The sequence below is a fragment of the Fringilla coelebs genome (assembly GCF_963513975.1).
Source record: "Fringilla coelebs genome assembly, chromosome: 2".
NCBI classification, from domain to species: Eukaryota; Metazoa; Chordata; class Aves; order Passeriformes; family Fringillidae; genus Fringilla; species Fringilla coelebs.
In genome coordinates this window covers 101,882,425-101,954,513 of record NC_140029.1, presented here as the reverse complement: position 1 = coordinate 101,954,513, position 72,089 = coordinate 101,882,425, and the positions used below count along the sequence as shown (strand labels likewise).

Sequence of the window (72,089 nt, the reverse complement as noted above, 5' to 3'; positions counted from 1 at the left end):
ATGTGGCATCTCAGTGCCTCACACTGCATTCCTTCAACACATCCTGCCTGTGAAACTTCTGTTCATCATCTCCTCTTAATCCCAAATTGGTAATGCCCAACTAGAGGCATTTTTGGCTGCTCCTTGACATGTGGCAAATGGGTCACTGGCTTGCTGTACTGCCACCTGGGGCTGGACATCTCAGACCATCTCACCTTCTCTCTACCATGGAATGTAGCTCATAGGGCTTAGGAGGACTTTGATCACTTGGTTGTCCTGAATGTGAATGCCTTTAGGTGACCACCTTGTCACTATAGGACACGAAATAAAACGACGTGGACACTGGAGCCTCCAAGGCAAAAAGAAAGGCAGTTTAATTTCTGACTCCAGCACTTATAGATTTTCAAAAGTGACAGTGGATTGGAGGATGACAGTGCCACCTCTCCAATCACACTGGACAAACCAACAGTTCATCAAATTTCTCTTCTTCCAGAAAAGAATGTAAACCAATAATTATTTACGTAAAACTGCGTGAGAAAGTTTGTTATGAGAATGTAAACATCAGAAGGTTTAAAAGAACTTAGAAGAACAGGGTGGCACCATCTAGGTCCCAGTCCTCCTCCACCCCAAAATACTCTTCCAGATTATGACCTCCTTGTCCTTGGCTCTCAAGGACACAGTAGTGCCTGCCTTGTCTGTTGGCCAGATGCGTGCTCAGATGATTGTGCTGACTTTGCTGTTCATCAGTGTTAATTTACATTTCTAGGACTAAATCCTGGCAGTTAACAGTGAAAGTTCTTAAACTGAATTGATTGAAGAAATAAACAGTAGAAAAATATGAAGAAATAGGGGCTGCTAAAAACCACATCCAGTTTGACAGAGTAGTTCTCAAGCACTGATGAGGCCACACCTTGAATCTTGTGTTCACTTTTGGGTCCCTCACAAATTGAAAGGCACTGGGTGCTGGAGGATGTCCAGGGAAGGGAATGGAGCTGCAGAAGGGTCTGGAGCACAGGTCTGATGAGGAGTAGCTGGGAGCTCTCAGTCTGGAGAGGAGGAGGCTCAGGGGGAACCTTCTCACTCTCTACAACTCCCTGAGAGGAGGGTGCAGCCAGGTGGGTATTGGTCTGTTCTCCCAGGTAACAAGTGTTTTGAAAAGAGGAATTGGCTTCAAGTTGTGCCAGAAGAGGTTTGAATTGAATATTAGGCAATATTTCTTCACTGAAAGGGTTATCCAGCCCTGGCACAGTCTGCCCAGAGTGGTGGATTTTCCATCCCTGGCAAGATTTAACAGCAGTGGCACTTGGGGATATGGGTTCATGGTCGTCTTGGCAGTGCTGGGGGAATGGTTGGACCCAATGCTCTTAGAGGGCTTTTCCAAACCAAAATATTCTATGATTCTATCATAAAAGTTCATTTGACTTTTTAAACTAAACAAAATCAGTCCAAAATTATTCACAGTCCAAGATGTGCTGGTCGATGGGGACTTCTGGAGGTCTCTCACCCATACAAATATAAAAGCAGCATAGTCTATTGCCTGTTTTATTTGCCACTACAGAAAATTGTTAGGCTTTACCCATCCATCTAGCTATTCCTTCAGAAGCTGGAGGCTGCTTTTAAATCTTCCTCTTAAAGAAGTATAACTCCCTTAGGCTCGTCTTGTAGGTCTTGCCTGACCACCTCGGTAGCTTCACAGAGGTTGGTGGTTTTTAATCTCATCTGGAAGGATGGTGGGCCAAGAAAGGGGCAATTCAAGGAAACCAGGAAGAGCCTTTCCTCACAGGAGTGCTAGTCCAGCTTTGGAGCCTCAAGGAATTTGCACATCTCTGAAAATATGGTGGTAAGTGCAAGAGCAGATTTACTGGGTAGACTGAGAAAATCCATCATCTTTTCCCTCTTAGCACTGCTCCATCTATCACACACACAATGCTACATGATGAGGAGCCAGACTGCTGCCCTTTTTTATATTACAGCTCCCCAAAGCCCTGAAGCACCTGAGTCCAAATTCGGAGGTCTCTCAGGCTGTTCTTTCGCAATGGAGCATAACACACACCATGCAGTTTGTTCTGCCCTTCCATTACAAACCTCTTTTAAGTTGCAAGTGACTTAGCCACACTTCAGCAGCTCAACTTGACATTTCCTGTGCCTTGGGATGATTTTGCGGTGTGAAATTTTCACAAAACCTTGGCTCATGAACCTTAAGTGGCTTTGCCAATGTATTTTTTTTTTTTTTATTTTTAATTCACACGGTCAGAATTTCGGTGATGTCTGCAGCTCACAACTGTTAACATTGCTGCTGCTATGTAGGCAAATTGTGAACTCTGCAGAAGGCATTATGTTTTCATGATACTGCTAATTCTTATTCCTGCATAAGCCCTTTTTTTCCCCTCTGAGTTAAGTTTTGCCTGGGCCGTGGCTGCAGGGAGCTCAGGTTCATGTAGTGTGATGCAAAGCCTTAGAGCCAAGAAGCATGAGCACACCAGTGTCTGACCCAGGTCTACACAAATAGTGCCAAGATATTGCTGACACTTGGAGGTTTCTGCCTGATGCTCCACAGATGTTTCAGTGGTGGTGAGGTGTTCCACTGGAATGACTTCTGCACAAGTGCACCTTTATTTTTAGTGCTTTGATTTGCAATTTCCATTTATACTGTCTTCCTTTTTCTCCATAAATTTGGTAACATCTTTACCTGGACCTAGTTTCTCAGTCTAGTTGCCATGAATTCCCTAGCTCATTGCAAGGAAAGCTCTGACAACAGATCCCAACAGCACCATGATGCCTGGTGTTGGGAGCTGGCACTTTGGAAGGAGGGGATGCCTTCCAGAGGGGCTTTGGCAGGCTGGAGAGGTGAGCCTGTGTGAACATCAGGGTGCTCAAAAAGGCCAAGGGAAAGGTCCTGCACACAGGCTGGGGCAATCCCAAGCACAAGTGTAGGCTGGACAGAGAATGGATCAGCAATAGCCCTGTGGAGAAAGACTTGGGCGTGTTTGTGTATGAAAAGCTCAATCTGACTCAGCAGCTCAGAAAGCCAACCACATCCTCAGCTACCACATCAAAAGAGCTGGGACCAGTGGGTCAAGGGAGGTGTGTCTGCCCCTCAACTCTGCTCTTTGGGCACCACACCTGGAACACCATGTACAGCTTGGGGCCCCCAACACGAGAAAGATGTGAACCCGTTTGAACAAGCCCAGAGAGGAGTCACTAAGTGATCACAGAACTGGAGCACCTCTCCTATGAAGACAGGCTGGGAGAGTTGGAACTTTTCTTCTCTGGAGAAGAGAAGGCTGCAGGGAGAGCATAGAGCCCCTGCTAGGGCCTAAAAGAGGCTTACAAGAAGGCTGGGGAGGGAGTTTTCACAAAGTCATGTAATGATGAGACATGGGGGAATGGCATTAAGATCGAGGAGGATAAGTTTAAATTGGATATGGGAAAGCAATTCCTCTTGTGCTGGTGCTGAGGCCCTGGCACAGGTAGTCCAAAGAAGCTGTGGCTGCCCCATCCCTGGAAGTGTTCAACAGTGGGCTGGAGGGAGTTCTGAGCAACCCAGTCTAGTGGAAGGTGTGCCTGCCCATGGCATAAGGCTGGAAAAAGATATTTTTTAAGGTCCCTTCCAACCCAAATCATTCTATGGTTTTATGATTCTATGAGCTGGCTCATTAGCCAGACCCCAGACTTCCACACAGCTCCCCTGATCCCAGGATTAGGATGGGTGACAGGAATGTCTAAATTAAGGTGTCAGCTAACTTCCCAGTTTGCCTTTCCCAAGCAGCCTTTTCTTTGCTTTTGTTTCCCTCCATCACCCCAAATGAGATATTTCCTCTCTGGTTTGTGCAGCCAGAAAACCATTTATCTTCTTTTCAAATCTGTTCAAAAGAATCATGTCACGGCCTGTGGAGGGCTTGAAAAATGTGCTAATATTAAGCAGACTTTCATACTGAAATCTCTGTATCCTATGAAAGGTCAGTCAGTTCAGTTCATACGCTACAGGAAAGACAAATAACAGCATTAATGACCGGATCTGGTAAAGAATTAACTGCAGTCAAGTAAGTTTCTGAGGCAGCCTTGGGGTCAGGGCTGCAATGTGTTAGTTACTCACATGGGGTAGCCATCCAGCTAAACCCATCTCACTGAGTGGTTATATCAGTGTGATGTATGTCACAGGTCTGTGAACCTGAAAAGTAATCACGTTTCTGTTGCCTGTGGTGGCTTCTTCTCTTTCACAACTCACCCTAGGGCTGGGCAAGTTGGGCTGGGGGAATCTGTCTGTGTTTCTGGAGTATTTTTGGAATCAGTTATTTCTTCTTCCCTAGCAACATCTAGATATTTCAAAATCAGATGCTTACGGGGGATCACAGCACTCGTTTGTTTAATAAATATTTTTAGAAAGGTATTTAGTCTTGATTTAGGACTCAACACATCTATAGATAAACCATCCAAAGAGTTCTCTATGCTTCTTGTGAAAAGATAAACATGTCTTGTCACCCTTCTTGACTTATCTGGTCTCTGCTTCCAGTTGGCACCTGATAGCACGTCTGATGGTTTTGCAACCTCCACTGAAACCGGGTGAGGACACGAAGGCGCTTGCTGATTCTTATAATTCACTGAACACAGAAAAAACAAAGGCTGAATAAGGTTTCAGTGTAAAGAAGAACCCAAAAGCACTTTTTCTTCTGAGTGGAAGCCAGAATTGCACCTAAAATGTGCAGCCCAGCCCACGGTCAGACAAGAGAGCTGTGAAGTCCTGCAGGGGGCCAGGCTGGGTGAAAGTTTATTTGGAAACAGATCTTTTCCAGGATGGTCAGAAGGGGACCTGTATCCTGGCAGGTCGCAGCCCTGCATAATCCCTTTATTTTAAAAAAACAACTCAGAGCTTCAGGTGAGCATGAGCCCTGCAGTACTCTTGTTTTACAGAGATTGCATTACTTTACAGTGTTTTGGGCTCTTGAAAGCCAGGCTGATTGTTGGAGTTTGGCCAGACCTCTCAGATTGTCTGTTCTCTACTGCACAAAGCTGTGGTGGATGGGCTGTGCCAAGGGCAAGCCCTGGGAGATTTCCTCCACCTCTGCCTTCCATGCCTTTCAAATTGGGACACTCAAGTCCTGCCTGCCCTAAAGCACAATCCCAAGCATAGCTGATGGGTGCAGAGAGGAACTTTTCTAGCTCTCCAGTTCCTCTCCAAAGGAACTTTTCTAGCTCTCCAGTTCTGGGAGTTTGGTCATGGGGAGGAGAAATATCTTGCCATTGTCCTACCTGCATCAGGGTTTCAGCTCTGGCCACTGAGCTACAAAGCAGGTGCCAAATTGGTGTCTCCAGAAGTGGGCTCTTCTGAGCCCATGGCATCCTGATCTAGATCTCAGTTCATGTGTTCATGGATCACATCCCTGCAGTTAAGACTCCTGGAAGGTTTTTTTGCTGATAAGCACTTGGGACACATGCAACCTTTTATAAACACTCTGGAGACATGCAACCACCTATAAACACTGATAAGTAGGGGGAAAAACAAAACAAAATTGCAACTTGAAGAATAATGGGAAAAGCTGTACTCTGAGTTTGATGGGGTTTAGTTATTTTTAGAGAAGCAGGTAAATATGCCCATGTCTAGTCAGGGAGAAAAAGTAAAAAAAAGCACAAGTAAATATGTGCAGTAACAATCTGTCCCAGATTTCTGTTTTTCTTTCTGTCTCTTTTCCTGTCTTTGCTCCCTTTTCTCTCCCCCTTCAGTAGGAACATTTATCTCTTTATCAATAAACAGTCCTCAGATATAACATTGTCTCACCTGAGTTTTATTTTTGCCCAAGAAAGCTATCCAGAAGAATCTTCCATGACTCCCCTTTTACAGTGGGATGGGACCCCCCCATTCATGGGCAGGGATAACCAGGTTACTCCAAGCCCCATTCAGCCTGCTCTTGGACACCTCCAGGGATGGGATATCCACCACTTCTCTGGGCGACCTTTGCCAGGATCTCACTACCCTCACACTAAAAAACTTCTTCCTAATATCCAGCCTAACCTATTCTTTCAATTTGACCCCATTCTCCCTTGTTCTGACATAAAGGCTCTTGTGAATAGTTTTGCCCTGTCTTTCCTGTAAATTCCTGTTGGGGTTTGACATTAGCCCAACGCCAGGCACCCACGAAAGTTGTTCATTCCCTGTCCCCTGCCACAGATGGGCAGAAGAGAAAGAAAAATTGTTATCACAGAGGCATTTCCACCATCTCTGATTGTACCAGGCTTGGCCAGCACCATGTCCATCTTCAGAGCCATCAGGGCTTGGCTCTGCCAGATATGGTGGAAGCTTCTAGCAGCTTCTCACAGAAGCCACCTCCGTGGCCTCCCCCGCTACCAAAAACCAGGCAGTGCCAAGCCGATACCACTGCTCATCAGAAATGCAACATAAAGTGGAAGTGACCCCTGACACTAACTTAAAATTAGACTTGATGAGCCTTCAACCAAGAAACTGTTCCCCCAGCCCCCTTTAAAACCCAAGAAAGGAAAACATTTGGTAGCTATTATCAGTGATTATGATAAGCTATGTTAAAATATGAAGTGGGGGAATTTATCTTTATTTCCTGGGATAACACTGATGAAAAATGTGCTGTTCCATCTTGATTTTCAATCACTTGAATGAACTTTGTCATGCATTTATTTGGCTTGATGTACCTAACTGCTCTGGGGAGGGAGTGAGGGCAGGGAGCAGGGAGAGGGCAGGTTTGGCAATTTAATCTGATGCAGATAGGTTTATTAGCTGCCCTCAGATCTATTCCTGACCGAGCACGAAGAACAAGACTGTATGTCAGATATCTCATCATGCTCCTTTGGGGAGAAGGCACAGCCTCCATTATGGTGTAACCATCAGCAAACGGTTTACAACAGTTTTCATTACACTTAAGTCTTCTAATAATTTTCTGCCAGAGTCTGGGTGGGCCCTTCTGTCCCCAGGGACTTCTCCTCTGCAGAATGAAAGTCAAAACTTGGACAAGAAATAAGGTCAAAGCTAACATTCCTCCCTGCCTCCCCCTTTCCAGTAGGTGAGATTCAAATGTTATCTACCAGATTTCTTGTGCCTAAGGCAGTATTAGGAGACTTTGAGTTCTGACAAGATGAGGTGAAAGAGGTTTGTTTGGGGCTTTTTTTGGTACAAAGTTTTTACCAAGTTTTTTGTAGGATGAGCTGGTCACTGAGATGCAGTGCTGCTGCTAGATGCACTACAGGGAACCCAGGAATGACCTGGCAGAGATTTACTTATGAAAAATACAAAGCAGTTTTCTGGGAATAGAATTAAAGCAGGGCTAGCAAGTTCATATTGCTGTATTGCCCATGGAATCAGTAGCTTTGCTATTGATTGCTATGAGCCTGGACTGCAAAGAGCTAATTATATGTGTGCATGTACATCTGATTCAGAATTGCTCTTTTTAATCCTTTTGCATCTAGGGGTGGGCAGTTTTTCAGCTGGTGCAAAATTTGTGCTGTAATCCTGAAAGCATTCTTGAGTTTCACCAGCTGAGAACCTGAGATCTGAGGGGATTTTGTGGCTGAAAAACCCAGAACCATGAGAAGAATATCACATCTCTGAGCAATTTACACTCACTGACCTGTCCTGAAAAACATCTTTTCCCCAAAAACTCTTGTTGTCTTGTGTTGTCAAGAGCTGAGCTGAAATGAAGACGTTTCCCCTGGAGCACAGCAGAACTCATTAGGAGAACAGATCAGTTCAGCCTCTTTCCCCTCCCTTTCTCTTTCAGACACTTAACTGATTTGTGCTGCAAATTGTAGATCAGTCTGCTGGTTTGGCTGAGATAGAGATAATTTTCTTCATAGTGGCCAGTGTATGACTACATTTTGGACTTGGGCTGGAAACAGGGCTGGTAACACAAGGATGTTTTCATTGTTACTGAGCAGGACTTAAAGCCAAGTCTCTGCCTGCTCTTCACCTGCCCCAGCCCACCAGCAAGGTGCTGGGATGCACAAGGAGCTGGGATGGGACATGGCTGGGACAGCTGATCCCAACTCACCCAGACTGTGGGGCACCATCCTCAGCACCTAAAGCTGAGGGGGGAAGGAGGAATGGGGATGCCTTTAGAGTGATAGCATCACTGGCACACAGGATGGAGCCCTGCTGTCCTGGGGATGGCTGAACACCCGCCTGCCCATGGGAAGGGGGGAATGAACTCCCTGTTCCTGTCCCTGTTTTCATTTCCCTATTAGACTGTCTCTCTCCCAACACACAAGTTTTCTCTCTTTGACCCTCCCAATTCTCTCATGCCCTTGGAGGGGAGTGAATGTGTGGGACTGAGCTGTCTGTTGGGACTAAACCACAACAATCACCCAATTCCTTGCCTTCACCTGAGTATATCCTGCTGATCACACACCCCATTTTTTTGGTGTTTTTCACTTTAAAAGGAAAAACCCAAACTACAACCAGCCTCTCATGAAGTACAGTTCAATTTAACAGATGTTTGTTCATTTATGACAAAGTCCTGGTTATGGGATGGGGAAGGTTGTTTGGTTGTTGCACAAAAACAACTGTATTACCTCAATTCAAAATCCTGCCTCATCTTGGGAAGAGGAAACATTAGAAATAACAACAGGTGAGACCAGACAAGAAAGACATAATGTCTCATTTTGCAGAATGTGCCCAAATTGATTTACTATTTACAACCATCTCTCTCAGCAGAGATGAAAGTTCAGGAATGATTTCTCTCACTTGCTTTCTTGCTTCATACTTTGATATGAGGTGTTTGTGTTCCTACCATTGGAGGTTTGCCCTGCTCGTACTGTGCAGGAGCAGTTCTTGTCTGAGGCATGCTTCATCCTGTATCTTTGCAGATTCCTGTGCACATGCAGAACAGAAGGAGAGTTTCTGAATTATGAAAAACAGGTGAAGAAGCTGAGGGTGGTGACCCAGAGACACTGAAAGAAGTTACTCTGCCTGCTGCATCAAGGGCCAGGCTGTGACAATGAAGCACAGGGACTGGGCTTGTCCTCTGATGCTTAGCACAGAGGCAAAGCTCATACATGGAGCACATCACTGGAGAGTCCATTTTGTGGTGCATGGAAAGAAAGAGGAGTTTTCAGAAGGAATGGGCTGAAATGCTCTCTGATGTTGTCTTTGTTGGGTCAAGGGCGCTCCTGCCTTTAGTTAGCTACTTGAGCTTGTGTAAAATGAAATCTAAAATCCACTGGTCTAAACTGAGAGACTAAAGGAGAAGTCGAGGTAGAGCAGAGGGGGTGGAAATGGTCACTGACTGCCTGGAGGAGGAGGGGGTCCTAAGAGGAAGGATGGAACAGAAGTCAAAGCAGGAAGATAATGTGGCTGAGGAGTGAAGGACACTGCAGGCAAAGCTCCTTTAGTGAATTCCTGGATAAAGAGGAGAATAATTCTTCACAGATATCCCCAGTGGTCCAAATCTCTAAACTGTGAACCCTTGTGCTCCAATGAGAGCCCTACCAAGAGCTGTGGGAGTAGGAAAAGTGAATTCCCACCTATGTGAAAGTGCAGAGCAGATGGAAAATTTACCAGATACCAACGGGATGCCAAAAAAACTAATGGAAAATTTACCAGACAGAGAGATGGTGCTAGCTGGAAATACAGAGATTAGCGTGGGACAGAGGGCTTGGACAGAAATGCAGCTGATTTCTGTGCCCAGATTTTTGGGAATAGATGTACTCTCAAGAACACACCAGAAAGTTAAAGAGGTGCCTTATGCTGGCCAAATGCAATCAAGGATATTTGAAGTCTGGTGAGCAGATGTTGTTATATAGGCAAGGAAATGCTGGCCAAGCAACAAAGAGAGACAACCAAAATATACAGCATCCCCAGGAGGTTCTTGAAGGAACCAGGAAAGGAGCTTTTGACTGCAAGCCACACAAACTACCTCATCACTGCAGACAAGTGTTCAGACTGTGAGCTGGGAGTCAGATGAAACACAAGAAAGCAAAGGAGCATTTCAGGCAGGCACCCTGTTTGACTTGAAGAAACCTTGCATGACTTACCCAAGAAGAGAAATCCTCTCCTGGCATGTCACCCTCCAAGCATGACCAAACAGCAAAGCTGAACCACTGGTTTTGTTTGCTAATTTTGTGCTGAAGGAGGCAAAGACAATGCATGGTGAGTCATTCTCTAGGGCAGAAATACTCTTATTGAAGGGCAGCATGACTCTCCAATCCAACCATCAGAGTCCAAATACTTGCACAGCTTGAAGGAACCGAAGAGAGTGAAAGAAAGTACAAGATGGGAAGGAAGGGAGCCAAAACCCAACCCAGAGGTTACCTCTCTGAGAAGCTAGAGACCTTGTAGAATGTCTTTTTGGGGTACTTTCCAGGACCAGACTATTTTATTGGAACAAAACATGAATGTGTAAGAGACTTTCCTATGCTGACATGTAAAAGGCATATAAGAAAGCAGTTCTTTGAAGCCACAAGTATATTTGCATGTTGCACATACGAGCTTCAGATGCAGATATAAGAGATTAAAGACCTGCTGAGACTTGACCAGAGGGGCAGAGAAGGAAAGATGGGCCATGAGCTAGCAGTGGAAAAAGAAACATATGCAAAATACACCCACAAGAAAGACATTCTGAAGAGTTTCCTGCTCTAATAGCAAAGGTCAGTCCCAGCTCACTTTAAGAAATTCATTTAAAAAGTCAAGGTCTTTGCATCAAAGGGTGAAATCTCTGGTCCAGCTAGACCAGCTGGTCCACTGCTAGACCTTACCCCTCTGTGAGCCAGCTATGGGCCCCACATTACCTGTATATTCAATAGCTAAACCACAGACTAGGTAGAGACAGAGAAACCTCTCTAGACTTGACATTTAGTCATGTAACAATTCAAAAGTAGTAGGTATTCAGCTGATCTTCCTTCAAAAGCTGTTGCTTTAAATCATGCATAACATAAAAAGATAATAAAGGGAGCATGGTTAAATGCGATGTATGAGTTTCATTACTATCACCTATTTGTATTTTCAGTTTTCCTCTTGACAAAAAACAAAACCAAACAAAAAACCTCCAAAACCAAAATTACATGGAAAAGGGGACTTTACCAAAGGTAAGATGTGCCCAGGAGAATGTAACATGATAGCATGCTTGAGCCAGTTTGGGAATGGAGGGATCTCTAATTGTCAGAAACGGTCAAATAGGGAAGGACAGCAATGGAAAAAGAAAGGATTAGGTCTGACTGTTGGAACTCCCTGTTTATACTTGAACTCTGACATCCGTATAGCAGATTTGCTGGAGGGTAAGTGAAGAGGGTTATGGTACAAAAGAAGAGAAAAAATGTATGGTCTGGGAGTAATTTATTGCTTTTAAGATTAAGGAGATTTGACAGATTCCTTCCCTGAAGTTCCTTGTTCCAAGTGCAGGTTTTTGGAGGCTGGTGTAGAAAAACAATCCATCTCTCTGTCTGGTTTTTGTATACGCATCTATCTGCCTGACTGTCAGTCATGGTCTTTAGATCTAAACATAATTTCCTTATTCAGTTGGAGGATGGGGTGCACAGGAAAGTGATAATCTGCAACGCACTGAAAGCTGCATGGCATTGAAAAAAAATCCCTTTCCCTTCCAATCTGTTAGATTGATGGACCAGAAAGGATATTGAATCCATCACCCTGGCTGTGTGTGTTTAGTACTAATGGAACATGAAACACATTTGGGTCCCATCTGTTGGGAAACTCAGATGAAAGTTTCCTTTCTGGATGTCTCATTTTCACAAACACCAAAAGCCTGCATGGTGGTGGGACCTGAAAGAGCTGTGCTGTTACTTGGTGTGAGGATTGCACAGCTAGGATATGGCTCCATTAATAAGCATTGTGTTCAGAAAATCCTCCTCTCTAGGACTGTGTATTCTCTACCATGAAAGTGAAGAAGCAAAGGTCTGCAAACCCATGAAGGATGATTTTTCATGCTCATTTAAGATGCTTTGATTTTCGCAGGGTACAAAGTGGAAGTTTCAACCTCTGAAACTTGATGCACCTTCAATCAGCAGTGGTTTTGTCTCTCCAGTTTGGCTCTACTCATTTCATTCAATTAAGTCCACATAATGCAGACATCTTGAACCTAAAACCAGTCTTCTGAATTGACCTTCTTATTTCAGACAGGCAATATATGCCAAAGGGCAGCAGCACTGATGAAGCCCTGGTCATACAGCAGATAGTTTAAAAACCTGCTTTGACCTCAGAGAAGAAGGAAGGAAACTGTTTCCTACTTACTGTTAATTTACTGATTTCAGGCAAACCTGTGTTCCTCAGTCATCCTCCTCGCCTTGTTGTTTTTCTCCAGCTGGACTTTACAAAGCAGGGATGCTTTTTAGGCATTGCTCATGCTTGCCAGGTAGAAGGGACAGTCCCTGCCAGTCCTGCCCATCCAGAAGTCCCCAGATCATCTTGAACAACAGCAATGCAACATTTCGACACTTACTTCATGCAACTCCATTGAGTGAAATATTCTGAAACATTATCTGGCACCAAGGAGCCATTCAGCTCTGGTTTTTATAAAATTGGTGGGCTTTAGCCCATAAATTTCGTGTTTTCCAAAGAGGTCCTCCAAGAGGACATGAGAAATGCACATAATGCCCAACTGTGATTTACACACAATGCTGACATGGGCAAAAATTAAGTTACCCCTTTGTTGTTGATTTCTGTCCCTGTTTAAGACAATACTTCAAGGAGCTCCTAGCTGGGAGAAGTTGGTGGTGGTCACGTGCAGGGGTTTGTAGATGGTCCATATTCCCAGCTGCTGTGAAGCAGGGAGGTTGCTTCACACAACTGTTCTGTTTGAACAGTTTCTGCTATCACCTTTGGATGGTTTTCTTCCAGTCTCAGGCATAAAAAGCATATTTCATTACAGGCATTTTGTATAAGCCTATTTAAAACTTCTGTTTTTAAATACCATGGCTAGGATCTGCCTGAAAGGCAGTCACTGCAAAGCAAGCTCAGCACACACTGTGCTGTCCGCAGTCTGGACAGAACATCACCATAAAACAGGGTTGTTTCCATCTCCCCAGTGCTCTCCTTCTGCATCTAGGATGGTGTGAAGACCAGCTTGGTATTTCAAAGATTCAGGCTCAGTGTCTTGTCACTCACTTCAAGGGTGACCTTGGCCAAAGTGCTTCATCTTCTTTTCCTTTCTGGGACAGTAATAGTAAAATCAAGAGCTGATGTCACAAAGTATTCAACATCTTGAGTGAATATCTCAGGCATGGATCTGCTGAGTGAGTTGAAAGGAGGCCAAAAAAATGGTCTGAGAGCTGTAGCCTTTCTGCTCTGGAGACAGGCAGGGAGAGCTGGGGGTGTTCAGCCTGGAGAAAAGAAGGCTCTGGGAAGACCTTAGAGCCCCTGCCAGTGGCTAAAGGGGCTGCAAGAGAGCTGGAGAGGGACTTTGGAAAAGGGCCTGGAGGGACAGGACAATGGATAATGGCTGATGACATTCTGACTGTTTCTGGAGCTGGGACATTAAACTGATGCCTGTACTGAAGGTTGAGACCTAAATTCTACCCTGCCAATTGCTCTTGGCCTCTTTTTTGGTCATTTCCTTGATCTGCAAGGTTTCCCTGCCCTTACTTGAAGGAAAAGAAATAAGTGCAGTGTGGAAAAATACAAAGGGTCAGAGGAGCACCCTTCCCAGAACCAGTGTGATGCCAGCATTGCTGCATCTGCTGACATGACTCTCTTTGCTTGAATGTTCACCTTGGGCTCTGTGGCTACTCTCCCTTCATTTCCAAAAAATTCCTGGCTTGTCCACAGCTGTTGGTGAAAGTATTAACTGTAACCATATCAGGACAGCTGAGTGATGACACCCTGTCTTCTGTGACAAAGGCTCCTTTCCTCATTTCAGGTAACAATGGTGGGGGTTTTATTTATGAACAAGCAAGTTTCCAGAGGACAAGAAGCAGTGAAATCAGCTCAGGCTCAGCTCTTTGGGGACACAGAAATTCATGCTAAATGGGATCCATTCCACAACTATTAGCATAAATTTAACAGTTTCTGGTTTAAGTGCCTGGAGATGTACATGCTTGTCAAATATGAATAATTTTACGTAAGTGATGACCCTTGCGTGACTTGGGCAAGCCTTGTCCAAACCCTTACGTGTTTCAGAATCATTCAAGCCTTAATCTGACATCCACTAATTGCAATAGTCTTTCTGGCAGAATAAATATTAGCAGATTCCCTTTCCCTGATGGTGCAGGCAAGCACTGACATTCTCCTGGCACTGTGTCCTGGGTATCACCCCCAGGGAAGGTGATACTGGATTTGGGCATTATCTGGATTAGATTACCATCAGATCTTCTGGCATCTGTCCCATTCTTCCTTTCTGCTATTCCATTTTCCCATTATCCTTAAGGTTTTCCAAACAAAAGGAATATTTTCTAGCAGCATCGGCTTTTGAGAGAGACTGAGCATGTCTGGAGTAACTTAAATTTTTCAAGGCAATGCTGAGCTTGTTAACTTTTTCAGAGCTACTTCTTTTCTCAGAAGGAGGTTATTGTGACATAACTGTGGCAAAGACTCCAGGGTAGCATAGCTGCCAGCTACACCTTTGGGCTGAGGTGGACAACTCTGTGAGAAGGTGCTACTGGAATTACAGAGACTCAAAATAATTACTTAATTCCTCCTTTTGCTAGAGCTTGCCTTTACATCTTCTTCTGTCTCAGCTCCCTGGATGAAAACCAGAATGAATCCATCCTTTTCCCACCTTTTGATTTGCACTTCTTACTGCATATCTATGAGTTTTCCCTAAATAATAATGTAGGAAAGGCTGCGCTGGGTTGTCCTTTCTTTCCTATCTCTGAGATGTAGGAACTCATGACAAGAATGATCAAGCATGAATACAGCAAAAGCTATTTTGGTGTTGCCCTCTTTTTGTTCCAGGACCTTAAAATACACTAATTTTCCACCCTCCTTCCATTGCTGGCATTTTTTATTGAGGCAGTAGACTCAACATCCAAAGAAATGGCTGTGACACGTGGTGTGACTTTCTGGTTATCCTTGCAGAACCAGGAGTTGGACTTCACTCATCCTTGTGGGTCCCTTTTAGCTCGGGGAGATTCTGTGACTGAGTGCTGGGTGCTCCTGTAGGAAGTGCAGTGGAGACTCCCAAAGGTACCTCCATGTCAGCAGCCAGATGGGTCGCTGGCTTTCGTCTCTTTTCAAGCCAGACACACGGCACAGCTGCTTCCAGATCTCTTTTCCACCACTGCAGTATTTTCCAAAACTGAGTCTGAACTGTTTCATGGGTTGCTGGGGGCAAAACACAAATGCACAATATCACTGACAATCCCAGAAACAATGTGAGATGAGTCGATTTCCATTTCCTCTATCCGCTTAAGAAGCGCGTGGCTGCCCCTGGCATTTCTTTATTCAGAGATGTTAAGAGTGGCAGAAACTATGGAACTCCTAATTTGAACTTGAGCATACTCTACAGAGCAGATGCTTTCACCTCAAAACTGGACTGAGCCCAGTGACATGGATTTGCTTAAAGTATCTTTTCCTGAAGGCACCCTAATGATTGGCCAACACTTTAACTATTCCTTGATAGATCACCATAGGCTGTCAACATCCCCCTTCAATGTACAAGGCTCACTTGCTTGTAACCAATGTTTTTTTGGCTTCAGCTCCTAGCTGTTGGCTCTTGCTACCTTTTTTTTTTTTTTAATGAGTAAAGCCCTGTGTTATCCCCTTGTGTTGGGCTAATATGATTGTAGCTGTTGCTGGAAGTGTGGAAGTAGTTTTCTCCTCCAAACTTAGGACAGCTCTTACCCCATATCATGCTCAATTAAGAGTTCCATAATCAGCAAAACGGGGTAGGTTTGAACCAGATGTCCTTTTTTTCCCAAAGCTCTTACCCAGCAATAAACTCACAGTCAGTTTTCTTTCTCAGGAGTCAATAGTACAAACTCAGGATTTCTGCTCATATTTCAACATGTACTTCAGGAGGACTCTTAAGTGTTTTACCAGAACAATGGGTACTTAAGCAAGTGTTCAGCTACTCTCTTCTGAAAGCAGTAAGACTGAGGCAAGGTTAAATCCCTGCTGTATCAGACTAATGCTTCATAGAATCATTGAATGATTTGGGTTGGAAGAGACCTTAAAGATCACCTTCCAACACCCCTGCCATGGGCAGGGACACCTTCCACTAGACCAGGTTACTCCAAGCCCTGTCCAACGTGGCCTGCAAAAATTTCCAGGCGTGGGGCATCCACAGCTTCTATGGGCAACCTGTGCCAGGGCCTCACCACCCCCACAGGGAAGAATTTCTTCCCAATATCCCACCTAACCCTGCCCTCTGTCACTTTGGAGCCATGCCCCCTTGTTGTGTCATTACATGTCCTTGTATAAAGACCCTCTCCCCCTCTCTTGTAGCCCCTCTGTGGGTCTCAGTTCATCTCCTCCCTCTGTGCTTCAGTGACATTCCAGATAACCTGGCAGCTTTGTCAGTGTCAGGCAGGGGTGGGAGATGTTTACAGCTGTGTTTCTGAGCACAGGAGCTCCAAGGTTCCATCTCACATGTTGCCTGGCATCCTTGCAGTGGGTATACTTCTGCTGTTCTTTTAACCATCCTCCTCTCAGATGAACCTCCAGTGTTGTCCAAAGCCTACTGAAGTGAAACATGTTTTTTGATCAGCTTCAACAGGCTTCAGCTCAGGCTTCCAGTGTATGTGTCTCTCACTTCCAAAGGCAGCTACGAGAGACAGTGTGTCTGAAAGCTGCTGGCACCCCTGTCCTGCAGCAAAAGCTATGCATCCCTGAGCCACGTAGCCAAGGACTTCACATCCTGAGTACAGGTCATCATCTGGCTGGATGAGTGTCTCCATCTGGGCTGCCAGCATCATCACCTTGTCCCTGTGCAGCTTTAACCCTGGGCAGTGCAGCAGTGTGGCTGTGCTGGTCAGCAGTGGAGCTGCAATGTGCACAAGTTTTCTGGGGGCCCAATCTCCAGCTCTGCACCCCCTTTCTGCCCTGTCATATACACATATAAACACATGTGTGTATGCAGAGCTGTGTGCATTTCCTGGCTTTGTTTCAATGAGCAGAAAATAAAAAGTGGGAACCTCTGCTCTAATCTGCAGGGACAGGATTCCTGAATTAATAAGTCTTCAATACCTAATTCACCTCCCTGTCCTCAGCAGCAAGCATAATGATTCCCTCATTGCCTCTAACAAAAGCAATAAAAAGAAAAAAAAAATAGAAAATTCCTGAACAATTTTTTTTAACTGCAATTTTTTCACTTTTCTTCTCACATCGGTAAGTGGGGGTGCTTCTACACTCTTAAAATTAAAACAATCCAGACAAACAATATGTCGAGCTTTGTCCTGCTTCCTGCTGCAATTATTCCTAATGTTTGGCCTCAGATCAGAGGCAGCAGCAATCCCTAGAAATATGACAGCAGAGCAGAGAGCTCTTTCCAACAGAAACGCCTCCTGAATCATGTCAGGAATTTATGAGGCTGAGAACGGGCCAAGACTTAAATATGTTCTGGAACAAATGGCATTGCATAGGTGGCTCTGATCAGCTTTACAGTGGTGGGATGAAGATGGAATCCTCCAGATGGAGGAGTGGAAGGATATTTATTGATTTTAAAAAATAATAAATTTAAGCTGAGAGTGACAAGAACAGGCATTGGTATTTTAAAACTCAGGCTCTACCAGACAGAGCCAGCAGGGAAAGAGCTTTAACAAGTCTGGATTCCACTACATTTTGTTTGTGTGTGTGTGTGTTTGTGAGTGTGTGTACTATTCTTACTTATTCCTAAATCTTCCTAGACCACTTTGTGCCTGATGCACAGGAAGAAGTGATACCCGTAATACAACCTTTCCCCCTCCAAATTGCATTGTCCTGGGGATATGCTGGCTGATTTGGTGCCTGCTGTCATTACAGACCTTTTGGACAAGGTTTCATTCAGTGGGTTTTGTTCGGTGTCTGCCTCCCATCAACTGTAAAGTAAAATATTTTGGCCACATTGGGTTAGACAGAATTCTCAGAGTCACATCAGCTTTTTACACCTCAATAAACAAAACAAGGGAGGAAGAGCTGTGAGGAGGTAGGCTGGCATGTGGTCTCCACTCAACAGCTTGGAAGAAGGTGCAGCACTGAGAAATATTGGAAGTTGCAAAAGAAGCACCAATATTTATTTTCTTTTACTGCACTTGTTTGACTTTTCCCCAGATTTTCCTGAATCATGAGATATTCAGTGCTGCAAGTCACAGATCTCACTTGTGCACCAGTCCAGACAGCCCAAAGCTTTCCTTGGTCAATTCAATAAGAAAATTGAATACACAGTGACTGCACAGCCATAGATAAGGATTTTCCAGGGGTGAACTCTTGATTCAGATATTTTGGGCAGGGACACCTGGGCTATAATGCGATGAGTTTGGCTGGGGTTGAGTTAATTCTCATCATGGCAGCACAAGCTGTGCTTTGGATTAGTCCTGCAAACAGTCCTGCTCACACAGGGATGTTTCCATTCCTGCTAAGGAGGACTTAGACAGAATCCAGGCCTTTCCTTCTCCCCACTCCACTGGTGAGGAGACTGGGGTGCACAGGGAGCTGGGAGGGGACAGAGCCTGCACAGCTGACCCGAGGCATATCCCAGACCAAATGGCATCATCCTCAGCATATAAAGCTGGGGGAAGGAAAAGGAAATGGCAGGAGTATAAGGGACACAAAAATTACCAGAGGGGTGAAACACCTCTCCTGTGGAGACAGGCTGAGGGAGAATAGAGGGAAGAGGAGAGGGAAGGAGAGAGAAGGCGAGGTGAGCAAGGCAAAGCACCTCCAGGGAGACCTTAGAGCCCTCTCCAGAGCCTAAAGAGGCTCCAAGAGACCTGGCAAGGGACTTCAGACAAGGGCCTGGAGTGACAGGGCAAGGGGGAATGGCATCCCACTGACAGAGGGCAGGGTTAGAAGGAATATTATTATCTCAATCCATTAGTTTCCTCTTTTACCTTCCCAGCTTCCAACTTTTACCTTTCCAGTTCATTCTCCTATCCTGCTGGCTGTATGGTGCTTGCTTGCTGAGTGACATTAAACCACAACACAAGTTTTGGAGCCAGACTCCATGGCCTTTGAAGGGCCTCCTGTGACATTCCCAAAGGCCCTATTTAACATTTTGTAAAGACAGTGCTCCCAGATGTCAGAACCAAGAGAGATGTATTTTATGCTGACCAAGGTAGCAGCCTTGCATGCAGAGAGTACAAGGGGTCATGGAAAACTCATGTCCTCTGGGAATTCCTGGACCAATTTGCTGATTGTCATGACAAACTGGCACATGGGGCAGCACCAACTGCACTGCTTCTGCAGCCAGTGGGAGGAGAGGGCAACTGCAAGAGGACAGTTTATTCACCACAGATAAACAGTGAAGATAAGGTATTAGGTGAATGTGGAGAACATTTTTGTCTATATGCCAATGCTTAGAAGCAATGCCTGTCCTTGGCTTCTCACTTATATGCCAGCTAAGGGATGTGATATAAACTATTTTTCACACTGTCCCTGCTGTCTATAATAAATACAATGAGGGGAACTTGAAGGAAAAGATCTCTTTATAAATAAATGAGGATATCCTACAGAGCCATAAGGAAGTACATATTTAACAGAGGGAGATAAGCAGCAAAAAAGGGGGAATGTTTGTTAAAATAGCTCTTATCTGAAGGCTAAAAGCTCCTTCAGCTTCAGCAGAAGTTCCAGAGAATGAAATGCAGGTCTGGTACTTTTGCATTTGAATACAATAGAACTGTACCCTAGACTTGCCTGTGTCAGAAGCCAGGATGGTATTGCCAAGGAAAGAGTCATTACTTGCCTGTATGAATACTTTTTCAAACAATTGTTTCTGACAATAGCTGGGTAGGACACTAACTGTGTATACAGGGTCTAATTTAGTAATTTTGTGATCATTACTTTTGCAAGGACAAGGCTCTGTGTAGAGATGATTTTTAAAGTGATTCTCCCCAGCTTGTGAAGATGTAATTTCATTCTCCTGTGGTGGCAGATGAAGTCAGTGCCAGCCCAGGAAGTGCCAGCCCCAGCTCACACCCACACAGCCTGCAGGGCTGTGCTGTGGGCTCTTGTCGTCTCCAGCCCCTCTGCACATAAGCTGCCAATATTTAAACTTCCTGGCTCTTCTTCACTGATGTGTAGCTTAAACCCTCTTCTGTGTGAGCCCTGACTTTTGCCTCAAACCTTACAACTTGTATATCATTACTGAGATGCTGTCCCATCATTCCTGGGCCTCCTTTGGACTTTTCCATCTGCTTCACTGGAAGCGGAGCTCCCATTTTTTCCAATATTCTTCCACCCAGCTTTGTAATTCCTGTGTCTAGTCCATAATGCAAAATATCCTTCTTCATGCCAGGCAGGCCTTTATTTAGTTTTGGTCTGCATGTCAGATCATTGTCTGGATTGTTGTGTGACTAAGCCCCGGACAATAACAAGATTCTGTACACTCAAAAATTGGCTTCAAATGTTGCAGCTTAAACACAACAACTTTTGTCACCTTTGACAGCTTCTATTGCTGTTTCCTTCAATGCTGGTCAATATTAGCATAATAAAGTCTTTTTGATGCTAGAATGCAGTCATGTCTTTGGAAACAAGTCCTGGGTCTCTTGAGGATGCCTCTTAATATGAAAGAAATATCTGAATTTCCTTAATTTGGGCAGGGATTTCCCTTTCAGTAGCCTGGCTGGCCTTGGTGGAATGATAGCCAAAAGAAACGCTGTGCCCTGTTATCTGCTCCTTTCTCTTTGTGCTTCAGAGGTCAAGACTGTATAAGCTGCAGCTCTGCTAAAATGGAGGAAAATCTGATAATCACTGTAAAGGCACAATAGAAGACGCAGCTGGATTTTTGTAGGGGAAGCAGCTGTGGGATCTGTTGTGAATGGGTAGGATTTGGGGAGATTCCTAAAGGCTGGGAAAACGTGTGGCATTTCTGAAGCGCAACATACCTGGCAGATAGAGCATGAAGAGTGTTTATTATAGTAATAACACATGGCCTCCAAGAGCAGAGCACTGTGCAGAAAGCAGACATTCAGGGTTTGTAAGTCTGCTGGCATATGTTTTGGGTGCTAGCTCAAATCCAGCCTGGTTTGTCAGCAGTGAAAGCCTGCTGTCCCCTCACTACCTAGAGTCAGTGAGGAGATATATGTCCATTTTATAAAAGCCAGAGATGCCCTGTATGACCTACTTGTCAGCAGAGAGACGGGTGCTGAAGGAGCTGCTTTCTTCAGGCTCCTTCAGGCAAGAGAGGCTTTTCCTCCTTCACAAGATTTCTGAAGACATGTAGAGCCTCTCAGATTGTTTGACCAAGACACATCATTCTGACCATTGCAGATGAACTCAGCTGGGAAGCAGCCTTGTTTGCCCTACCTGACCAGGGATCTCCAGAGACACTTCCCACAAGTATGCCTGAAGATAAAATATGGGCACAGCTGTCTTCTTTGAGGTGGGCCATGCAAGTTTTAGGAGTCTCATACCAGCACTTGCAGAAGTGGGACAGCAGTGTCCTTGTAATCTCAAGGGTGAAAAGAAGAGGATCATGAAGCAGACTGACTGAGATATGAGTTGTCAGCTTTCACAGCTCCACAGGCTGGCTCTCCCAGGCAAGAACATTGTGTCAAAAGATGCAAACTGATCAAGTCACAGCCTGGATTGGTTTTCCAGCAGTGAGTTTTCAGTCGTTCACTCATTAAGCAAACAGACCCCAAAGTGTGTCCTTGTTTTTATACCAGAACGTTGCCTAAGGCTCCTACCTAACCACCTGCCTCTTCCTTCATAGTCAAGTCACTCATCCTCCTGTAGACCACATCCAGGCTGCTGAACTGATTTAGATAACAAGCACTATGGCAGAAGGTGCACTCACACATATAATAGCATATCCCTGCTCATTCTGCAGGGGACCTAGAGGCTTGCTGTAAGACCTGCAGCAACAGATACACCTAGAATGTTAGATACACCTAGATACACCTAGATACACCTAGAATGTCAAACCCATGACAAGCTGAAGTTTTCTTTCTTGAAGAGCAGTCTGTATCTCCTGCCCCTTTGTGGAACTGAAACTCACCAGCTGTGACTAGCTTGATGCTGGAGCTCAAAGTCACCACCCAGTTTTGGGAGCCTGCATGACATTGCTGCAGGTTGGCTGAGCTGTAGGAACTGTACCAAGGCATCCTCTCCATGCAAGGCAAGCAGAAGGAGCACATTTCTGCACAGTAAGCTGGGTTGCTGTGAATGACCTCACATTTGGCTGACATGGTCTACCCTGCATTTGATAACCCCATTATAGAATTTTGTTGTGCTGGGGACTTAATCAGGAGTATTTGTGGAAACTAGTTTGGTTTATAGTTTTGCTGTGTGTCTTACCAAAGGAAGATTTCTTGCAGTCACAGCTTTCATCTCATAAAAGGGAAGTGAGAAGTTGGATGAATATACATCTCACGAACTATTTCCAGTGTCTTTACTGGCAAAAGTCTTTCTTGCCTTCTAAGGACATGGTTCCCCTAAATCCACAATAATTTTTTCTGTAGTGCTAAAGCAAAAAGGGTTGTGTTTCCATTTGCCTTGCAGTCCAGTCACACAGCTTGGTTTTTATTGTCACACACAGCTCAGGGCTGCCAGCAGACTGCCTAGCCCACAGCACATGGCATTTGGCATTTGGCCTCCTCCAAGTCCTGTGTGATGCCTCATGGCTCTAGTTCATAGTAATTATTGAAGGAGGGGTGGAGGGGAGGTTCAGTTCAAAGTGTCTGAAATATTAAGTGGTCTGTGCTGGAGCCTGCCAGAGCTGTGTTTTTATAACAAGAAATTGAGGGTAGGTGTTATGAGCTCTGAGATGTGGCATAAAGACTTGTGGGGGTATTTGAAGGTGCAAAGCTTGCTGGGACAGTATTGAAGGATTGCACAGGCCAAGAGGGAGCCAAGATTGGTATGGTCTCATTAGCAACACCTACTCTGCTAAATAAAGCTGGTCGGGGCTGATTCGCTGGCCCTGAGGCACAGTGTCCCAGCTTAACTTGTGTCCAAACACCTCAGCTCTTCTCAACTGAGAGCAGGGTTTGGGAGTGAGCTAACAGCCAAGCCTTAGTGCTCCAAGACCTGAGCCCACACCCTGGAACCTCTCTTACTTAGCAGTAAAGATACTCTCTCAATGCCAGGAATGAGTTCAGGGATATTTAAACCACCTCCTCTATGGCTTAGAAGCCGCGAAGTCCTTCTTATGGGCACTGCTAAGGACTTCAGATTGTGTTATAAAATTTGATGTGAAACTTAATGATTGCCCATCTCTCATTCATCAAACACAAGAGCAGCAGCACTGTTCACATTCACGTACAAGGACACTCCAGAAGAGACCATCCCTTCCTCTGACAGCCCCTCAGACAGCCATTCACACAGACCATACCATGAAATAAGGCTATAATTAAAAAGTGCAATTTCACATGGGAGCTTCAGACTCAGAACTTCTCAGACAATGAAAAAGCATTCACTGATCTCCTGCCAGTAAAACAAAGGGCGCCCACATCTTGGAGGTGTCTGTTTCTCATTCCTGTTATAGCTGAATGATCCACAAGCAGATAGGAAAGCAAAAATGCTATCTTGAAGGTAGGGGATAAAAGGGAAATGCACATGAAATATCATAAGAAAATGTCACATCAATAATCTGTGCCTTTCAAGTAAATCCTGTCCACACCACGGACAAAGGTTACCTTGTGGGAGAAACTCAAATTTTGTACCATGTAACTCAACAGTTTTAAACAACATCACAACATACCTGTTATAGCATCTCCTTCCTTTGCTATGCAAAAGTTGGCTAATACATCCCAAATGTTCCAGATGTTTTATGATCAAATACACATTAGCCTGTCTAGCTATCACTCAGAAAAAGGCTTGTTAAGCAGCTCTAAGTCATTAATTTTTTTTGCTCAGATATTAAACAGCCTTATCCACCTAGATCATATAATGTCTTCCCAGTCCTGCAGACTGTTAAAATGTATGCCTGCAGACATTTACTGTCACATCTGGAAAAGTGTGTGCTATCATAATGACTTCAATACAAATTTCATCAGAAGACACATGGAAATTAAGCTGGATTCACCCAATCCCTTGCAAGCCATTCCACACTAAGCACATAAGAGCAGATTCCCTCTGTTTCAGGGTCTGCACAAGTAGTGGTGCTCCACTTCCTTTACATGTGAGTCTCCAGGAGTTGGATCAAGCTGCTAGGTTGGAGTTAGGCAATTTTTCCTATTCTAGCAATTCTGTCCCTGACTCTGGCTCTGCATATTTTGAATTCCTGAATGCCCCTGGGACCCCAATGCACAATTCCTTCTCTGGTATTTGCTAGCATGATAAAGTAATATTTTCTTCTCTAGAAAGGAAGAAACACCAAGCCTGACTGTGACTTATTTAACAAGTGGTTGTCCTAGATTGCAAGGTAATATGTGCATTTTATTTGCCATCTGTCAGAGGTGGGGCAGTTATCTTCTGTTAATTGGGCAGTTTTCTTTATCTCTTCCACAAACCAATCCGCCCTTCAGGGAGACATCTGCTGTTAGTGGGCATTGAGTGTCACTGCATGACTGATAAAATTACAGCATCCCATTGTGAGATGCTCCACCCAGGAGGAGGAGCCAAGCATTCCTTCCTGGATATAATCTGAGATTTTGGGATGCCTTTTCCACTGGATTCCCAGAGGAGCAGCTGCATTTCTCACTGGATTCCCAGAGGAAGACCAGACCCATCTACACCACCACTGGACCTTCAGAGGAAGACTACACCCTTCTACAGGCTCACTGCTCCAACAGAACCACATCTGACACTCCAGGAGGGCTACAGCCACCATTTAATCAGACTGCTGCCAACACCCTGACCCACAGGGTGTCAGGTTGGGTTCTGACTCTGTCAGTGTTGTTTTGTGTTACTGCATTGTTGTTTTTTTTAATTCCTATTTTCTTGCCTAATAAAGAACTGTTATTCCTGCTCCTATATCTTTGCCTGAGAACCCCCTTAATTTCAAAATTATAACAATTCAGAGGGAAGGGGTTTACACTTTCCATTTCAGGGGAGGCTCCTGCCTTCCTTAGCAGACACCTGTCTTTCCAAACCAAGTCAGTGATTTAGGTCAAGACACAGTTCCAGTGCTTGTTTTAATGCTAATAAGGATTTGCTCTCTAGTTACCACAAAATCACATTGTAGTCTGGGTAAGAAGGGACCTTAAAGATCACCTTCCAATACCCCTGCCGTGGGCAGGAACACCTTCTACGAGACCAAGTTGCTCCAAACCCTGTCCAACTTGTCCTTGAACACTGCCAGGCACAGAGCAGCCACATCTTCTCTGGGCAATTTGTGTCAGGGCCTCACCACTCTCACAGGGAGGAATTTCTTCTCAATGTCTAGTCTAAACTTGCCCACTAATTCCTCATCTTGCTTTCTAGTTGCCTTTGCTCTGTGGTGTGGTAAAAATGCTGCAATGAATTGCCCATGATCCAATACACTGGTATGGCTTAATGGTGGTTCCAGAACCTCACCAACACCTCTGTGGGCTGCTCTGGCACAGCTGTGGCTGGAAGAGGGGACACCCTGAACAGCCCCTGACATGTGCTTGCCCTGCTCCAGTTGATTGAGCACAGATCAGCTGGAAGGTGGTCATGCATTTTGCAGCGTTATCTTTCAAATGGTCAAGGTTGCAGGGTCATATTTTCCTTATAAATGTCTCAGTCTGTTCCTGAGGTTGAAAGCGTGTGACTTTGGGGACTTTGCCTGTGAAATGGCTGTTTCCACACATATGATATATAGATCAGTGAAGACAACATGAAATTTTGCAAAACATAGAATCATAGAATATCCTAGGTTGGAAGGGATCCATAAGGATCATTGAAGTCCAACTCCTGGCCCTGCACAAGACCACCCCAAAAAATATACCATGTGTCACACCACGAAAAACATAGAAATGTTTCTTCCTTAAAAAGAGTCTCCAATGTCACAAATCTAGTATTGGAAATCTTTCTGAGTAAAGGTCTTTTCTTTTGGTGAAGATAGACAGGTTTTCACTCCTAAGTTTGAATTTAAGCCAGGAAGGACAAAAGTCCTTTTCATGAAAATTTAAAAACTGGGAAAGAAGTACAAAGTTTACAAATTCTTTTCAATGCTCCTCCTTATTTTACCATCATTACTGGAAACCCACTGGACCTGAAACCTTTCTGGCCCGAAAACCATTCAGGCGACATTTTAAAATACAGCTTGAGAAGCAATCAGTGACTTTATTCCCTTCTTTTCCTTGGTTGTTCCACTTAGTTTTCTCCATGGTTTCCAATCCTCCGCCTTCCAGACCACCCTTAAACTTACTACTCACCTTTTTGTGCACACAAAGGACCCAGACTTCCCACTTGTTCCTAGGAGCAGCTCACAGTCGATGACACATGCTTAGCAAGGCTGTGTGAGGAACTCTGCCTTGAGCCAAACGACACTCCTGATTCCCTTTGCACATCCTTTCCTAGGGATAAAGCCAAGCAGTGACAAACTGGTGTCAGTGCCCCCCTCTCCCCCACTCCTTCCACTCTCTTCCACCCATTTTGCAGGCCAGGCAGTCTGCAGGCTGCAAACAAGAAGTCTGTAACTTTTAATGTTCCTTCTCCTGGCAGGGAGGGGGCTTGGCCAGGTCTTAGAGAAGAGGGCCCATGTCTCCCACCCGCTCTAGGAAAGGTTACAACATCTGCTTGCCAGTGAGGAAGAAAACCACGGTACAAAGATCCCATCTGTTTTCTGTTTTGATGTGAAGCCAGAAAAGCCGGTTGGTTTTTCATTTCCCCAGATGCTCGAGGAGCTCAGCTCCTCACTCTCCTATCCATGCAGCAGGAATGGAGGGGGCCAGAAACTGACAAGGTTTCATGGTGCCACGAAGGTCTTGGGGACTGATTCACCAAACTCCTGCTGAGTTCTCAAGACAGATTGGCCTCCACTTCCCCTGCAGACTTCTTGTGAAACCTGAACTTCTCCATGCACTCAGGGGTGGGGCTGAGACCTCCACCTGAGGCCCAGACCTCTGTGGCCAAGTAATTCTCATGCAATGAAACTCTCAGAATTTTCTTCTTGAAACCACAGCTCCCAAAGTTAGCTGAGCTCCTGAGGCAAGGAAACGAACCACTTCTGAAGCATTTTGGGATCAGTCCCTGGTCCTCATTGGGAGGACCAGGGACTGATCAGTCCAGGGAGAATCAGTCCCTGGTTCTCCTCTCTCTGAACATCATATAAAGGGATTTCATAAAGGAGGAGCAAGCACAATAGAGGTACAGATGTTCCCTGATGAGGGATAAAAAGAGAGACCTGCAGCCTGTGTGTTGCATGACTTCAGGCCACAGATATAACAGGATATCCCTTTTCTGCCTCTGTTATGCATCCTTGAGGATTATAAGGGTGATAGCTTCGTGAAAATGAGAGGATGTCTGGGAAGGACACCCAGGAGGGATGAAGAGGGATCTGTTTCAGTACAAGAACCTTCTCTTGTAGAAGGAGGACTGAGGGACGACATATAAAGCTGTTGGGAGACAGGTTCAGGACACACAAAGTAGTCAGGTCTTTAGCCAACATCTGCTGGGATACAGGAAGGTGACAGGAGCCCACGGGGAGAATGTACAATTTCAGGAAAGGGAAATCAAAGGGTTACAAAATGCTTTTAGCTTCCAAGGCTACATCTGTATTAAAGAGTCAGGAGAGCCAGCTAGAGTCAGCCAGAGCCAGAACAATGTCTCCAGCTCTGCTCCATCACTACACAAGAGTGCTTAAACCTTAGCTTACTCCCTATTGTGGCTGAGCACCACTGAGTCCCAGACAACATCCAGGCATGCTGGATTCTAGCAAAGGGCAAGGACCATTGACAAAACTCAGTGGGGGTGAAGTAATCTCTTTAGGTGATGAAACCCATCTGGTTGCAAGTCCTGCTGTGCCACTTGCCATGGGCAGCCAGTGAACAGGATCCAGCCTGGTTTATTTACCAGTCAAAGGCAGCCAAAGCTGCAGGTATCTCGGGGCTGTGCACAGGCACTGGAGTTTAAAAAAGAAGTGTGATTTCCAACACGTGTCACTCTCTTTGGCAGTGCCTGTTGGCTGGACTGAGGCATTCCCCTGTGAAACACTCCAGGCTGCTGCGATGCTGAGATGTCTCATTCAGGCATCAGTGGTCCTCATTTAACCATGCCCATCTGTCCTTGCTCCATCTGCTTGCAGGGCTGTGTCTCCAGCAGACCTTTCCCTCTTTCTCTGATCCAGGGAAGCTTAAAAACAAGTCCAATAGAAGCTGGGATGGCTACCCAAAGGAACATGGCACCTGTGACAGGAACACAGTGTCCCATTAGCACCTCACGCCTTCCATGACCGACAGACCTGTTTTGGTAAAAACAGTTTGTCTGGTGGGGTTTCTGCAAGTGAGAATAATGTGGTCCATCTGGTAGCTCCAGAGCTGGGATTTAAGCCCAGCAGCTTGGTCAAAGTCCAAAGAGAATGTTCAGATGTAGCTGGGACACCATATTTAAAGGATATTGTGGTTTTCCACTCTCAAGCACGCTCTTCTGAACTCCTGGTTGTAACCAAGCACAAAGGATAGCAGGAAAATTAATTGGTGTTTCAGAGAAATTATTTTCTTTGACTTTCTATGCCCATACATTTAGCCTGTTTCAAAGGTGACTTAGCCAGAATTTTCTGAGTTTTTCAGGTCCAAGAGTTTGGGATTATTATCACTAAATTAATTCAAATAATGAAGGTAATTCACCTAGCTCCACAAGGAATACAAGTACTTTGTTTTTTTCTTCTAAGTATCCCAAATATAATTGATAATTTAGAAGACTAATGCTGAACTTCTCTGGCAGTGTGCTACCTTAATCAGAGAAGATCTGGGCTATTTTACACAAGGATGAAACATGTACCTGATGCCCGCTCCTAAAGGGAATCCAGGATGAGGGAGCTCAATGACAGAACTAGCATTTCTAGGCAGATAGGATATTGTCCACCTTGGATGTTCTTGAAATCTCAGCTCACTGCCAAAGTTTGCTGAAACTGGACATGGAGAAAAGGCAGCATCTGAAGGGATGGAGGCTGGACAAACATTACACATTGATGAAGATGGAAGAAGAATGTTAAAAAATACTCATATCCTTAGGAAATTAGGGTCCAAAGTGCAGTTCTGCTGACCTACCAGAACTTGCCACTTCTCCTACAGCTCCTGGCTCTGAGAGGCAAACTCTGGCCAAGTTTGCTGGGAGATTTAGGATATTGCCACTCCAAGAGTTCATGCCTTTCCTAATCTTCTGCCAGGCCTAAGCTAACCGTATGAGAGGAGCAGAAAATTCTCATGGGTTCTCAGATGCTCCTAATCAGAGGAACATATACTGATTCTCACTCCTTGGATTCATTTGTCCCATGGACTGATCCATCAGTGTGGTGAGAAAATTAAATACCCCAAATGCTGCATCCTATTTTCCTTCATACTATACTGTCCTTCCCATCCTTTCCTTTTCTGGCTGGACACCTATTTCCACCTTCTCACCACCTGAGTAGCCAGCCTGTGGGCTGCACCATCCATCACAGTTCCAGATGCCTCTGGAGGCCCCTTAGATCCCTGTAAAGCACTGTGGGCTCCAGTGGGCCTTGTATGGGATATTCAGCACCTCAGTTTGGCCATGATGTAGGAGGGGACCCAGGCCATTTTCACCCAGCTCCTCTCTGCTTTGCAAAGACAGGACCATCTTTTCACTTCTTTAATCATGCAAACAATGTGGGAACACAAATAATAGGGGAAAAAAAAAAAAGAACAATCAGGGCATAAAATGCAACTGTATTTTAACAAAATGTTCTTCTGGCTAATATAATACACAGTCCAATGCACTTTACAAGACAGGCCCTCAAAAATCTGCTACCAGAATTCCTGTGTTCAGCTGGTACAAATCATTGCTTCTGATTTACACTAGAGGCAGGTCACAACTGCCTAATTAAATTGCTTCTCTTTTAGTAGAAAGCAAGACTTTATAGAAGAGTAACTGTGAATTACTTTATATAGCTGAAAGGCAGGTCACAACTGCCTAAATAAATGGCTTCTCTTTGAGCAGAAAGCAAGACTTTATAGAAGTGTAACTGTAAATTACTTTATATAGCCATTTGATGGAAAGAGAGAGAATAGAAGGAAAAAAAAAGCCAGGAAAAGCAAGCGTGAGCAGAAGAAAGAAAAGGAAAGAAATTAAGGAAAGACAAAAAGAAAAAGTGAGAGAAACTAATTTATACATTTTGAGAGTTCAGTTCCTTTCATAGTGAAAGAATGGGAAAGTTTGGGAAGCCCAGACTGAATAACTCACAATGATAACAGGGTGATACCAAGAGCATTAAAACTGATTTATTGGGCTGGGTTTATCTGATTACAGGGGAAGTGAGTACTGCTGAATGCAGCTCTGACTGCGCCTGTGTCTGACAAGACACACAGCTCAGATGCAAAATTACATTAAGCAGATGTAGCCCATTAAGAAGCTGAGTTTGAAAATGTACTTTATCCTGTCAAGGCAAATCCTAGTTGAAAACTTGGGCCTTAAAAAAAACCCCTGAAAACTGCAAGATGTTCTATTTTGGGCTTTTTTGCTTTAATCTTTTTTGTGTCAGTCATAGTTACAGGGTGATGATAAACATAAGCCCACCTCCACTGTATTTCTAACATAGCTCCATTACCTACCCTCAGCTAGAGCAGAGAAAAGCCCCCAACATAAAACCCAGCAGAACCAGTCCTGGGTTCAGTCATCCCCAGAACTGGGTGAGGTTGGCGAGATCTCAGAGGCAAACCAGCTAAAACACAAATCATGTGTTCCTACTCCAGCCTGGGCTAGAATGGCAGAGGAAGCAGAGCCAGTTCATCCCTTCACCCCATCCATCACGGAGACAGTGCTGGGTTAGCTCATGTGTGGGGTCTCCAAGATGAGAGACTCTCACTCTAGGTGCCTCTCTGCATGAGAGCTGCTGAAAATATGTGGGATATGGTGCAGAAGGAGAAAATGGATGGCATTCAAGATCTGTGGAGCAACATTTGGTTGTGCTAAAAGGGGGTGTGAGTATTATTTAATAAAAATGTTGGTGAATTCCCATATCAAATTTCTTTATATCTAGCCTATTTGTACATCTGTATTAGTTATAAAACTTGGGGAAAAAAAACTTGTTCTGGATTAAACCAAGCCAAACACTTGTTCTGGATTAAACCAAGCCAAAATATATCTCATAAGACTCAATTCTCACTACTGAATTTAGGTGTCTAGAAGGCACTCGGAGTATATCAACCCCTGACAGCTCCAAAGATTTTTTTACCTTTAGAGTATATAATGATTCTTCATGATTCCTTTATTCTCATGTATTTCATCCAGTATGTACACCACCAACAGAAACGCTCAGAAACATCAGCAAGATATCAAAAGGAAAGAAGGTCAATCTCATTACACTGGCTAAGATCATTTTGAGGAGAAAAAGCATGATGTGGAAAGAATGGTCAGTGTCTTTCTGTGCAGGAAGATCTCTCAGTTTATCTAAATCTCCTGGAGGTAAGCTTGGGCACTTAGGCTATTAACCAGATGATACAGAGTAATGGAAAATATTTTGCAAGGAGAAATCCTCTGCCAGCAATTCAGTGTTCATGTAAAACACAGTCACTGTAAGGCATTCATTTTGTTCTTTGAAGTTTCTTTGTTTATGCTTTATTATCTGAAATATCCTCCTTAATGGCTGGGGGGAAAAAAGTTCGTTTGTAGCAGTGCAATTATCAATATGAGTCAAGTTCAGGGGCCTTGAGTCTGACATTTGATTGCAACTGTGAAGTGGGCAGTGCGCTTGAATGGTTTGATTTTCTTTACAATCTCCATTAAAAGTAATTTTTTTTGTTTCCTTGGAATTCTGTGCCAATCCCAAGATGAAAATGTTCCCTCCAATGGAGAGAAAAGGAAAAAAGTAAGTCTAACCAGCTAAATTCACATTTTTACAATGTTTGATGTCATTCCTTGAGCTTCATGGTTTAATTTGGAAGTGTCGTTAAGCAATTTATGTAACATAACAGATACCAGCTGTAATAATTTTGGGCATGGGAGTTACATAGGCTCATTCTTTGATGCTAATAGTCCAGCTACACTTAATAACTAATTAGCTTGGTTTATAACAAAACCAAACATCAAAACAAAAGGACCACTATGACAAGCATCAGGCTAAGGATAAGCCCCACCTGACTTCCAACATCTGCTCAATGGATATCTGCATGAAAAGGGTCACACCAACCCCCAATAGACATAATTCATCTTATCCCAATCCTCTCTTTGGAGGCATTCCAGATTTCTACGCTCTGAAAATATCTTCATTGCAGAGAGCTGAGAACAGATTGTTCCAAAACCTGCCCAATGAATTCCTGCTGGGGCAGTTCATTTGACAACTTGAGACTTTATACTGAGGTCTTGTTTAACTCAGGAACCCCTCTTGGTGATTTGGGGTTGTAAGATCTGGAGGTCACACCCAGACTAGGGGTGCCAGTGGCTCTTATGAGGCAGAATGAGCCTGATGGCTTTGCACAGCTCATTTTTGAGTGTCATCCAGTTTGTTGGTTCATGGTAGACCTGGAAGAGCCTTTGGGACCAGCGCTGTGAAGGGAGGAAACAGTCCTCAAGTCCTGGCATCACCAGATGCAGGGGGGTAATTGAATTGCTTAAGTGTCAGTACTACTTGAGATGCCATGGGTGTCCCTTGGATGTTCCTCTTCCAGCCCTGGTGGGCAGAGAATTCTCATGAGGACAAGGTCACTCTGAAGTGCCTCAAATGGCACCAGATGCTTCACTGCAAACTGCTGAGAGGAGTCTTCCATCTTTCCAGTGGAGGAAAAGTTGTGTGTGGCAGTCAGGGCGAGCTGGGGAGCTATTGCTTTCTTAAATCAGGCCATTCTTTGCAGGTGTCATCTCAACAATTTTATGTCATGCCCAAGAGCTGCTTCTCAAGTGTGGAGTTGTTTGCTGTCATCTCCACATCCCCCAAAAGCAAAGGTACTTCCAGCTCACACCCCCCACAGCTCACACACTGCTGGCAGCAAGGAAGAAAGCAAGCACCTGCAGGGGTGAGCCCTCAGGTGGGGTTTTAATCTGTCTGAGCCATACGAGGAGAGCAGCCCTGGGCAGAGCAGAAGTTTAGAAGAGAAAACAGCTCTCCTGCCCAAGCCTGACCCTGGTCAACACGTGCAGCACCTTGTAAAATTAACTGCATCTGGAGTGGAAAGTAGCTGCAGTTGGTGTGTGTTTTCAGGGTCTGCAGGCAGCAGAGAAAGTTTGGGATCCCCCAGTGCACGATGGACCTCACTGACCTGGGGGTATTTGATGACACTGGCACAGGTTGCCCAGAGAAGCTGTGGCTGCCCCATCTCTGGAAGTGTTCAAGGCCAGGTTGGATGGGCTTGGAGCAAATTGTTCTAGTGCAAAGTGTTCCTGCCCATGGGCAGGAATGGCTTTGGAATGAGATGAGCTTGAAGGTCCCTTACAACCCAAATCTCTCTATGATTTGAAATATGTTTACCAGTTGGTTTCCTCTGATGATGACACTGTTGCTCTTTTTAATGGCTTTCATAATTGCACAGATTATAGCATTTTATCCAAAATTTCAAACTATTTTAGGATAATTTTAAACTTGAAATTTAGGATGAGAAACAATGGAGAAGGAAAGATGCCTCTTAGAATAACGGATCTTAAATCCCCCTTTCCACTGAAATGCAGCATGAATTTTGAAAAAGCAGCCAGTCCTCAAGGATGTTAAAATTATGCTGTCACACATCCTAGAGCCTCAGACAAACACAGGATTGTGAGCACCCAACTTTACCTGGATTAATTTTTATAGTTCCATCTTCACTCCAGTTCATCATTCATCACCACTGAGCAACACTCCAGACCTCATCCCCAACTGAGCAAATTAGAAAATCTGAAAGAAACATGGGTCTCCGTTTTTAAAAGCCCATTTGTCAGCAGTTACCACTTACAGAGATCTATTGATAACTGGCATTTATGAGATTGGATTATCCAAGTTGTTCAGTGCTTTGGCACTAACACAGGAAATCTCTTATCCACACCTTTAACCTCAAGCAGATGAGCAATGGCCTTTTTGAGTTGTTGCTGTGTCATGTGAGTGGGCAGACTTCACAGAGTAACTCAACCAAGGACAATTCTTAGCTCTGAATCTCATCCTCACATTGACAGCAGCACAAGGGTTCTGACGCTATGTATGGATCTGGTGGCTTTCTCCTAAGCTCTGTAGTCCTGGCAGCATGTCCCTTTATATCCCAGTTAGTTATCACATATAACTGTGCAGTTATGTGATACCCTCTTCTGCCTTAAGAGAAATTTCAAGACAATGTGGTTCGGGTAAATACCTTGAAAAACTCCACTTAAAAGAGAAAGCTTTCCACACTGCCCAGAAAGTATCTTTAAAATTGAAAACTAATTTAATTTGCAATACAGACAAAATACTATCCACTTATTCTTAACAAAAGAGGAAATAACAACAGTCCACAATGTATTCTATTGTTACTATTTTTATTATTATTGTTGCTCTCACAATTAGAAAACACAGTTAATGCTGCTTCCATGAAGAGAGGGTAATTTGTTCTTTAGATGAATAAACCAAAGCTCTGCTGAGATATTTAATCAAACTCTGACTGATGAAACTGGTCCTGAGAGTAAAACAAAACAAAATATGTTGTACATGTTAAAGTCATTAATCCCAGGTGGATTTTAAGTTTCCTGTTCTTTCTCCCCCTCTCCCAATCTGCTCCATCTCCTTTGCAGGGGAGAAAGTCATGCCTGTTATAGCTCCAATCTGCTCTTGGGAACAAAACAATGGTGTTTCACAACCCCCTGTCTGATGCAGGGAAAGGCAAATCCTTTGTCACAGGGTGCAGGTCTAACCACAATCCATCCCAGGCCTGAATTTTCCTCTTGTTCCCCATATTCCCAAGTACCTCCAGAGCCTCCTCCCAGCACTTTCCCCAAACAGGTAGCCCAGAGCTGGGCAGCACAAGTCTGTCTCACTTGGAGGATGATAATGGCTGTCTACAGGGATCTGTTTTCTAGCAGGAAGAGGGATGGTCCTTCAGGGACTCTTTTATCACTTTCCTGACAGAGACACTTCTAATTGCATTCAGATCATTTTCTTCTTCCCTCACTCCCCTTCCCCTCACTAAAGGCTTTTCCAGCTGCATGTGAAATATTGTGGGCTGCCTGCTTTAGTATAATTAAGATACTTTCTAATTTTGTAGAATAAAATACACCATCAGATGGGAGTCTTTTATAATGAATGGCATTTGCCTACCTTATGGAGAAACCTAAATGATATAAAACTGGAAGGGGTAAGGATGGGGGGGATTGATCAAAAAAATACAAAGTCAGACAGATGTATACAGGGTCTAAAACCTCAGATCTGAACATAGCATTAAGTCCACACTGTTTTATTAAATCATAGATTGTTCTTTTTTCAAATTAATAAATTCTACAAGGCCACCAGCATAATACTCTTCAGGATAGCTTGGCTGTTTCCATCAGGGGTAATACTGTAAAGCTGTGAAATAATAGTGTTTGTGGGAATAAATTAGATGTATTTTGCCAGCTAGTGTAAACCAACAGTACTGTGTAATATGACATAGATCTGGGCCAAATTATATCAGCTGCTGGGATGTGGTAAGACGTGTTATAAGAAGGGAACTACAGCATCACCTGACAAAGACATCCACAGTAATTAAAGCTGTTTTCTGCAGTAGCTGAAGGATCTCAGAGTTTCAGAGCAAAGCCTTGAAAACTGCTTGCTGAAGGCCTGAGAAAGGGAAGGAGGGATGTATTTTCCTTGCAAAGCTGGTTTGTGACAAATGTTCTCCCAAATATCTTTCACACAGCACATGCACAAAAAATTATAGAATCATGGAATGATTTGGGTTGGAATGGACCTTGAAGATCATCCAATTTGAACCCCCTGCCATGGGCAGGGACACCTTCCTCTAGACTGCAAAAATAACTGTTTTGGATCCCTGTTTTATTGATAATTGAAATTGAGAGATGGGACACTTTTCTGGCCTCTCTGCACTTTGCTGCTGGTGCAAGGAGGGAAGCATCAGAGACAGGTTGCAAGGAGAAAGATGTACGAGGAGTGGTTCCACCAGTATGGCCCTGTATTACAGGTACTCTCCTTATTCCTAGTTCTTATGAAAAGGTACTCTCCTTATTCCTAGTTCTTATGAAAAGGTACTCTCCTTTTTCCTAGTTCTTATGAAAAGGAGAGGAAAGCAGAAAGTACTGTCTACTGTTCATAGAAAGACATTTTCTGAAAAAAAATCTGGAAATGCCAGAGCATCCAGAGGGATATCATAGAATCACAGAAAGGTTTGGGGTGGGAGGGACCTTAGAGGCTCATAAGACCTTAGAGGTGGTGGACCTTAGAAGTTCCACCCCCTGCCACGGGCAGGGACACTTTCCTCTAGACCAGGTTGCTCCAAGCCCTGTCCAACCCTTGGACACTTCCAGGGATGGGACAGCCACAGCTTCTCTGGGCAACCTGTGCCAGGACCTCACCACCCTCACAGGGAGAAATTTCTTCCTAACATCTAATCTAAACCTACCTTATTTCAGCTTAAAGCCATCAAACTGCTGAGATGGCCCTAGTTTGCTGGACAAAGCTGGCCTGTGTAACAAGGGAGGCTGCAGTCTATCAGACCTTGGCCTGAGCATGATTTTTACCTTAGGAACGTACATCACCCTGGGCACACTTCCAATACAGTGCACAGCTCCTCCAGAGGAGAAAAGGGCCCTGCAATTTAGAAGTTATGGCAAAAGCAGTGTAACACTGTTAATTCATAGACTAACAGCCTAAGACATGGGCTGGGGCCACACAGACTCTTTTGTCAAAGAAGGGAAGCTGGGATGAAGCCCATGATGGATTATCTCGAGAAGCCAGCAGAGATTTTGAACGTGGTTGCCCCAAACTGCAAAACTCCAAACAATTCAGCCATTTGAGGACATCATCTTCAGTAATGGACATCTGTGGCATGAGGTGATGAAGTGTGAGTTACCACCATGGCTAAAGTTCTGCTGTGAGTTCATTTCCCACCTGATAGACCTGCAGATGCCTAACTGGTTTACTCGCTTCTTTTAATTACAGCTGATGATTTCTTCTGACATGAGAAAGACAGTCAAGGATCACAGATCTGACATGGGAGGAGTGAAATGCAGCTGAAAACAGTCTATGTATAGACCATTTCTTCCTTTTTACTAGTTTTTCACCCAGCAGAAAGACTCATGACATCAGCAAGGTTGTTACAGATTGGCATTGAAATCCTCAAATTTTTCTTCAGTCAGAACATCTGTGCCTTGTTGGCATCATCAGAAACTGGAAATAAACATAAAATTCCTCAAAAGAATGAGAGTAGATGGTTTCTTTACATATCAAATGAAGCCAAATTCTGGCACTGGAGAGCAGTGGGATTTGTGCCACCAGCCTGTCTGCATGTCAGCCTAAAGACACCCACCACTCATCACTGCACTGCAGAGATGTTTTAGCCCATCAGCTTTTATGAGGTGATAATAACACAAACCACAGTCAAGCTATGAAAGGTCTTTTTTTGCCTGCTCATAACTGGGGGATGGAAGGAGGCAACAAGACCAAACCCATTACAGCAAAGCAAAATAGCTGAAGAGAACAAAATACCTCTAATTTTGCTCTTATAGCACATGATGCTTTTCTCTTCCATTTCCCCAGGGCTGCTCAGAGACATGCCAGAGGCAGTTGCTCCCTAGGGATTGACTAAGTGGGGAAAAAAAGAGGATTTGGAGAAAGATTGTGGTGTTACTGACATATTTCCCCCTAGGAAAGTGACAGAGTCCCTCTACATTTGTGTAGGAGTGATTTTTTGGCTGCTTACAGCATTTTACATGGGGTTGGGGTGCTCAAGAATGATCTGAAAAACATCAGAAGCTCTGCTGCCTTCTGTTCCTGGAGCAGCATCCTTCTCCAACATCACTTTTCATAATCAGTACACAGGGCTGGATGACCACTAAAAAAGCAAAACAAAAAATCTCTCACAAACCCCCAAGCAAACAAACAAAACAAAAAATCTCTCACAAAACCCCAAACAAACAAAACTGCAAACAAGAACAAACAAAAAAGCAAATAAGGGAGCCTAGGCTATGTTAAAAACTGCCCTGCACAGCAACTCCTCTCCATGTGCAGGAGCCAGAAGCCAACCACCCATGACATGAGAGGTAAGAGTCATGTTTGCTATTAAGCTCCTCAGGGGCACTAGGAAATTTTACCAATGATAAAAAAAAACAAAACAGCAATGGTGACTCTTCCTTTCTCCAAGTGTTCTGCTTCACTGTCTTGACTGTATCTTGGCTAATTCTGGTCAACATTAAGAGGCTGGGGAGGCAGGGAATAAAGAAACTTATCTATCCCAGTGCCAGTGAGTGCCTCAAAGCATGTTCTTTTCCCATCCTTTCCAAGTAGAAATGTGAAACCATAATCTAACATTTTGCTGTTGCACCAGTAACTTCAGCATTTATTTCATACTATTGTTAATGCTAATGCTTGCTTATAATAGAAGGATATATTTATGTAGGAAGTAAAGTAGATGAAAGCACGAGATATAAATATTTCTGTATATCTGCATACAAAAGAAAATATGTACAGCCACAGATAGTGGTTCTCTGCTGTGTCAGGGCAGAGCCACGTGAAGGACTGACACATTCCCATTCCTTCCTGCTGTGAATTGCTGCTGACTTCCATGGATGTGCTCCCTATAACCAGGACCGCTCCACTCTCTGCAGTTTCCTGAGGTTGGACCAATGGTTTTGTGGGGGAAGAAGCCAGTTGCATATTTTCCCAAGGATTTGATGGATCAGTATGGAAGAATGTCAGTGACTAAGGGTATCACACCCAAAGGGCAAAGAGATAGAGAGCAGGAGCTTGCTTTTTTCTTTACTTTCCCACTGGACTTGGATTTCACTTTGTTATTTTATCCTAGAGGCTCCACTGCTGTTTGTGGACCCCATAAAGTCCTTCTCAGCCTACCCTACTCTCACTGCCTTCAGGGTTCCAGGGGATTTTTTTTCATGGCTGAATTTTGTCCAGCCTGGACAAATCAAGGATATATTTTTCCTTCAGCAATCAGCTCAAAGTCGCAGACCTGTGTAAAAGAAAGATTAAAATTAGTTGTTCATTTCAGGGGATTGACCTGAAATCTTTCCACTTTTTTGTCCCTCAGAATGGATGATTCCTTGCTGAAAATTAAGTCTTTGGCAACAAAGGCAGTTATTGCTGAAAAGTTGTAGCATTTTCCCTCGTGGGATGGTCCTAATGGAGACTCAGTACCTGTGTTAGAAGGCACAGGCAGGTGTGAGCCTTAGTTACTGTCAAACAAATGGTGCTTTTTTTTCCCCTAGGGAAAGTTTCTATATTTATTTCTCAGAATACTAAGGCACTTGATGGCTGGACATCACTGGCAACCATAGGAAATATTTTGGAGGAAGATACCATCCCAAATGAAGTTTTGTCTTCTCAGAGAGCATTTTATTGGTGAGGAGAAACATTTGTGGGCTTGTTGCTTTTTGGGAGGTTTTTTTATGTTCTTATTTTTACTGGTGTGATGGTGTTTACTCCTACATCTCTCTTCAAGTCTGAGTCTTTACAAGATAAACGATGTCTAGTCAAGGAGATGTTTTCTCTGAAGAGTGCTGGGGTGCTGCTGCTGTCTTAGCTCCCAGGTGTGCAGGGGAGAGTTTTCATTTGCACACGTATCTCTCGACAGTCCTCTCGCACTTTTTACAGGTCACGTAGCAGCACCAGTGATATTTGCAGTGGCACCGCTCCACCACTTTGTCCATGTAGGGGTTGTAGCCTCTGCCACAGCACATCAAGTCGCAGCTGTCACTCCCATTGGAAGTCTTGTTGCATTGTCTGGAAGAAGGAAAATGCTGTGAGCAAGTGCAAATTCCTGCTGGGTTTCCCAAACCCCTGCTGTTTGGTCTGACAGCTCTGCGAGGCACTGGGCGAAGCCAGCACAGCGAGCACCCAGCCAACAGCTCCCTGTGCCTGCCAGGGTGGCAGGGGAAGCCCTGGGCTGCTATGACACCCAAAATGGCATTAAACTCCTGTTCTCACTCTCACTTTGGGCCTGGCAGCATCCAGGCTGCTTGCCTGCTGGCCAACCTGCTCCCACACGAGCAGACAAGCAAAGCCTTTGGAATACCTCCACAAGAAGAACCACTCGGTGTTCCCAGGCAGGCTCCAAAACTGCCTGAAAGGAGATGGAGACATCTCCTTTCACAAAAGATGTCGCAGACATTTTTTGTGAAAAATCCTTTTGCTAGGATCTTTTCTCCTGAGAAGCTGAGGAGCTTCAGCTTCCCCATGTTTTGCTGCTTTGGAATGTGATCTGGAGAATTGTTTACCCAGCATGTGAAATTGTTTTTACTTGATGACCAAAGACAGCCACCTGTGTCGAGCCTGTGAGCAGTCACAAGATTTTATTATCATTCCTTGCTATTCCTTGCTAGCCTTCTGATGAAATCTTTTCTTCTATTCTTTTAGTACAGTTTTAATGTATCATTTTCTTTTAATATAATGCACATCATAAAATAATAAATCCGCCCTCTGAAACATAGAGTCAAGATTCTCATCTCTTCCCTTGTCCTGGGACCCCTGCAAACACCGCCACAGAGGAAGATGATACCCCAAAGAACAAACACTGATATTTGTCCACCACTGCCTAACCTAAAAGGGCAAAGGAGGAACCCTACAGCCAAATAGTATTTGAACAGTCTCCATGCCAAGGATCCCAGGCTGGGAAGAATCCTGAGCAGGCTGTTACAGGCACTATGCAGCACTGATCCTATCAGGGAAATCACCATCAGTACTAGCAAGGCTGGACTGTGCACGTTTTCCCTTTGATTTTCTCCCACCACAGCATGAGCAGCTGGGCAGTTGGCCCCAAAACACCTTGAGTCCTGACCCAGGAGCAGGAAGTATGACAGGAGCACAGGGCAGGATGACAAGTCACCAAGTACCACACAGACTGTGAAGGCTTGTTTTGCTTCTGCTTTTAACTAAAGACAGACTCAGTGGGATACATCAGCTATTGTGTTGGGTTCCCTCATTTTGTCTGCTTGCCAGTGAATGGTTTGAGGTTTTCAGAAGCCACTCCCTAATTGAGGAATCTCTTTCATTGATCCATTGATTACCATTTCACATCTGTCCTCAAAAAACATCTATCCCATTTCCTAAAATACTCCAGTATTCACTGGGCATGAAAGTGCAGCAGGCATTGAATTTTGAATGGGATGAACCGTGTCCTAGAGACACCATTTTTCCACAGACTGCAAAGCTAACCCAGGATGGAAGTGTTCCTGTTTGGTCAGATACTTGTGCTTTTTTGGTGTGTACCCAACACCCTGGGGCTGTGAACTTGATGGCCTTTTGAAACTGCTGTAAGAAAGGTGGTTTACTGAGCGGGGTAATTGCTGACATCTCTCCTAAATCTTATTCTATGTGGCTATTTTGTGTCTATTTTGGACAGAAACACTCTAAGGCTTCTTTGGGGCAGGAAGAGGAGAGAGGAGCATAAGTTGGACCCTTGAGCTAAGCAACTGTTAATAGATGAAAACAAATCCATGAGAATTACAGGAATTGCTCATGAGGTAATGCTTTAGGAGAAGCTAGGGGATTAGTGAAGCATTGAGATTTTGTTCTTCCTCTTCTTTACGTTTTTCTGCCTCCTGTTTGTTATTCTGATTCGCATTCCTCTACAAGTTCAGTGTTTAAAGGCCCCCAAACTCACTCTCATTCAGGAGTGTGTGTAAATATTTAAAAACCTTTTAAAGCCTCTACCAAAGCTGAAGTGTGCAGCCACACTGAATGTGTTTGCCCAACGCTGAGCCAAAGGCCTTGTTAGTGCCCCTGTGAGCTGGGGCCCCTCCACAAGAAATCTCCAAAGGACTCCTCATAAATGTATTAATAAATGCTCCAAGTATTCAGAGCAAAGGTTCAAATATAGGTGTGTTGACATTAGAAGAGGGGAGGGTATTTGTCAACCTCACTCAGCTTTGCTAGTGGATGGAAATGCTGTTTCCTGGAGATTTACCTAGGGAGGATGGGGAATCTCCAGAAGCCTGGCAACAGATGCACAGTGCATCCATGTCACTCCATGCTGGGAGCTCACTAAAGTGGCCAAGAAAAGGAATATGGGTCCACTCTGACTCCAGGTCACCACTGAGGACATTCACTCCCCAGATATACAAAGCACACAGCAGTGATATTTACCCCATTCAAATAGAAAGCAAAACTCTTCTACCTGCTGTACTGGGACCTGGGATTCTCTCTTTCCCTCCATCCACTCCTGTGGTTTGCCAAAAAAAAAAAAAAAAAAGGAATAAAAAAGAAAGGAAAAAAAAAAAAGAAAAAAATAAAAAAGTGACTCTAGTAGAAGATATGCCTTCCCATATAGCTTCCCCATTGCCCACAGTCTGAAACAAAGAAAGGAAAAAAAGAAAAATCTTATTAAATAAATCCTCAAGCTTCCCTCAGTTTGGTATTAGAAAATGGGGACATTCAGAATGGGTGGGTTGAATAGCCAAAACAAAGTTCTGACCCATCATAAACCTATATGGGCTTTTAGAAAAATTTCCTGACAACGCCACTAAGCAGAGATTTTATTTTCTGTTTTAAAGCATAGGCCTGGATATGAGTTAGATTCGTTTTTCATTAAACAAAATGAAGCAGGTAGTTTCTCAGCCAGTGAGGGCAGACAAAGAACTCCAAAGACCAGAGTTTACCCACAGAAGCAGCCTTGAACATCAGCTTTCAGAGCCTACAGTTGTGATCTCACCAGGCTCCCCACTGATGGGTTAAACTCAATCTCATTTGTTTTGGGCCTGGTCCAGCACAATTCCAGCAACTCAGAGAAATGCCCTCCTCCTGAGCCGTGGAGAGAAAACATGAAGGCAGGCGGCTGCATCGTAACACAGCACTCTAACCTCTAGAAGCACTTGGAAGACTGTTGAGAAATTATGCTTCAGCTATAATTCCAGCCAAAGGTCTGGCTCCAGAACAGGCTTTTACCATTGTCACAAGGTCAGCAGTGTTGTCTGGACAAATCCCACTCAATGTGCCTGTCCAAATTGTCCCCTTTCCAGCCCTCATTTGCAGAAGCACTGCAATACACCATACAGCCTCATCGGGGGGGTGGCTCCTCAGCAGAGCTGAAGGACACCCCAGAACTTCTAAGAATATTGCCCCAGATGGAGAGTAGGGATTTTAATTTTAAAAGGGGGAGATCATAGAATTATTTTGGTTGGAAAAGACCTCTAAGACTGATGAAATCCAATTTAGCAATGTCACACAACTTCATTGTGAATCCCTATTTACTCTGTCCCATCAGCAGAGAGAAGGATACATATTTTTTTTTGATTGCACAGCTGGCGCTTGGGATTCAAACTGAGGCCAGCTCTGTGCTGTCACCCACGACTATGACATATAATGACAGGGATGAGATACCTGCTGGAACCTCACTCCATCAGTCCTATCGATGAGGACATTAAAAAGTCATTCTGGGGCACAGCAACTGCCTTCCTGGCCAAGTGCATCTCCCAGTGGGTGAGGGAGATGCTGTTACAGGAGTACAACATAAATCTAAGCACTTTCTGTCTGCAGTCCTTTTTCTCATACACTGCTAGCACTTGGGCTGTTGCATTAGGGATGATAGAAGGGATGTTCCTTCCTTGACATCTCATCCCCATGGCTGTGTGATTCCCTCAGTCCTTTCTGACTACAGGGAAACCATCTGCCTTCATGAACTCCAGCAGTCCCAAATCCCAGAACATAACACTGCAGTGTAATGGTTTTTTTCTCTTTTAAACCAAATTCCTATTTATTTCTTTGGTGCCCCTTGCTCTAGTAATGTCAAGTAATGCAGCAGTATATAAAAGAAAGAAAGAGAAAAATAATTCAAATCCCTCAGGAGATATATAACACAATGGACATTCCTGAAAATACATCAAGGTTACAACTTCATGTAAGATTTTGAGAGCAGAATCTTATCTACTTTTGAATTGCATTCTCATCCACAAGGGATGACTGGAGACTGACACTAAACAAGTGTAGGAGAAAGAGTTATCAGCATATGTCAGTGAGGAGATGTCGAGAGAGATCCTGGAATTAGCCTGTATTTTCATTAATGAGAAGTTGAGAGTGAGCTTAAAAATTTGGGGATAATGCTAGGGAAGAAGGAGTTGAGGACATTTTGTGACATGACAGTGGATTAAAGTGCAAACTAAGCAACACACTTTGAGAAAGATCCAGCTAAATGTGGCATGTTTCCAGGGGAGCCAGAGGAGCAGTTCAGAAGTAGAAAACAATGAAGGAACTGATTTAGAGATGTTAAAAGAGGTGTCTTCCCCTTTATATAAGATTATTGCTACAAGGGGAGAGAAAAAAAGTTCTTTATATGCCAAGGAAAGAGGACAAGAAATTATTAGTTTTATTTTAGATTATGTTTAGTTAAATTTCTATTAAGAAAAGCCTAACACTGAGGATAGTAAAACCCTGGATCAGGTTGTTTAGGGAAACTGCTTTTAAGACAAGAGTAGAGAAATGTCTTCAGTAACAGCCTAGGTGGTGTCAGCTCAATCTTGCTCCTGAAAAGATCAAGGTCCATGGAAAATCATTCCCAGACCAAATTTTCTCTAACTCAAATGCCATTTTGTTGTAGAGGGACTAAATATGTTTAAGAGAGCTAGATTCATTATCCATTGTAATTTTACTGTGTGAAATTATTCTTTTTGCAGCTAAATTTATTATTCACAAACCTCTTCAGAAAACTTTATGATCAAATCCAGGTCTCTCAAAGCAGAATGAATTCAATCTTCCCCACATATTAACCAAGATAACAAAAAAAAAAAAAAAAAAAGAAAAAAAAAGCATAGCTGGCCAGCCTACTTACTGAAATTGGCAACAGCTACAAGCATGTTGCCCTGGGAAAAAAGGAATAACGCTTAAATAAGGTGGGAGGAACAGAAAGTGAATGTTTTTCTGTCTTCCATAAAATCATAGAATAGTTTTGGTTGGAAGGAACCTTAAAGGCCATCCAGTCCACCTGCCCCCCTGCTTTGTACAAGGGCATCTTTAGCTAGAGCAGGTTTCCTCCCATTCTTCTGGGACACTCACAAAAGCATTATTTGCTATTTCTTGTTCTGAATTTGTCAGATCTCATTAAAAAAATGGTAGCCCATCTGATAACTGTTCCAAAACCAACTATCATTGAACGCATTATAGCTCACTCAAAGCTCATCTTACCCTGTGCCCTCACTAACAGAAACTAAAAGAAGCTGTAACAAAAAACAAACTTCAAATGCTGTTGTCTACCCATAACTACTACTCTCCCCCACCTTCATATGAGTGCTTCTGCCAAAAAATTTCATTGCCTACATAAACAAAGAATCACAGAGTGGTTTGGGTTGGAAGGGAACCTTGGAGATCATAGCATCATAGAATCGAATCATTAAGGTCAAGAAAACCCTCAAGATCATGAAGTCCAACCCTGGGCTCAACACCACCAAGTCCACTAAACCATATGGCAAAACTGCCATGTTCACTCATTTTTTAAACACTTCCAGGGCTGGTGACTTCCCTGGGAAGCCTGTGTCAATGCTGAATGAATCTATCACTGAAGAAAATCTTTTTAATCTCCCTCAGCACAACCTGAAGCCATTTCCTTGTGCTATTGCTGGTTTCCTGGGAGAAGAGACCAACCATGGCCTGATTACAACCACCTTTCAGGGATTTGTAGATTGTGATCCAGTCTCCCTGATAATGTTTCCCCTGAACCTCCTCTTCTCCAGACTCAGCAACGCCAGTACTCAGTCACTCCTTGCATGACTTATATTCCAGACCCCTTCAACAGCCCTTCTCTGGACATATTCCAGCACCTCAAAGTCTGCCTTGGAGCAAGGGCAATAACACTAACACAGTACTCAAGGTGCAGCCTGACCTGTGCTTGGTACAGGGGGACAATGTAGTCCAAGATCAGCCTATTCCAATCCCCATGCCATGAGTAGGGACACTTTCCACTGGTTGTCCCAAGCCCCATCCAGTATGGCCTGGAACATGTCCAGGGATGGGGCAGCCACAACCTCTCTAAACAACCAGTTCCAGGGAACAGCCTCACAGGGTAGAATTTCTTCCCAATATCCCATCTAACTCTGTTCTCTAGCAGTGGGAAGACATTCCCCCTTGTCCTGTCACTCCAGGCTTTTGTACAAAGTCCCTCTCCAGTTCTCTTGGAGCCCCTAAAGGCACTGGAAGGGGCTTTAAGGTCTCCCCAGAGCCTTCTCTTCCACAGGCTGAACAATCCCCATACACAATACAGAGCATATTTTTGGGGTAGCAGGAAAGAAGTGGTATCAAGAGCTGCCACTGAACACTGAAAACTGAGCAGCAGATGCATGCTCAGCCAACTTCATGTATGTTCATATCCAAGAAAGCATGCCAGCCCATGGCATTTGTGACTAATATTTTATATTGGAGAAAAGAAAGGGTATGTGAGCAAGGAGCAGCCACCAGAGAGTGGCCACATTCCTTGCCACAGGGAGTCAGCTGAGGAGTGGTGACTGATCAACCCAGGCAGGCTGCAGCACATGGTTTGCTGCAGCCTGATTTCTGCAGCCTTAGAGAGCTCCTTCTCACATTTGGCTTGATTCCAAGACTGCTCTGGGAAAGATCAGTAATAAACAGCTCTGTTATCTCTGCAAGGTTTCAGGGGCTGGATGCTTTTGCATGCATGGCAGAATTTCCCTTTCCTTGGATTCATTAGGGAGACTTAAATAGCCTTTGAAACATGATACATTGCACCCTGCTTATAAAGAAGATTCATATTTTTGCTTCTTTTCTCACCAAAGAGATGTCAATTTTATGATCTGCCATTATTTTTCATTTACTCAAAGCTGGTAGTGATTTTTTCAGGCAGGAGCAACTGAACTACTTCATTAAAAGATGAAAAAGTGCTTTTGTCCAAGAAATCTCTGAGAAGGGGAATATTTACATCTCTTTCCCAGTGGTTGATTTGTTGTATTGAAAGTTTTACTTGCAGCTTAACAGATCAGCTTATTTAGACTTTTCTCCAGACCATTTTTAATTGGTTATGAAAGTGTGATGGTGGTATATAAGCAGAGTTTGGCTGGAGTCAGTGTGGCAGTAAGTCTTGCTTGCAGGAGACTTGGATACCAGTTGCAAAAATCAGCTCCTTAATCAGCTTTTCAGCACTTCAAAGAGGCCTCAAACCTCAGGTTTGCGTTTAGTCCCGTGACTTGGAAATCTGGACATGCCCTGAGCACTTGGAGGCATGCGGATTTCCAAACCATTTCTAAATTCCAACAAGCTAAGAATGTCCAAAGTGTCTTAGAAAATGTTTCAGGCTTGTTCTGAAGAAGGCTTTGAAATCCATTCAGGAAAGAGCTCTAAAAAGCTTTTGAGTAATCGGGGGCTCATTTTCTGAGTGGATTTTCATATGGTTCATCTACAAAGTAATTCCTTTTCCTGCCTGAAAAACACACAATAAGTCTGCATAATATGATCCCTCATATTAGAGGGATCACAAATTAGATTATCCTTTCCACCCACCTGGCAGTGCAGGATTGTTTCCTACAGCATACAGCAAACTCCAACACATCCAAGGTGTTGCAACTTAACCATCAACCCCTGTCCTGTTTCCAGCATGCTATGAGCAAGAACCAGACCTTGGGGAGAGGAAGGAGGAAAAGGACTTTCCCTGGATATGCTGCAAAACTGCTCTTTTTTTGTCACAAAAAAAAAAAAAAAGCATCAAGATGAATATTTTAATCAAGGAACAGGAAAAGGGGGTGTTAGTGGCATATTCCTCCTTCCAAATCCTTTGGAGGCAGAAAGCAGGGCTGGAAAATACTGAAGATGACCAGATCAAAGACTCCTGAGCAGTGGACATAGGGGACTGCACTACACTACACAGCCCAGGCATGGACTGACATTTGCACCCAGAGAAAGTCCAGAAAGGTTATGGGGAGGTGGTTGAAGACAGAATAGATCAAATGAGGGACCACAAAAAAAAAAAAACCAACAAAAACGTTTTTACTTCATTGGCATGACTGGCCTTAAAAACTAGACTACTTGGAAACAGTGGGATCTACCTTCAGGAAATTTTTATGTACATAAAGATAAAATGTTCAATTGCCTCCAGGACATGACTCATTAAATAAAAACATGTTTGAGCTATTCCCATATGAGCATTTTTACATCATTCTGAAGCATAAACCACATTTTGCCATGCCCTCTCTCTAACAGCATTCCTCTTGTGCTCTTTCTACCTTATCCCTGTAACTAGACACTGTCTCTGCAGCCCTGTGGCAGGCTGGAACAGAGGCACCACATCTAAAATGCATTTAGGCACCCTCTTCATGAGAGACAAATTGCAAAGAGAAAAAGGCATCCATGGGAAGAGGAGACTAGGAAATATCTCCTCCCTTTCCCTGCTCCCCCCAGGAAGCCAATGGACCAATCTTCAAACACACTGTGTGTATTTTACATTTATTTCCTCTAGTAATTTAGTTCAGGAAAGGAGTTGCTATGGCTCATGTAACACATGCCAATTCTGAAACACCAGGCATCTTCTCAAGAGGCTGCAGATGGACTGTAATGAAAACAAGCCCAATCACACATGACCTTAAAACTTGGCCTGAGTGGTGCCTGAAGCTCAGCACAGGACTATCTCACCCTCCTTCCCTCCCATGGCCATCAGCATCTTGCACATCTGAGAAGGAGGAGGATTTTTTGACAAGTTCCTTTTGAAAGTCATCCCCTCCCGCCTTAATATCTTGGTCCTCTAAATCCCCACTCAATCTCACTTCCTGTGGACCCTTGGCTGGCAGGTTCACAATCGTGGCTGTCATCCAGCTCGGGATAAACGGATGCCTGCAACACACATTTTCCTTTCCTCAGAAGGAAAAAAAAAATCATTCAGGACCTTGACATATTTTTCATCCCTAGATGGGATAAAAAGTTGAAATCTGCTGTAAAATAAGATTAGACGAAGAAGTCACACCTCCCTGTCCCTTGAAAGGATTTCAGCTCATGGAAAATGTTTTACTTGGCAAATCTGTAATGAATTCAACTTAGTTTTGACACAACCTGTTCATTTAATCCAACTCCTATAAAACTAATTTTCAAATATTCACCGATTTTTTTCCTTGCAAAACAGAAGGGCAGAACAAAGAAGTCCTTTTCAAGGCACAAATATGTCAAAATCCACTTCCACTAAGGTGACTTTTTTTTTCAGAAACCTGTTTCAATACATGCTTTTTCCTAGCTATTCTTAATGACTTAGAGACATCTTGATAATTAATGCTCCACTGCTGAATTGGTGATAAAGGTCAGCCTGGTGCTCCCACCACAGAGCTGTCAGATATGTGCCATTGTAGAGCAGTCCAGGCATTGATGTCAGAGGAGACAGGACATAAACTGTCATAAAGCATCAGGGGACAAAAAAGACTGTCTTGTGTCATTCAGCTCTCTTATCTACTGATCAGTTCCACCAGTCACTGATGCAGATGCAGAATCTGCGGACTCTGCTGATGCAGAATCACAGAATCATTTAGGCTGCAAAAGCCCTCTAAAATCATCGAGTCCACAGCACTGCCAAGCCTGCCACTAACCCATGTCCCCCCATTCCACATGCATATATAGCTTATCTTGTCTGCATCTGGGTCATTTCATTTCAGCAAAACCTTCTCTCCACTGAACCATAATGCTCCAAATACAAGTATGTCCACTACATTAAAAGCCAGGCATCCCAGAACAGGCCAGGCACATAATCCTTGCCACTTGCCTGAGCCTCCACCATGAAATAACAGAAAGAGCAAAGAAGAATTATGAGAACTATCTAAAGAAAGGCAAACCAGCAAGAGATGTTGAAATCCAGCCATTGCAGCCAGCTAACAAAAATTAGGAAAATTCTGGAAACATACACGTTTTTGGCTGTTGATGGTTCATCTCTAGAGAGATCAGATGGGTCTGCCCACCTAGATGCTCAGATTGTTGAAATGTTGAATTAGTTTTTCTTGGAGGAAATTAAACAGATGATGGGAAGAGAAAGGCATGTTTGCTGCCTGTGAAAGGGGATAGTATGCTGCCCAGTGGAGGTTGGGCTTGACCATAATGACCTTAAATCCCCAATATCAGTGCAGCAAAGAAATTCTCTGCAGAGTCATAAGCAATGCAAACACACCTGGACCTTTAATATGCAGTAGAAGAAAAAAAAAATTAAATATCATCTTTGCAGTTGTGGGGTGGCTTTTTTTAAGGCAATCTAGGAATGCTGGTTCTAACTGGGTTAACATTTGCCTACTTAGGGGAGCCTTAGAGTAACAACTCCTCTAATCAGCAGTGACTGCATGAAATTACTGAGACTCAACACAGTATAAAGCAGCTGCTGGGTCCTTACAAGTTCCCATGGAGGTAAGCTGCCCAGGGAATTTCAAAATGTATCTTGTGCCTGATTGTGTAACGGAAAATGTGTCAGCAAGCCCTGTCTTGGCCACAGCCATCATTAACAGGGTTAGGAATTGGTAAACCATACTGTATGTCAGAGATGTGCTTTACCTGCATGTATATGTCACCTCTGTGATTGCCCCTTATTCATACAGGTTCCCCTCTTGCCCTTTCCTCTTTGGGGTCAGAGTACAGTGCAGAGCACCCACTGCAGAAGTCCTCACCTGTCCTGGGTCCCATGTGACCCCACTTTTTCATTCTTCATGCAGAAATCGGGTGAGCTCTGCAGGTAAATCAGCTCTGTCTCTTTGACTGGCCTGATATCAATATCCTTTGGCACAAGGTATTTGCGTGTGCCCATGGGCCGGTGAACAACCTTGGTGGCAGATAAATATTTGGTTTTGAGGTCCAGTGCAATGTCTCGCAGCTCTTGAAGGCCTTTCCAACAGGTCTTGATAGAGCATGACCCAGAAACTCCATGGCACTTACATTTCATTTCAAGAGAGGCTTTCAAGACCTGCAAAAAGGAATGCAGGAGTTAGGAAATGCCCTTCTCTTGCAGCCAAACATCCCACAAGCTCCTTAGCAGGAGCTGCTATAGAAAAGTCCTACTGTTCTCATTTCTGCACAGGCAGTCTAGAGTGGCTACTTTGAAAGCAAATGAGATCCTACAGCTCTTTGGTGATCACTATCAGTCCAGGGTCCCCACTTTCACAAGGGCTCCTTTGCAGCCAGAAGACAGAAGAGTATTTTGAATTTTGATTAGATATCTATATTGGGCTGCATTTCCACCCTCTAAATTCCTAAGGAGATGAATATCACAACATTCCATAAATAGACAATTAACATCCATTTCAACCTCCAGCAGCTTTGGGCTTTGGTAAGAGAGATGTCATGGCTTTGTTGGATTCAGCGCACTCTCACCCTGCCTTTCTGCTGGTCATGGGGCCAAAATAGCCTTTTACTTTGATTCTGCACTATTCTCATTTCACTGGAACATGGCAGGATGCTGCCAGGAAGGGCTGAATGCACCAGCCATGGCAACGCAATGTCCCAAACTAAAATTTGCCCTTTGCAATTGAAACAAAAAATCAAGACACTACAAAAATAAAACAAAATTTAAAAAAAAAACCTCAAACCCCAAGCAAACAAACCAAATAGTGTGGGAATAGTAGGGAAAAGAAAAAAAAAGAGCCAGAGAGGAAAACTTCAGCATGGTTGTGCTCTGCAAAGGTGAAACTTCAGCGTGGTTGTGCTCTGCAAAGGTGGACTCAGCTTGTAGCTACACAGCAAGCTCCCAATGAGCTCAGCATGCTCCAAGTTTGTCTGCACAGGCAGCTCTGGAAAGACCAAGCTGTGCAGTAGGAGCAGTCTGTGGAACCACTGGAGCCTCAGAGATGGGTGCAGGGGTCAGTTTTATAGCCCTCCCTCACCCATTTCTTCAGCTGTATGGACAGCTGCTATAGGGATTTGTACATTAGTGCACACCAGGCACTGCACATGGTAAATATTATCCCTCCACTGGATGCAAGCTGTTAAAAGCAGCTTGTGCCAGATATGAGAATAATCACTAGCATAGCAGTTTAAAGAGGAAAAAAATCCTCCCTCCTGCCTGCAGGGAGGACTGGAGGCAACTGCTGCTGGATGCATCTGGCAGATGATAATCCTCCATGTTTACACAGCACTTTGCCCCCACAATGCCCCTGGCAGAGCACGATGGGACCCATCCATACCACACCTCCTGGGGTAGGCAGAGCCAGAGCCAACACTGACTGTGCAACAGGTGGCAATGAGACATCCCACCCACGGTTAAACAGGGCTAATAACAGCATTTGGGACTCCCTGAGTCACAGGATGAGTTACACAGCTACAATTTTCAGCAGGCCAAAGGACTTCAGAGCAATCTTTGAGAAACCTGCTCCTTTCCCTAGCTGATAGAGACGCTGAACCTCACCATGTGACCAACACTACAGATGATTGTACAAGTACAATAACTCTTGTGGATTTGTTACCTGTCTCCCTACTTCACTGTTGTGCAGATGCATCAGTTTATTGGCTTGTGATCCTGATTTTTTCATCTTCATGGGAGCATCTGAAAATTTGGACCCCATGATAAGACCATAGTTGAGGTTGTCTGCACATCCTCCCCATCGATACCCAGGTCCAGGTGTCTCACCTGGGATGGGACCACAGGAACAGCCAGGGAGGTCCCCGGTGGTGCAGGCTCTGGCAATGGTGTGGCTGATGGCAGCAGCAGAGAGGGCATATACAAATGCTGACTCCCTTGTGCCTGAAAGAGACAAGAACTCCAGCTCAGCCTCCTGGGCCAGATAAACATCCCCCAAAAAGAGACTCACACAGTCGGAGCAGCCAACACACCAACTCACTGCAGCTGAGATGTCCTATAGCACCACTAGTTTGGAGCACATCTAAGTGAACTCTTCAACATAACATCCCAGCAGGGCAAGGGTCACATGGATTTAGGCATCTTGCTCACTGTGGTGTGATTTGCTCTTGGAGCATGTGGTTAAGCCCTCCTGTGGACTCTCCTGCCTCCTTTTGCTCATCCCATGACTCCCAGCGGGAGGAGCAGACCAGAACGGTGGGCTGCTTTGTAAGAGTTGTGGTAGACAAGGTCTTGGATCCAAGAGCCTCTGGGCATGACTGGCACCATAATGATGAATGTGGTCTCAGGGAACAGGACTAGTAGGCTTTGCAATCCCTCCATGGCCTCCCAGGAGCAAGACCCTTCCTATCTCCAGCACCCACACACACACAAACACAAACACAAGCACGCACAAACACAAACACAAACACAAACACAAACACAAACACAAACACACAGAGGCTGACTCTACTGACTCCAGTCCCAAGTGAGCCAGCAGTGCTGTTTTACCTCTGTCTAAGTCCAGCAGGTAGTTAGGAGCCAGCTCTATTGAAGAGCAGTTCCACCTCATGTCTGAGAAAGTTTTACGGCAGGTCTTTATCACTTCCCGCGCTGCCTGAATAATGGTCTGCATCAGCTCCAGGTTGCTGCGGCACAGCTGCACCTGAGAAACCACCAGGCCTTCAAGCTGCTTGCAGTGCTGGGTTTGATTCAGGGCCAAAGCCAAAGAAGTCTTGGACAGAGCTCTGAGGAGACAAGCACATGCACAAAAGCATTAAAACAGTCTAGCTGTCTACATTCACCTGACTTAATTAAAGCTTTCTGTAAATAGGTGCTTAGATAAAGCTGGTGAGAAGGATGAGCAACTCTGAAGAGTGATTTATCTCATATAAAGTAGGCATTTAAGGTTGGTGGGAATAAACACCGTTTAGCAGTGTGCAATTCTCTCCATTACTGAGGGGAGACTGCACAAAGCTCCAGGGGTAGATGTCAAGTCAACTGGATGTATAAATCCTATGGGGAATGTTGTTTGCTGAAGAATGAAGAGCATAGACCTCCCAACAGAGTAAAAAATGACCCATCAGTTCCATGATAAAAGAAATCTGGATCCTCCAAGACTGTGGCATTCGGGAAAAAAAGCAATGTTGGTGTTATCAGTATTTTGTATTCAGCATCTGTCTCACACACTCTCAAAGGATTATGCTAAATGTCATGTAATTAATTATGGAGAAAATCCCCTGCAAGGTCTAGGGAAAAATCATCAAATTTGCAAAACATATGCTTTCACTTAGAGTTAATGCCAAGGGCCTCTACTGATTCAATCACTGTTGCAGATAGATAAGTCTGTTTCTCTAGTCTCCAAAAACCACAGTGCAAAAGCTCAGCGGGAGTATGTGCAGAGAGAGCACCACAGTCAAATCTGAGAAGGGATCCATGAATACCAGCACATATGTTACCACAGAAGAAAAGAACAACATCCCACAGTGGTGGTTCTTCCACTGTCCAATTGCCAACTTCTCCAGGTTAAAAAAAGAACAAATGCTGACATGCATCTCACAGGGCTGTACTCTTCTTCCCTGAGCACCCACAACGATCAGCAGAAGCCAAGTGTGTAACTCTCTTTGTATCTTTTCGGCTTTCTTAGGGTAGTCATAAAAGTTATTCATTCCCATAAAACAACTTTCTAGCAGGCTGAATCAATAATCTGATGGCATCTGATCATGGCAACACAACTTTAACACATATTTCCTTCTGTGCTTGTTAAATGTATTGGCTTTCAGATTCATCCCAAGCCATCTTGGTTAGTTTGGCTTATTAGCAAACACATTTTGGGGCGCATTTCACTTTATGACTGTAACATCCACATTCTTCAGAAGTTAAATGAGATGGAAACAGAGCTAAAAATGAGCCCTAATGAAAACTGGAGGTATTAAATCCTTGCTGGGGATGAATAGGCCGGCACTGACAAATTCCCAAATGACTGGGAGTTTGGCATTTCTGGCACTAGATAAACAGTGGCAAACTTGGAAGGGAAACCACTTCTCTGAAAGCTATATAAATATATACTTCATAGACATATTTAACAGGTCTGTTAAACATACTGCAAGCAGAAGTTATTGCTAGTGAATTTCAAGAGAAAGGAAAAAGTGGTGGACTTGGCAGTGTTAAGTTATTGGTTGGACTCAATGATCATAGAAGTCTTTTCCAAACTAAATGGTTCTATGATTTAATCATCAGAAATGCTGCCCTGCAGTTCATCTCGTTCCCATACACACTGGTGTTCATACAATGTTCCTTGTCTGGAGAGAGGCCCCTCCAGAAGGCAACTCATCCAGCCTTAGATGTGAACCTGAGCTGGTGGAGAAAAAACTTGTTGGTGATATACTGGTTGTTCAGGTATCTCAGAGAGATCATGTCCTTGAAGGCAGAGACATGAGTCTCTGAATAGTATGACTGTCACCTGACTGCAAACCTCTACAGTGGGGACCTCGCAGTAGTCCTTCAGGATCCTTCTTTAGCTCATGGAAAGCAAAAAGCCACATCTAGGAAGTAGTTAGCCTTTTGTGCTTTTGAGACCTCTATTAAGATACCATCATGACTTAGAAGTGCTCATTTTCTGCTCTACATAGGAAACCCAGACACTGAGCAAGGACACAGACACCTGTATGGTGTAAGTACAGAGCTTGAATGAGATATGAGCACTTGACACCAGGAATCTGTGAAAAGTTATCCCAGAAAGCCCATCAGCAACTCCCAGGAATGAGCTGAAACACAAATCAGGCAAGAGGCCAAAGCAGCTCATCAGTAATAGAGTACAAATGATAAAAACTCCAGCACAGCATGTCCCAGCAGGAAGGGACACAGGCAGGGTGTGGCAGGGGCAGTGAGAGAGCTTCACAGCCTGAGCTTCAGGCAAATAGGAACATTCCAAGTCTCTGAGAGAGGCTGTACCACGAGGCAGCAGCTCAGTTTTCTAATCAGACGTGTCGGGTGGCACTTGAGAGGCCTTGGAATGTTTTGGCTGGCCCTCCAGAAGGATGCATACATCTCCTAGGTCCTACACTACATTTTCTGATCCTTTATAGAGGTCTTCAGCCTCTTTAAAGGACCTGGCAGGCTACATTGAGGTACCCCTATCTCACTGTTACAGACAAGTCATGAATAGCACGAATAACCACCTACAGGTAGGGATGAAATCAGAATTCCGACCGAAACTCATCCTTGCTGTGTAAAAAACAGGATGTGATGGAATGAGACTGTACTATTACAGGTGGCTCGAAGTGATCACCACTAGAGAAGCAGTTTTAGGGTGCAACAAGAAAGCCATTTACTTCATGGAAGAGGGAAAATACCTTCTGATCAGTGAGAACTCAGTAAATGGCAGCAGTGGCTGTTTCTCATAGAATGAGCTGAGCTCCACGAAGCCCACCAAGAATAAAACTGCAAGATGCAGGAAGGTGCTTTCTGAGCATCTCCCAGGCCTAAACTTCATGTCTTTGCTTGTGAGAACCTATAATTGGAAACATCTCCAAGCATAGGGAGGAAAAATTAAAAGGTAATGGAGATGGAAAAGAAAACTCAGTTACTGTAGTCACTTGCTGAGACTGAAAAGTGCATTTATAAATCACAGATCAGGAATTTGAGAAGCCAATTAGGTCATCTATTCCATGTTCTGACAACCTAGGTTGCCCAGTCTCTGTCCTCCATTTAGGAATATCTTCTTCACTCCATGTCACTCTAAACCCTCCCTGTGGAAATGCACCGCCCCTCCCTGCTTTCCAAATTCTGGCAGCACCAGGGGATGGGTACCCACTGCCTGCAATGACATTGTTGGGAAACAATATCCATTTGTGGAAAGAAAACCATCCCCCAGGAGAGGCTTGTCCACGGCAGGATTTGGTGGTGGGTCTCTGGCCTGTCTTCACAGTCTCCACTGATCACCAGCACTGGGAGGGAAACTGGAGCCAATGGGGCACAGCCAGCCTTAAAATCCAGCCCTCAAGGGCACAATTAGAAGAACATCCTTCATTCCTTAACCTGGGAAAAAGATCCCTGACAAACATCTATCTGTGGATTCACACTCTTATCTGAAAAGGGGATTTTACCTGCTTTCACCCTGGAAATGCTGTTTTTCACTGTTTCCTCCTGATAGTATTCTCACTTCATTCTCCTGCCCCATCCTTCATTCTCCAGAAAACCAAGGGGTGGTTGTTTCACTTTTTTTTTTTTAATATACATATTTGATCCATCCCTTCAAATAAACAGGGCCTAAACCAAACATCTCCTGATCTATATATAACACAGCAGGTCTTGCAACTGAAGTTCTGGATACTGACAGAAAACCATGAACATGATTACAGAGGAAATATGCATAGATGGATCATGACATTCATTTACTCTTTTAATTATTTCAGGAAGGTATTAAATTCATTTGAAAGCATTAATGTTCTGAAGTGTTAGGTCCTTTGAGAGGTATGGGCCCATTCCTGCATGTCTGGGCCCCAAGAGAGGACTGTTCATACCAAGTGCAGGTTAGGAAGAAGCACCTTCAGATGTTAGCAGATATCAATGAAAGTCATATATTGTTTGGTTTACAAGCTATCCTGTGAGTAGGACACCGCTCCTGGTCAAGCCAAAGGGAGAAAAAAGTCCTTCAACTGAGCAGCAAAACATTAGTGTCCTTTAAAACACCCCTGAAGGGTGGAAGAATCTTCTCTCTGAAGGCATCTCCCCACCCTCCCTTGTGCGACATGATCTGTGAAAGTCTCACAAAGGGACTGCTGGTGAAACAGTGAACTTCTACTCCAAATTACCAGCTTTGCTTTCTATAAAGGCATTCTTCATAATACCTATTCCTAAACTCCTCAATCTTGCAGGGATGTGGGTGACACAAAAAAACTTAGACAAAATTACATGGCTGTGGAGAGTGAAGCATGTGGTCAACATTAATAAAGAGAGGCAGAGATTAAGAGTTCTTTTTGTATTTGATCTCATTGAAGGCTTTTAATCTGCAGGAGTCTCATTTTCTCAGGTTTTCATCTGGAAAAGGCTTGCAGAGGTGTTAAAACAACGTTATCTAAGCTCCTGGTAGTCAAAGGCAGCTCATGCCCCTGCCACCCTGCCCTGCATCAGTTCCAGTCTGGGGACCACAAGTCCTGGGAAAGACACCACATCCCCTGGTAAATGCCTCCCCTGGTTCTGCAAGGGCTTTTCAAACAGAGAAGTAGGATTTATGTGGTTTAAAAAAAAAAAAAAGGAAAAAAAAAGAAAGAAAGAAGAGGAAGAGGGAGAGAAGTGTGTGTGGGGGGGAAACTAACTCTGAACTAAAAGCTTAAAATAAGAGCTGTTTTCAGAAACGGTGCCAAATTCAGTGCTGGCAGTAGTGGGCACAAGGCTGTTGACTTCATGCCCAAGCTTGAATGAAGTCAATGCCAGCAGTGAGTTGGCTCACTGAGTGCCGAGGAAGGCCGTGGAGCTTTGTCAACTTTTCCTGAGCTGCCTGTGGAGCGAAGAGCAAACTTCAAAGACATGGTACTCCCCTTTCCTCACCCCCAGCCTACTCCCCTCCTGCCATCCCCATCCTGCAGTTCTTTCACAGCAGCTCATCTAGCAGTCCCTTGCCAGGCAGACAGTCTCCTCACAGGCGCCCGTGTCTCCACGTCCCAGCTCCCTCCCACTACTTATTGAAGGAGAGAAGCAGGAGCTGCCAGGAAGCACAAAATCTTTCCATTTTCTTCCCTGCTTTTTGCTGGCTGCAGAAGGGCTGCTCAAGGTTGGTGGGCTGGGGGACATCCTATGTTCACCAAAAGGTGTGGTTAAGCTACCTTTTGCTTCTGCAAGGCTGCAATTTACCCATAGGAATTGTGCAGCAATAGCTGGTAATGGAGCTCAGCTGGGGATTGCTCCAGAGCACATGAGACAAAACTGGGTCACCACAATGGGGACAGGCAGAGACTTCCTGAAGTGACCAAGCTTCACCTAAAAATGATGGTATTCCTAATGCCAGCACTTGCCGTCCTGGGCATATTCTGCAAGCCATGAAAAATAAAAAAAAACCAACAAAAAAACCCCCAACCAACCAAAACAAACAAAAAACCAAAACAAACAAACAAACAAAAAAGACACAAAAAACAAACTAAGAATAACCAGCCCAAATCATTTGCTGTGTTTGGCTTATTTGCAACCACATTGAAGGGGACGTTCAGTACAGAGGGACAGAGGAGATGCCAATCCCTGTGGAGGCAGAAGTGCCTCAGAAGCTACTCTGTGCCTGGACATCCCAACACCTGCACACCTTTGGGGCATGCACATCTGGCTGCAGCTCCCTCTAATGCTCATCTGTTTTTCAGTTCTACCCAAATAAGTTGCTCCAGCACCTGCTTGGTCAAGCCCAAACTCTCCTGGGAAAGCTGAATGGATTGCAAAAGCAGATGGGGAAGGTGATAGAATTACTAGATGCATTGGCCCTAAGACATATCTCATGAAACCAATGGCTGCCTCACCTTCCCAGCCACTGTGATAAAAAAACACTGAGCACCACAAAATGATGGACCCTCCCCACACGCCTGCTTTGCTCTCAGGATGGGAAAGGGCTTGCAAAAAAACGACACAGGGTCTCATATAAATTGATGAGAGAGGCTGTATCTCCACAACAATCCTGATCCAGCAAAGATCTGGAACCATACTCTGGAGCCATACTCTGGCTTTACACATAAGTAGCCCTCTGGAGCTTAGATGACTGATCACAAGATATGAAATTTCTCCAGCAAGAGAAATGTATACAAGAGCAAGAGCATGTGTACAAGATGCTGATTGTCCACACACCATGCTGAATGTTTGGTGGGGCCCAGCACCTACTTCCAACAGATGGGGATTTGGACCATAGAATTCATAAAAATAAGCCAAGCAAAATAAGTAATTTCTTTTTTTACCTTTACCCTGCTTTGACTAATTTTCATGGCATGTTTGTGTTACTGAGAAGTCCTAAATGGCTGAAAATTGTGTTTTTCTTCTTCCCTTCCTCCTGCAATTACATCACGCGCTGAATCAAAATTAAATTTCATATCACCTTTCTTATCAGTCACTCCGTCATCTCCAGGCTGGTGAAACCCACCTCCTTATCTCTCCCTTCCCCTCCCAAATCCTCTTTGAAGCTCGCCTCTGGCACCATGTGTACAAAAATGATGCAGCAGACAAACCAGTGAGAAAATCCCACAACTGAAAACATCACCTAGCACTTTCCTCCTTCTTCATCCCCTTCTTTTTCCCCGCCTCTCTGTTCATGAGCAAGAGAAGGAAGGGGCAGATTTCAATTGTATGGCACCCAGAATATCAGTCCAGAGCAGGGATAAGCAGATCTGAGGTATTACTCAGTATTTGGTACCCTGTTTGCCAAGAACTTACCCGTGCTATTTCTGAGGACAGTCCCTGAGCCCCAAGAAAAAAAGAGTGATGGGGAGTGGGGAAAATTAGCCTGTGTTTCCATAGGAAAATAAATGTGGGGAAATAAGGAGAAACAACAAACAAAAGAAAAACCAAACATAAATTTGTGAAATTCCAGCTGCCAGCATCCCAATTGCAAAGTGCTGTGGACAGAGAGTGCAGGTCTCTGCCAGGTTTTAAACAGGTGTGAGGGGAGCTCAGTGGTGCATCTGCATGCCATTCATGCTTCAAATACCACTTTAATCCCAGCTTTCATCTTTCCCACTCACTTTTTGATAGGGGAGATGTGTCTGCTGGCAAGTAGAGGAGCAGCAACTGTGGTGTCTTGACTCCAACTGCTTCTCCCCCAACTCATCCCAAAAGCAACTCCTGCAGCTTAACCACTTAGCAACCAAAAGGCTGCTTTTGACAGCAAAGCTATTAGGGGCCTTTCCCTGCCTCCCAGCATTTTTCATGTCTATGGCTTGTCACCATACTATCAGGTTCCTTCTGGAGCTCATCTCACCCCAGCCCTTTGAAGGAACCCAAGCCCTTCACTCATGATTAAGTATCTTGCCTAAGTGGGACACCAATGCCAAGCAAGTCCCTCCAGTCAGTCATGGTTCTACACATAAAAGCCCTGCTGAATCAGGGTGCCACAAAACAGCTTTATTTCTGTGCTGCATAGAAATAAACATTGCAAAGGAGTCCCATGGACATGTTGCTAAATGTCCTTTAGAAAGGAGATGCCTGCCTTTCCTGGTGCTGGATGTAGGCAGAGCTGAGAGCCTAAATACTGGAGGAAGTTGGTGGAAAGAAACAGCTGGGTTATGTAATTGAGCTCTTGCTGACTACTACAAGGTGTAAAGCCAAGGCAGTGAAGAGCAAACCAAATCCTTACTCTCCTCTACGTCCAAGATGGTCCTTAGAGTATGGAGACAGCAGATGGAAGATTATGGAATGGTTTGGGTTGGAAGGAACCTTAAAAATCATCTAGTTCCTGCCTTCCTGCCATAGGCAAGCAAGCCACCTTGAAAGATGCCCTGAAGTAGGTGACTGTTCCTCCCAGCCAACCATATGCATTTAAACACCCTGTGGAGAGATTCACCATGCTTCTCTTTAAGGATATGAAAGGCAGATGTGTGGCTGCTAGTAGCTCCCTGCAGTACATAGCATCACCAGAGGCTATCACTTCATTTCTGTTGGATGTCTCTGTCTGGAGAAGATGAATTGCCATTTGGAAGATCCTCTCTTCCCTGACTGCATCATGGGGAGTAAAAACACTGGCTCCAATGGGATACCTTAGTTTGCAGATATCCAAATTTAACCCTTTATAAAAGGTGGCATGAGTAGAGCTACAAGTGACACTGATTGGAACAGCAGAAGGGCAGTTAGACATAGCATGAAATCTGTGGCAGAAAGAGCAGCAAAACAGGAACCTCTTGTCCAAGTTTCACCACCTATCCCAAAGATCCTTGCTTCAATGCACTACAGAGTCTTCCTGGCATTGAATATTATTGTGCCTTTTTTTCTACCAAAGATGCACATTTGAGGCAAACCCATATTGCCTTACTTATTTTGTGCCCAGCTCCAAACCCAAGTAGAAAAGACAGATCACTCATCAAGGTTGTGAAACCAGATTGGCTTTGGAGTGGCCTGTTTGTTTGTTTGTTTATTTTGCAGTGAGCAACTAACTGATTGCTTGTTTAAGCAAAGAAATGAGATGGTGATGTTTTCACTTTGCAGTACATTACCTCCAAGGAAACTCAATCCTGACTTGATCACAGTCCCTGGAATTTCTTCACCCTCCTCCCCCCTCCTCACTTCATTTTAACACCTTTTACAAAATCCAAAGGTTAAAAGGTCCAGAAAAAAACATGTTATCTGTCAAGTATCCCTTGTGGCTGGAGATTGGCAGCATTATCTCAGCTGCCATGCCTACTGCTCTCAGTTCCTACTCAGCACAACCAGGGGTCCTGGTGGGAGAGTTTCCCAGCATAGCAGGAGCTAATGCTAGGAGCTTCATTAAGTGGCTCATGTGAGCATTCAAGTGTGTGCCTTTCCCTTGGTATCAATGAGAAGAAAAAAACCCAAATGAGCCTAAATCATGCATATTTTAGAAAGAAGACGGAGACATTGCTAGCATAAGCCCCTAGTACACACACTTGAAATCAATCAATGCCTGGAGCATTGCAGTGCTGGCTGCTCTTTGAACAATTTACAGCATGCCTCAAGCAGCAGTTGTACAAACAGGTAAGAGATCAGCAATTCCTACAAAAACATTAAAATGAAGAGATAGAGCCAAATACTTACATCCATTTTATCCCACAGCAAAGTCCTGTCTGCAGAATCAACAACAGAAAACCAGCGAAGAAAAATCGCAGACTTGGCTTCATTTTCTCCACTTTCTCCTGCTAGCCAAAGGAAATCACCTTCTCCAAAGCAATTTGTTTTTAAAAAGGGAGTTTTCTTAATATTTTGTGCAATGTATTTTCCTTCAGTTTGGGTATTGCTTGTTCTTGGAGATGAACAGCCTGAAAGGAGAAAGAGCCCGAGCTACAGTTAACTCTGAAGTTCAGCGAGTCACTGTGAGAGAGAAATCTATTATCCAAATTGCAAAGGAATGGCTTATGAATCATGAAAAGGTTTGGATTATCCCTTCTCAGTCCTCTCCCTTGCCAAGCCTCGATACAACCTTTCGAGTCAACAGACAGACAAACCGTATGGGTTGAATTACACAGAGTTATGGTCTGATTGTGTGTTTCCATTTAACCCTGCACATGGCAAGACTTCATTCGCTGCTTCACTTCAGTGGGTTTTTTTTTTCTTCCCCTCTCCAAAAAGTTTGTGCAACTGCTTAGGAAGAAGAAGAAATAAAAAAAAGGTAGATCTTTAGATTAGCTCAAATCTTCAGCTATTCATCTCTCACTTTCTTCTCTCCAGATTTCTTTTTCCTCTTTCTTTTTCTGCAGAGAGGACAAATAATAAAAACTGCATTTCCTACTTAATGCAGGTGCCCTTGCCCTGCAGATGTTTCTCTCTGATCTGTTACAATAAATGTGTTTTGCTCTTTACCTTTTGCTTTTCTTCTCACCTCATTAACTCTGCCTCTTACTTCTTCCAAGCCCTTGGCACCTGGAGCTCACGGAAAAGGCTACAACTTTGTAAACATAAAATCCCATTTTTGTCTCCAGGGAACAGCCTGGAGGAGACAAAAAAGCTCTCAAGGATACCCCCACACCCCTTTTCTTTTTGTTGTTTTTTTTCCTTCTTCAGGCCAAACAGATAAACAAACCAGATGCAGGACTTAAGTCCTTAGAGGGGTCCTCTCTGTCTCCAGGGCATGGCTTGCTTATTTTAGCAGCAGTATTAATAGCAGTAAATGGGTTTCCCTTCAGTTGTTCACTTCAGACACCGCTCCAGGCTGCTTTTTGTGGTCTTTGCAGTGATTTTCCATCCCATGAGAAAGACAACAGTAAAATAAACAGAAAAACCTGCCCACCACATTGCATCTCTGGGGTCTCACAACCCATTGCACAGCACACTGGCAAACCCAAACTGTAACTGTTCATCCCCCCATAACAGCCCCTCAAAGAGGTTTGGGAAGGGACTGGGAATGCTTGGAGCAGTCAGCTTCACTTTGGGAAACCTCTTACCCTGGAAAAAGGGTACCCTACCTGATCCCCAGCTCTGGATTTGCCCAGCTGCAGCTTTCTGCCTAAATATTCCCATTTAGGGAGCAATTGGGTTGGGGGGAATGAATATTTCTGAGTGTTTTCTCTGCCATTTACAGCATATTTTTCTATTCAGGCTGCTTTTTGGCTGCCCCAGCGCCTGGCGTGAAGGGTTTCTAGAGAAGTGCTGTTATTACAAAGGATTTTAATAACCTCTAGGGGTGAGTTCCTGGCCCCCTTGAAGTCCAAGGCAAAACTGACTGCCTACAAGGGAGGCAGGATTTCATTGCCATGGATTGTTTTTCCTTAATGCCCACTTGGATTTGGTTTTGATGCATCCCTTGAAGGCAGTGCTCCCATGAGCATCCAGGCATACATGCTTCTTGATTCAGAGTATTTCTGTATCTTTTATTTTTTGGGAGCCCTTTTCTTCCCACTGTTCTACAAGCACACTGGAAACCTTCCACCTTAATCCTGCCCATGTCTTTCAGTATCTATTGAGATATTTCAGATCCCTTATCTCACGCCTGTGAACTGCTGGATAACACAAGAATTGGGTATAAAATGTCTCAGATGATCTAAAACACTCTCACTAAACCTGACCAGCCAACACCATTCTCTACTCTCCCCACCCCCCGCCTTAAAAAAGTCACAGTTTGGGGTTTTTTCAACCTCTGGAGCGGAAGAGAAATGATCTAATTCCTCCACACCTACCCAAAGAACTGTGAGCTTTGCATGCAATTGCACCCCTTTTATTTGGAGAGGTAATAATGCATTTTTCCACTCAGTCCAACACAGACTGCATTTGCAAGAGCAATTTGCAAGGAGACGGATGGGACACACTTTGGGGCAGATGTGATGTTTACAGCTCTGGTGAGCTCTGGGTCACTGATCAAACCAACAGCAAGTGGCCTGTGGACTCCTAAAAACAGGAGCTGCTTTTAACTCAAAGCCCTCTTTTCTCTTCACCTCAAGGCTGTTTGCAGCCAGTCACACTCTGGCACACAGAAAACACTCCCATCAAACACTTCCAAGACACTGGACTCAGGGATGAGAACCGGCAATTTTAACTGTACATAAAAGTGTGAGTATTCAGCTCACATTTTTCCAGTTTTCCCATCCAGGAAACAAAGACATCCACCTGACTCTGCTGCCAGCCTGCAGCTCTCTCCAACAACACAGTAGCCTGGTTTAGGGATAGCACATCCCCAGATGACCTGCAGTGAGGAGTGGGAGCAGAGAAAAGGAATAGAGGGTGGTGGAGCTGATTCCAGCTGCCGGGTCTCACCACTCCCTGGCTGCCTTCTGGATCTTCCTTCTCCCCCGCAGCCCCTGGGTGTCCCCACTACCCTGCAGCCTCCCGGACTCCTCTCTCCTCTGCAGCTCCTTGCATTGACCTGCACATTTGCAGCTCCATGTCCCCCCTCTGCCATCAGCCCCTGGGTCTCCAGTCTCCCTTCCAACTCTTGGGTATCTCCTCTCCCCTGCAGCTCATCGGGCACGGGTCTCTCCACCCTCTGGGTCTCCCTCTCCCCGGGTCCTCCCCTCGCTCCTGCACTCACATTTCCTCTTGCCGGGTGTCAGGTCTCTTATTCAGCCTCCGAGTCTCCTCCTTCCTTGTTTTCCCCCGGGTATCCCTCTCCCTTGCAGTGTGCAAGCCTCCCCTCTCCCTCGCATTCCGTCCGTTCTCTCTGCCCCATGCATCCTCCCGGGTCTCCCTTTTCCTTGCAATCCTCCGGGTCTCCCTTCTCCCCTGCAGTCTCCAAACCGCCTCTCTCTCTGGCATCTCCTCGGTCGGCATTGCAGCCTCTATGAATCCTCTCTCCGCCGAACCCCCCAGCGTCTTTCTTCTCCCCTGCATCCTCCGGGATGCATCCCCTCTCCTCGGAATTCTGTCCACGCCTCGCAAACCCCTGTTCTTGGCCAGCCCCGCACCTTCGGCGTTCCGAGGGGCTCCACCGACCGCTGTCCCCTTCCCACCTCTCCCGGCAGTGGCTCGCACACCCCTGCGGTCCCCGCTTACCTCCGCCCGGAGCGGGCTGCGCGGGGACCGGGGCCGCTCTGCCGGGGAGGCGCCCGGAGCCGCCTTATATGCGGCCCCCTCTGCTTTGATATGCGGAGTGATGTCAGCTCGGATTAGCATAACAAAAGGCTCCGCGCCCCGCGGATGCCCTGGCGGGGCAGGCCGGGGCCCCGCGGGGCTCCGTGCATCCCCTCCCCGCTCCCCATCCCGGCACAGCCCTCGGGAGCGGGGCCGGGACAGGGGGAGGGGGCTCGGCAGCGGCCCCCGGGCACGGCGGGGACTCAACGGTGTTCTTCTGATGAGTGGTTAATAATTAACAACGATTAGCAACAAAAACAGCGAGTTGGTGTTTTGGCCGGAAGGTGAGCGCTCCCGGGGGTGCTCCGCGCTCGGAGCTGAGTGACCACTGCCCCGGAAAAGGACAAGGACACGGACACTCACCGCCCTCTGCCAGGAGATCTGGTTCCTCTGCGAGGGTCGGGAATCACTGCCCGAGGTGGTCCCTGCTCGAGTCGTACCTCACCACGTCCTGCTGTCAGCCTGCAGGATCCGCAACCTCTGCTCTGATCGTCTGTGATCGGTGGAAAGAGCAGATGATGAGGTCTGGGTTTTGCTTTCAGGTCGGTTTCGGGGTTGGAGGCTTGGTGATTGCCTGCTAACGAAAGAGAAAGAGGAAGGAAAATGGGGAAAGGGAAATGGGGAAAGGGAAATGGGGAAAGGGAAATGGGAAAAGGAAAAGGAAAAGGAAAAGGAAAAGGAAAAGGAAAAGGAAAAGGAAAAGGAAAAGGAAAAGGAAAAGGAAAAGGAAAAGGAAAAGGAAAAGGGGAAAGGAAAAGGGGAAAGGAAAAGGGGAAAGGAAAAGGGGAAAGGGGAAAGGGGAAAAGAAAAAGAAAAAGAAAAAGAAAAAGAAAAAGAAAAAGAAAAAGAAAAAGAAAAAGAAAAAGAAAAAGAAAAAGAAAAAGAAAAAGAAAAAGAAAAAGAAAAAGAAAAAGAAATTAAAAAACCAAACGTATAGAAGAAAAGAGGAAAAGTAAAAAATTTTAAAGGGAAAAAGAAAGAAAAACAAGAAGGGAAAAGAAAAATAAAATTTAAAAATTAAAAGAAAATAGAAAAAAAGGAAAAGAAAAGGGAAAAGGGGGGAAAAGAAAAATGGAGAAAAGAAAAATCAAAAGAATAGAAGCAAAACCAAAGAAATAAAAAAAAGATTAATATAAAGGAAAAATTAAAAAAATAAAACAGCAACAAAAAGGACAAATGAACAAATTTTAAAAAAGGAAAAAGAAGGAAAATAAAAGGAAAAGAAAAAAAAATAGAAGAAAAAACCTTAAGGTAAAAACCCTCTAAGAAAGAAAGGCACAACTGGCTTCTGAATTTAAGGCCTTATGAGTCTGAATTTAAGACATCTGTCAGCTATGGGCTCTGAAAAAATGGATGCTGGTTGCAAAAGTAGTTCTGTATTTTTTTTTCTTTTGTTTAATTGTGGGTTTCAGGTAAAAGGAAAGAAGAGAATAAATGCTTTAGTCCCTGGATCAGGGCACTCAGAACAGTTTCCTTACGGTCTATTTTCAGGACAGCTACTTATATAAGATAGTTTTTTTTGTGTCTGTGTCCCTTTGCTGATTGCATTCATACACACAAGTCATAAAAGGTCCTGTGTGAACTGCAAAGAACCCCGCATACACAATCCCAAATCCCCATTATATTATTTGTATAATACCAGGTTTTGCCAGCAGCTTTGCACAGTATGTCCATTTTTCTTTGTGTGACAGTTGTCCAGAAGTACTCAAACTGGTCCAAACTTCCATTTCCCTGACCCTTCTCCCATCCCACTGACCCCCAAAAATGTGTACCTATGAGGAGAAGGTTTTTTCAGGGTTCTCCAGGGAGGATTATTTACATGGGAAAATTGCCTGGTATATCTATTTCAGTCTGACTTGCTGTGCAAATGCCCTGATTTCTGTATAAATAGCCTTTTTCCAAATTACCTTCACCCTTAAAGGGCAATAGGGAAAATGCAGTTGTTATTAGCCAATGGGTGTAGGAGGAGTAAGTTGTGGCAGTTGTAATACTCATGATTGTGCAGTAGGCACCTGCTGTGCTCAGAACTGTGCAAACAACACAGCTAGATGAGTTCTTCCACAGGATCTACATGGTCTTAATATTGGTGCTGAGAGGTGATGGTGTGGAGTAGTGTCTTGGTTTGAAAAGACAGGTGTCTGCTAAGGAAGGCAGGAGCCTCCCTTGAAATAAAAATGCAAACCCTCTCCCTCTGAATTATTATAATTTTGAAATTAAGGGGGCTCACAGGCAAAGATATGGGAGCAGGAATAACAGTTTTTTACTGGGAATAAAAAAAAGTAAAGATAAGAATAAGAATGCAGTAATACAAAACAACACTGACAGAGTCAGAATATGACCTGACACCCTGTGGGTCAGGGTGTTGGCAGCAGTCTGATTAAATGGTGGCTGCAGCCCTCCTGCAGTGGCAGATGTGTTTCTGTTGGAGCAGTGATCCTGTAGAAGGGTGTAGTCTTCCTCTGAAGGTCCAGAGGTGGTGTAGATGGGCCTGGTCTTCCTCTGGGAATCCAGTGGGAAAAGGCTGACTGTGGTGCCCCAAAATCTCAGATTATATCCAGTTAGGAATGCTTGGCTCCTCCCCCTGGGCAGAGCATCTCACAATGGGATGGTGTAATTTTATCAGCCATGCAGTGACACTCAATGGCCCATTAACAGAAGATGTCTCCCAGAGGGAGGATTAGTCATAGAAGAGATAAAGGAAACTGCCCAATTAACAGAAGATAACTGCCCCACCTCTAACAGATGGCAATAGAATACACACCCCCAGCCACATCTTGCAACCTAAGACAAGTAGGAATATGGAAAGAAGGAAATGGTTCCAATCTGTGTGGTTTTCTTGAGCGCTAACAGTTTGTTAAGGCTCAGAATCACGGAATCATTAAGGTAGAAAATCCCTGTAAGATCATTGAGTCCAGCACTGACAGGGCCACCACTATACCATGTCTGACATGCAGAGGAATCATTAAAAAAATGGCAGTGGAGTACCAGTATCTACGTGTTGCAGTGTCCATGGGAGCTACTTGTCCATGTGTTCATCATGACAGAAGGACAGAGGAGACACAAGTGAAAAGGTGGAACAAAGCGTAAGAAACCAGAAAGATACATACATGAAGGATATAGGATAAATATGCTCTGCACTATCCACATGCACACAGGAAGTTATTCAGGAAGAGCCTTGGGAAGTTTAAAACCATTCCAAACCTTTAATCTGAGAAATTTTGTGCACATGCAAGCCCTCAGGCTTAATATGCCAAACTATTTCAGCACATATTTAAATAATTTTTATGTGATGTGCTCTAAATGTTTGATGAATCAGGGAAGTCCATGGTTGAATTGTTGCAGCTTTTTGTCTCCTGCTTCTCATCCTCTGGTGGCAAAGCATGGCTGCTTTGGGGCACCTGGGAGGTTGGGAGCTGCCGAGGTGTGCATGGGAGGGTTTATTTCACCAGATCCGGGTGCTGAACCAGTAATCTAAATCTAAAAGTTTAGCAGTCATTAAAAGTCATGGAAAGTCAGGAGTCCTACTGCTTCTGTGGGTCAAAGCTATTACCATTTACATCAGCAGGAGACAATGATTCACCATTTTTAATGGGATCTTCCTAAAACAGAACTGGTCAAACAAATGTGACAATTAACAAACCAGAGCTGGGGCTTTCTACTGGCATTTAAACCCCAGGGAAGCAAGTGGATGTTGAGCAAAGAACACACTTTGGCTTTGTAGTCTGCAAAGAAAGATTTCACAGAGTGTGGCTGTATCCATCCATTACCAGAAGGAGAGGCAGCTGGATGAGAGTTTCAGGATTGGATTTCCTAACTGACCTAGTTATTAGACTTAAATGTTCAGAAAATCATCCTCTTGCTAATCCTTAGAAATATGTTTGGGGTGCTATAAGAAATTCATTATCATGTCAGAAGGATAACTGAACTGGAAAAATGTCATCTGTTGCACCAGGTAACCTCCAAAACATGAAGACCTCTCCAAATCCACCAGCAAGTTCGCGCAGGATTTATGAAGAGTGTCTATGGAGCTGGGACACAGAATCATAGAATAGTTTAGGTTAGAAAAGCCCTACAAGATCACCAAGTTCAAGCATTGCCCCAGCACTGCCAAGCCCACCACTAACCCATGTCCCCAAGTGCCACATCCACACAGCTTTTAAATCCCTCCAGGCATTGGGACTCCAACAGTGCCTTGGGCAGCCTATGCCAGGGCTAAACAACCCTTTGGGAGAAGAAATTTCTTGTAATATCTAACCTTCATCATGCATGGAGAGGGTGCTGCTCTGGCTGTGTCTCAGCAATGCCTGGCAGCTCTAAGGTAAATAACACAAAGGTTTTTGCCCCAAGATGTTGCAGTCAGAGGGAGGCGAAAGTTCTGTGGTTCTTCTTGTAGTTCCCAAACCCTAGGGATGGAGGCCAGATCCTACAGAGGCCATTTGCAAACTGCCTTGTACCTACAGCATAGACAGCTTTACAAGGGAAAGAGACCACTCTTTTTCCTTCCTCTGGCATACAGGGCCACCTCTGTAAATCAAAAAGATTGCAGCAACCTGAGATTTCTCCTCCACCAGACATCTTGCAGAAAATAATGGCCTTTTCCAGCGTGAAATGCAAGCCTGAAGAATTATTCTGCCTCATTTTCCTCCTGCCCTTAAATAGACATTTTTGTGCAGTAGCATCCTAATTATCTGTCTGTAAAGGTGTGGCCACAATCCATTTTCCCTAAATTTCAGTGGGTTTTGTCTCCCTTGCCTTGTCATTATTATCATCACTTATCACCTATGCTGTAGGAGTGCCCAGTCCGTGCCCAGTTCAAGCCACAGCAGTGACCAATTCTTGTACCACTGCACCAGCCCAGCTCCCATCACCAGCCAGAGAAAAATCAAAGCAGCTTCTTGAATTTTGTGCCTTTTGGCTGCAGACCAAGTAAGCCTGACCTTCCGCCCCTGGGACTGACCAGAAAAGGCTTCTCTTCCAGACCAAAGGTCCCACACCTACCCCAACACTGCCTTTTAAAAGCTAATAAAAACCAGCTGTCAACTCCTCTCTCCAATACTGAATGCTCCCTTCTGGGTGGAGTGCTTTCCCTTCCCTGAAGAAGTCCAGTAACCCCTCCTTTGCTGCAGGGCTGGAGCTGGAGTCCTCCTTGCAGGGGAGCTTAGCTGTGGGTGCATAATTAATAGCAGTGATTTGCAAGAGTGGAGAGAATGACACCAGCTGGAAAGGATAAAATGCATAAATTGTCTGTTTAGAATAGGAGGAATAATGTAAAATGTTCGAGGGGGTGCCTTTCATTATCGTCCCTGCTTTGCGGCTGCTGGCTGAGAGTAGAAACACCTCATCATAAGCAAGATATTTGTTAGACATGCCTGTTTCTGCCCAATTTTATTCTAGTCTCGGATCCCAACATTCATTCTGACTCTGTGATGTGAAGCAGGGAGCAGCAGAAAGCTGTGCCAGGTTTTGCTCTGAGTCATGGGTCTTGGGACGATCTCCTGCAAGGCAGCGTGAGGGCCAGGTTATCCAAAGGGCTTTTGGAGAGGTCTTCAGACAAGACTGACTTCCAAAAAAGAGGGTGGACTTTTTGCAGGGCTTAAGGCAGTCATCCCTGCTACTATATCTCCTAAACAGATATTCCAATGCTTCCAATGCTTCAAAAATAAGATTCTTGTAGCCTAAGTGGAAGCTGGACATCTCTGCAAACCCATCTGTGACCAAAGGGGCTTAACATTTCTGAAGATCCAGACACAAATGTCCCTACTGAAAGGACACTCTTCTTCTGGGTAACAAGAAACAGAACAAGGGGAAATGGCCTCAAGCTGTGCCAGAGGAAGTCTAGACTGGGGATTGGGAAAAATTTCTTCTTCAAAATGATTGCAGAGCCCCAGAACAGGCTGCCCAGGGCAGTGGTGGAGTCCCCATCCCTGGAGGGATTTAACAGATCTAACAGGACGTGGCACTTGGGGACA

The 72,089-nt window shown here is 44.4% G+C and overlaps 1 protein-coding gene across 1 annotated transcript; it reads right to left on the bottom strand.

Moving 5' to 3' along the window:
- Positions 1–39,751: 39,751 nt before the first annotated feature.
- On the bottom strand, positions 39,752–62,741 carry WNT11 (Wnt family member 11; the record flags this gene model as incomplete). The annotated part of the gene is made up of 5 exons (XM_084224641.1): positions 39,752–39,926; positions 50,762–51,054; positions 52,550–52,827; positions 53,434–53,669; positions 62,659–62,741. The coding sequence occupies 5 exons, from the start codon at positions 62,739–62,741 to the stop codon at positions 39,752–39,754; spliced, it is 1,065 nt and encodes a 354-aa protein (XP_084080767.1).
- Positions 62,742–72,089: the final 9,348 nt, after the last annotated feature.